Below are 71338 nucleotides of genomic sequence, written 5' to 3'. Positions count from 1 at the left end.
GATTCAATAAAAAGAGAGGGATGTCGGGGGAAATCTGCATTGCAGTATCGTTGGGACAAAAAGCAGAGTTGTCAGGCCCCGCACAACCTTTTCAAAGAGGGCGACCAGAATTTTCTTCCCACTGTTCAGAGATGTTCCCCCGGTGCTGCAGCCTCGGCTACACCGTTCCCTCCACTGTCGCGCTAGTGTGGAGCCACGGTCACGCTGGGCGCAAATGTGCTGCTGTTTGACAGAGAATATGAATGATACAGCACCAGAAGAGAGGTTTTTCTCTTCACCAAGTGGAATCTCGGGCTCTGTGATAGATCTGAGACCTGTCTGGGATGCTTCACTACCTTTTGCCCAGTGCATGCTGGGAAAACGTCCAGCCAGTGTCGTGCACAGAATCTCTAAGCCGCAGGGGTGGAAAATCATGCAGAGGTGTTAGGTGTTAACTAATTGTGTTATTAATAGTTGATAAAAATGATTTACTAACGTTTTCAGTCATTAATAAATAATTGACTTAACTCTAACTACTTTACAAGTATCATCAATCCTGAGTTTACGAATGTTAATAAAGTCATAAATAAAGGGTCGTATTCATAAATGTTAATAAGTTGTTGATAAATTAATTTCCATCCAGATTCGCTGCAGCTCCTTTTCCGGAAGGGCGGCGGGTCAGACAGCCTATGGGAGGGGTCTTCCTGATTAATTAAAGAGCTGCAAAGACAAAGCGAGAAGCGTTGTGGTGTGAGAGGATTTCACAATCCTGCAGCCCAAACAAACTTAGAACTGATCTGTGAAGCATTAGTGTATGATTAGGATTCATTTTTACCCTCAGGCTGCATCGAAGTGGCACTTGAACTACCCGCAGAGGGGCACTTTTGGGGGCACTCGAGCAGCTCAAAGACCCCACTGAATGAATAGCTGAATGCATAAGTGGTAATTTTGGTGAATTGCGGCAACAATCTTTGGAAGAGAAACCCCTGCACGTGTTTTTGACCATCAATGCTGCAAAGATGTTTTCATTTTCTGTCTGTTACTGTTTTGCAGAGGCCGCGCTGGGTTGCAGTACAGTACAGCGTGGTTTTGGGACTTTAACTGGAATGGAGGCTGACATGTCTCCAATGTGGCAGGCGGGCATTGCTCCCACGGCTGCTCCCTCTCAACTCAGGCTGATTCTCCTGTGTCAAGACTGGTTAGCCGGCCTGCCACTCACAGCTCATGAGTGGGGAGGTGGGAGAAAGTGGACCCACCAGACACTGGCTGCATTATGTTTGGCCATGGCACACAATATCTAACCTTCAAATCACATGCGTTTAGTTGCATTTTCAGGGCAAATCTGCTGGCTTTCGTCTTGTTATGGGAGATGGCTGCGGCCATGTGTCGTTCGCTGACACTCCCATCTCTCACAACTGTTGTGTAACAGCACGGAGATGTTCCAGGATCCCCAGGGGCCGCCGAGTCTTGGTCACATGTAGGAAGTCTGGGCTTGCGCGCATGCAGATTTCACGTCTGCCTGGTTGAGCCTTCACCGACCAGAAAGATTCTGTTTTTATTTACGCTCATACCAGCCAATCGCACATTGATTTGGTGTCCAGGAGCGTAAAGAGAGGACCCTCAGAGCCACCAGGCTGTTTAGTCAACATCCATGGTGTTACTGTACACATCACATCCTAAACACTATAAACCAGGCAATTCTAATGTGTTAATATAACCCCCTCTTGTCTGGAAACATGCAGCTTTTTTACAACACATGCGTGATTCTATTTTTGCAGCCACCGATGAAACAGTGCGTACTGTTCGAGTACTCTATTTTAGGAGCAGGACATGAATTATAGAGCGAAGTGGCCAACAATGTGTATTGCATTCCCTTTCTACTGACCTGAGTGCACTGAGAGAGAGAGAGACGCGTGGAGAGCGTCTGTGATGAGTGACCATGAGCTGCTCTTGGAGTGTTGGTGGGCTGCGTGATGGCAGAATCCCAGCTCTTGGCAGCGGCCCAGGCCATTGTGATTTGTGCTCGCTGCTGCCTACAGGGTCGCCACCTGGCTGCCGCTTCCTCCGATCTCCCTGGGTTACACAGAGAGCATCCACAGCAGGTCTGTAATTGAATTTCACACATGCCTCAGTCAGCTTAACTGTGTTTTCTGCAAGGTGCGTGTACCTTGAAAAATTTAATCTTGATATGCTTGAGACTCATCGTGATGAGGGAGGATATGCTCCGGCTCCTCTGCACACTTTCACCTAATATTGCTAAAATAAATAAAGTAAGTATGGAGCAACTAAAAAGTTGGATACTAGGTGCACCACATAGCCTATATACAGTACAGTTACACCAGCCAATCAGTCACAGTTTTACTGTAAAAGAGGGTGATTTGTTTCTCAGGATATGTAATCAATATATACAACATATGCAATATATATATATATATATCATCAACCTGTGCGACACGACTCAAATACACACACACAGTGAGACAATTTTGTGATTACAAATGAAGAGTTTGTAAAGCCAGTCAACAGCAAGTGGACACACTTCACTGTTGCCAATTAAAAGTCACTAATCAATGCAGCATGAACTGGAGCTGCTGTGGTTGCTGCTTCTTACTGTACAATTCTACACAAGAGACTAACGCTGGCCTCAAAGTAGGCCAATTACCAGTCACTATGAATCAAGACATTAATGCAATGTGGCAGAGCCCAAGAGGAGCCACAGAGGCAGGGTGTCTTCCTTCAGCTAACATGAACTCAGAGGGGACACGTAAACAAGTCCCTCCATTACATAATCAGTCCCCTTTCCCTCGAAGCGTCTTCTCCGCTCTTCACACACCCATTCCTCGTCATGTCGTCTCTCTGCTCGCTCGTACAGGCTGGAAATGGTTAATGTTGTCTAATTTCATATTTCTTCTGCCGTCCACAACGTATACCGACTTTGGTGATGCCCTGACTTTTCTTCTACGCCGCCACGAGGTCAGCAGTTGTGATTTAAAGGGAGCTGTCCTGACCACTACTAGTTGGATTGCTGTGAAATTTGCTACGGAGATTCAAGGTTTCAGTTTTCACTTACTGGGTGAAACAGCTTGACATCTACTGGACGGATTGGCACAAATTCATGGATCCCAGACAATATATCCTAATGACATTGGCTATCCTCTAATATTTCATCTACTACCAACATTGGTTCAAAACTTTAATCTGGCGGATAGTCAAGTCAGTTTTATTAACAGAATGTAGCCCAATATCAGAAATTTGCCTCAAGGGGGTTTTGCAAACTGTATAGCGTACACAGCCTCTATTCTTAGACCAGGATGACAACATTATAGATAGACTGCAAACCTATATAAGGAATGTGGATCCATGCGACTTCCAGGTGCAAAATTGGTGAAAAATCACTGATCTTCCTAAAAATCACCATGTTAATATCATCCCTGTAAGCATGTTAGCATGCTGTGGTTAGCGTTTAGCTCCAATCACCTCTGTGCCTGAGTGCAGCCTCAGTGTGGCTGTGGACTTTCGGTCTAGTTTCACCAAGAGGACAGACAATGGCGGATACTACACATAACTGTTTCACTGAAAATAAAACACCTGAGAGCAACTGATGCACCACACATTACAGAGATGCACAAGAGCCACTTTAGCGATTTTTAGCCCCTAAATTTCTGCTGCATTCTTGGGGATGGGTGTTTGACTGACTGGAAGACTAATATGAGAAACAAACAAAATTGCCACTGCAGGAACATGGTCCCCAGCACCGGCCCGACTGTATACACTGCCTAAAATAAGTGGGCACAGGAGACAGTTGTGCCATAACGGGCCGAAGGCACAGATTTCATCTGGAAGAACAGGGGCGACAAGACGGCCTGCAGGGGTTATTGCCAATATGGTCTCTGCAGCACTCCATCACTGTTGAATTAAATCTAAGGATGACAGATGCTGCCAATCAGGGACGGGTTAGTGAGGTCAAATTAAGATCCATACGCTGACCTTTTCCTTGGCTGCCTCCTTTCAGAGTGCCTATCATCAGGGCTATCAATAGGGACTAATGAGCCTTAATGGTCAGATCCTGGCAGAGAGCCATCGCTTACACTACAGCCCAGTGCTCACCAGGCCCGGGCAAGGTTATACCACTGTTGACGAGTGCTCTCAATAAAAATGCTATTATCTCAGCTGTTGCAGTGCATCAGCAGCTCCTTCAGCACCACCCAGCATGAACCCATCTTCAAGCTTCTTCAGGTTATTGGTCTTTTTCTTGTCTGGGTGACAGCGCAGAGTTAAAGGACAAGGCTGGAGGTATTCTGTATTTTTGCAATTGTCAGCAACTCCTGTGAAAAGGCCAAAATCAACAATGAATTGATAGTAAAAGCAAGTATATTCAGTGTAGCCAAAGCATGATACACCTGATTCCTCTGTACCATAGGTAGATGTCTATTGTCATATGAGACGTAAAACAATTTAACAGCTAAAAACACATGAAAGAGCCGCACTGTTGCATTGGGCGACGTTTTCTTTCATTGTGATGAACATGGGGACTTCATTTTGAGTAAATCTTATATACACCATCCTGCTGCTGTAAAGCACTCATGAACTGTGTAGTGTCTAGAAATAATTCCCTACATGTGCTAAAAACTACAGTGCCCAGAGTTTTAGGAGAATTACTGAGGCTTTTTTGAATGATGCTGTACATTTTTGACCTGTTTGTAACATCGAAAACAATGGGTTTAAGGCTGAGAGCCACATACAGGCTGGGGAAGTTGGACGGACCAAAGCATTAATTGTTGTTGCTGTTTTCATGGCGTTTGTTCACAGTAAATAAAAATACAGATTAATGGCAGCCTTATTCTTTCATCTGTTACCCAGCAAGTATGCCCTTTTTTTGGTCACTAGATATAAATCCTCTAAATCCAGCACAACGGCGATGACCTTCTCACAGTTAAAATTGTACCTGCCACAATCATCGGCTTACCATCTCTGATTTATATTTGTTTATCAAACTGCTGCCCTTTCCATTCTGCCGCTAATGAGATACAGATCATTAGGTGTTCAATTTGTCATTTATTTCTCAGGGTTTTTTTTTACCAGCCATGTACAAGACACGAAGAAAAACACAAATTTTTTATTTGTCTATGATGGCGTAATACTGTAAATTAATTATGCTTTAGCTCCCTCATCGTCTTTGTCTTCACTACCTTCTTGTTGCTCTTGGTTTTCAGCAGCAGTAATCGTGGAAGCAGGAACCTTTTTGTGCTCTTTCACTGCAGATGGTTATCTTTAGCTTTTATCTGTACTTCAAAATGCAGTTCTGAACAAATTTGGACACTTGGGTGAGCTTTTATGCATCGTAATTGAAATGTGCAGGCTCACCAAGGCTTGCACAGAGTGATTGAGCCGTGAACTGTGAAAATGTCAGCCCCTATTAATAACAATGCTGGATCTTAATGTCTGCACTTCATCCTGTATATTTAGATGATCAACATTATAAGCATTTATGTCACACAGTCAGTGATTTTTTTTTTTTCCTGATTGTGGCCTTCAGAGTGAAGCTGCAGCCCTGGGATTAATAAGCCTCTCTCAGTCTGCATCGGTTAGACTCAAAGCCACAAAGCCACAAGGAAGCCGAGCAGCAGCCGCCTGCAGTGCATAACAACAGCTCCAAATCTGATAGAATCGGACAAGTCAATGTGAGGGTGTAATTCTTGTGGAAAAAAACAAAAAAACAAAAACAAAAACCCAACACTGTTTCCATTTAAATTTGACGTTTTCATGCACTGTAGCTGCAAAATCACTCAAAAGACAGAGACTCTCTAATAGCATGTTCGAGGGGTAAAGGCATTGTAAGTAATCATGTGAGTGTTAGTAGCACTGATCACTTGAGCAGGAGGAAAGATAAGGTGTTAAATGTCACCATACTGACCACTGCAAACAAAGAAAGATGAGAAGAGAAACAGTCCTTGATTGATTTGATTTGATTTTGTTTTGCTAGACACACACCATGAAAATAAATGTCACACTATCTTAGGCGAGAACAAAAAAAAAAAAAGAGTATCACATCTTGCCAGGTCAGATCTTTTTTAGATTTACAGACTGGATATCTTCCAACAGCGAATGAGCAACGCAATGCCATCTCGGTTCACTGGAGATCTCCTAGCAGTATGTGGACGCATGCATCTATTTATTTCAGCCAACTCTGACTGTGCACACCCTGCCTGAGGGATAATTACATTTGCACAGTTCAGAGGTCCTTCATTGTCGCCTTTTGAGTGACCTCGCCGCCTGGCAGAAAAGAAAATATGCTGAGATTTGACAAAGAGGCCTTTAATTGCAATCTGCTGGTGTCTGTAATGAACACACACATCATAAAAAGTTTAAAAAGTGCACAACGCATGAGCATGTTCACTTGTAGCTTAATCTTCGAGGCTGTTTATTAGCATGTCTGAGGTGGAAAAATGCACACACACACACACACACATGCGTTCACACACGCAGTGAGGACCATGTTAGATACAGAGGAGCAGAAAGAGACACAGAGAGGGAAGCACAGTTGACTTCCTCTGTCGTTACTCACACCTGCAGTAGGATGCAATCTCCATAGCAACAGGACTTGGCAACACTGTGCAGAGTTGATATTTGAGGTTGTGATCTTTAATACCCCCTTTCTCTCCCTTTTTACTGCAGTATTTTGTGGAAATGCATTTCTCCATGTGTGTGTTTTTTTCCCCCACCTTTACCTTTAATGTGTTTGTGTCAACACTACTCAGAAATTAACCCGCTGCTGTCATCAGATGTCATCAATCTGTCGTCATTAAAGTGAAACGCCCCAATTCAAGATCATAGACAAACTGGGATAATGACTTCTCATTTCCTGGCTGCCTCAGACCCAGTTTAATGTACAAGGCGCACAGACATGTGGCTCAAATTTGCATGTCGTGCTGGTTATATGATGCACTGAGTTAGTTAACCATTTTCTCAGTCATACCCACACTTTGACAGTCAAAAGCCTGTGTGCAATATAATCTGCAATCATTTACTCAGCACAGCCAGTTTAGCAGGACAGCCGTGTTTATCTGAACCTCGACCTCTGAGCTGACGAGTCAGCAGAGATGGTGTAATTAACAGTAAATGTGACGCTGCAGAAATCTTTTGTATGCGCTCAGCACAGATGAATTAAATGTCTGTTTTATTAAAGAACAGAACATGTTCTGCTGTACTCTTACAGAGCATTTCATAACAGATTTGAACACACTGTATGCCTCATTTATTGTATAAGCTTTGGTGTGCCAGTTCTTTCTCCTGAGTGGCGTCCATTATTATCATTATTTGCCTTAGGAAAATCATTTTAAAAACTCTTAGCGGGTCAATTGATGAATGTGTTGTGTGATGGTTAAACCTGCAGAGCTGGAATTCTTCTTCATGATCATTTTAAAATATATGTATATTATGTATCATTACATGCTCTGTATGCTACTTGCAGTATTACCCAGTAGGGTTTCCATGCTCTCTGATGTAAGCATGTTCAAAACCTTGTTACTTTAAGCATAATCAGCTGAAAATCCTTGGAGAAAATGGAAAATACAGATGCCATACAGGAGGTCAGCACAAACTGACGATGAGATGTGACGTTGTTGTAAAGAACAACATCCATAGCATACAATAATATTATCTGTCCACAATGAATGTAAAAGCTGCTGCTGCTGACCTGAGAGCCTCAGGGGTGGATTTCTTATTTCACAATGACCTTGGATGTCCACTTGTGTTTAATGTGTTGCTACTCAGTTTGTTTCCTTTATCCCTCTTAAATATTCATCTAGCAGCCTGCATTTGCTTCTCTCAAGAAGTGCAGCCTCATCATGTGCTAATAATGAGCCTGGTGGCCACACAGCCCCAATCCTGGCTGATGGTCGACTTGACGCTGCCATCTAGTGGTCATGCAAAAGTCTTGGGAGGCACCAACCAATAAACATGGTAAACTATTATAATGGCTAATACTTTATCATATAGCATGTATAAGCAGTATCTAAACAATCAATATATGGTTAATAATGTTAATAGTTGTAAGCAGATCTACAGACATTTCAAGCGTTTATTTATGTATCTTCCAACAACAATAATTCTTCCTAGATGTATAAAGGATTGAAGTCTTATCAGTGTTTACTAAATGAGAGATATTAATGAAGAAAATGAAAATGGCAGTTGAAACAGTTCTTTATGAAGAGCAATGTGACAGTTGAGCATCTTGACTTTCCAGCTGAGATCCTTTTTTGGATGACTGATTTAAAATGTTCTCAGCTCTTCACTCCACAAGCCAAATCTTCATCTGTGACATTTACAAACAAACAAAAGAAAAAAAAAAAAACAGCAGTAGTCCGTCATCAGGGATATCCCACCATCCCCCTCCCACTCCTATCCACCTTCATCTTGCCTTCAGGCTTCGGTTGAGATCCACTCACTGCGTGACGAGTCAGTTTATCACCACACTAAATATCTATGTTTCTAATTTGACCATCATCTCTCTCCTGGATCAGCGTTTAAAACTGTAAATGACAACAATATGCTGTGTAGTTAACAGTGGAAGGACTCGAATTGGCTTTACAAATCTGAAGATTCTGGACAACACATATAGGTAATGGTCACATATGATTGGCAGAAAGTAACACACGACAGTGTGATTATCAAGATGTATTCCTCAGCAACGTTAACCTGCCATTACTAATGAAGACATTACCCCTCCTCTCTTTCTTGGGTCTTAAAATGCATACCATTTCCTTTAACAGCCATTTTGTTGTCATGGACACAGATAGGAAAAAAAAAGGGGGGGTTGAAAAAAGGAAAAGAAAACATCATCTGTGTCCATAGCAACTGAGTCAAGTTTAGTGCTGCCAAAAATGGTTTAGGCAAAAGTCTTCTCAGAGATGTGAGATATGTGTATTAGATGCCAGCGCCGTGCACGGCACAAACAGCTACCAGTGAGCAAATCTTACACGTTCAATACTGCAGTATGATCTGAATCGAACGCTTTTAACGCCATCTCACCTGACAGAGAGACTAAATCAAAATGCAAGGCACTGCTGCTATAGTGTCTGACTCAAAAAGCAAATCCATCCACAGACATAATGTCCAGAAAGAAAGACAATTATCACTGTGGCTTAAACCTGAGGAATGGATAGATGACTGCTGTACAGTCTCCTGTTAGTGCTCAGTCACAGGAAATAGGCCTTTTTTCCCCGAAAACAGAGCAAGGCAACCTCAGGAAGCCTCTAATCCCCTTTAGAAATCTTAGTCAACTTCTATAAATAGAAAGCATCCATGGTGCCCTCTGCTGGAGATTAATTTGAGCCACTGACGTGCACTGTGCTGTATTTTGGAGCATCAAGCAATGCTGTAGGACTATTCACAGGCTGGTGATATGTTGGATTTCACGTGGGCAAGACTTTGCTGCTTGGTTCTTGCAAAAATGAATCATACGCTTTGCACTTTTAATTTCACAGCAGCGCTGATCAGCTGCGTCTGAGCTCTGTGATGCTGCAAGCCGGCTTTTCGCCGTGAAGACATTTTCCCACATGCATGTCTGCATCATCCTGCAGTCGGCCAATCCCCGAGCTCCCCCTGCTCTCTCTCAGGGCGTCATTAGTGGGAATTACCTGATTTCCCAAGGAAAAGCCTAATCAAGCCTCCACTAAACTGAGCGCCTCTTTTGTTTGCAGACAAAATAGCACAGTGGAATTCCCCCTTTGTCTTAGGCTAATCATCTACTGTTATTTAACAACTGGCAATCATGACCCAGGAGGATGCAGCGGGTGTCCAAGGTCACTGCAGGCGCCCTCCGCTGGGATGCGACCTCTTTTGGCCGCCTGAGGAAGAGACAGGCAAGATAAATAGTGATGGGTGGCGGTGGTGGAAGCACAGAAAAAAGAAGGGAAAGCTGATATTCAAGCTTTATTTCACCAAACCTAGTGGGAGTCAGGAAGCTTCTGGTCTTTGCATTTGAGGAATGTGATGATAAAGGTAGTCAGATTATTTTCCTTTTTTGCAGCTCTCTCGCAGATCCTGAACCACCTATCATGGCTATGAAATATGTTATAATAGCTTGAACTCAGCAGTGGTTGTGTGTAGTTTGTCCGACCATTTTGCATTGCAATGCTGCAGCCTTCCAGCGATGTGTGATGATGTGCACGCTGACCTCTTGTTCGTACAATCTGATCCATCGTCCTCGGGGCGGGTGAGAGGGTCTATGTCCTGTCAGTGCGGCGAGGACGCAACAAAACCGCAACCTTTAAAAACTTTTTGTCAACCTCTGTCTGCACATGCATCTCATAGGACAAACTAGAGAGTGGATGACGCTGTAGACTGATCCAGGGCTGTGTGTGCATGTGTCTATGTGTGTGTGTGTGTGTGTGTGTGTGTGTGTGTGTGTGTGTGTGTGTGAGAGAGAGAGTGAAACAGACAAGGTAAAACCAGACTGGTGTGAGTCTGTGGGAGACAGAGAGACAGAGAAGAGAAAGAAAAGGAATTTATGTGTGTGTTTATATAGACGACCCCACCTCTGCCTACACTGAAATGTGTGTGTGTGTGTGTGTGTGTGTGTGTGTGTGTGTGTGTGTGTGTGTGATGGCCCCGGTGCTGCTGATGGTGGGAATGCAGTGCAGATAATCCCAGAGGAGAGCAGAGCACTGCAGAGGAGATGCTTGGCAGATCTCCCCTCATCCGTGTGACTGCTGTTGGCGGCTGGTGTGGAGAAGAAATCCGGAACTGGATCAGAAAGCGAGCCAGCCGTGTTTAATTTGCACGGGACTTTTCACACCGAGGGGAGGAACTAGGCAGACATAACCAGCACCAAAGCATACAGAGACGTCTGCTGTCCTTCCTCTGCCAACTGCATGCCCAGGAGTGACTATAGATAACAGGCAGAAGGGTCAAAGCATGTCACTGCGCTGGATGTGAAGCCATGCAGTGACATGCTTTGTGTTAGCGCAGCCTGTTTGATTCTCATCCGGTGACCACCACACTTTGAAGAGTCTGCTCCTAAAGATGCGGCACACTGACACACGGCTGCTCCTCTTTAAACATGACTGATATGCTCTGAAGTGAAGTGATGAAGTGCTAAACTTTCTGCTTTAGTTAATCATTCATCCCTCAGTTAGGATGTGCAGCAATTTGGATTTAAACTTAATCGAATCAAGCTCCCATACAGATCCCCTGTGTACTTTCTACTAATATTTCCACCTAATTGATAGACTTATTATGAAGAATTCAATTATGACATCAGGACACTGACACATTTAATGGATTAATGGATTACTGCTTTGTGCTGCATCCAGATTATAACCTGACTACCACTACAACCACATGCAGCTGTAATGCAGGTTTAAATGTTATCAAATGCTTTGCAGCTTTTTAGGAGGAGACAAACGGGTTCCTCAGCTGGAAAACAACAATAACGACATTATTTTGAATATTGTGAATGTTGTAGTTTCTTTGACAACTTTAGTACTTTGGTAACACTGCTTTTGAAAAAGTGTAATGAAGTTCATGACTATTATCTTCCTTTCCTGGGATAAACCGCAGTGACTGACAAAAGCACAGACCAGGGAGTGAAAAGATAATCTCAGCACTCATTTTCAACCAGTAAGAGACAGGACAGCACCGGGGATGAGGTGGGGCCACAGTGACATAAAACTGCTCACGGTACTTGTCCTCAAAGTTGCTCAGCCTGCTGGATGCAGATAAATACTAAATGGACACTGAGCTGTGCTAACATGAGTGGACAGAGACCCCAGCTGGATGGCTTTGTGGTCCTGATGATGAAGTGATGCAGCGATCAGCATCCTCTGAGGACGTGTGTGTCTATCAGCGTTAAATTGCGGACAAAAACAAACTTTCAGAAACGACTTGGAAGACCGTTTTGTGGTGATCACGTGACGACTAAGTGAGACTTTTTAAACCTGTTTCTGTTTGTCTGTGACCTTCGCTGAGGTCAGTTCATGTTTGTCACTGTTGCTTCATTAGAAAACGCTGTTCAGGTTATAATGTTGTCGAGCACATCTCCTTATCACTTTTCCAGCCCAGCTATCTATCAAATGTTTGTTGGACGGAGAACTGATAAGGGTATGTGCCTGACACTTTCCATCACTGATAACTGGACACAATATGCTGCCACTTGGAAAGAAAAAGTTCATCATATGAACCAGTGACTGGGTCATTAGGACAAAGGTCTTATCCTCCTCTAGTTTCACTTTTATCGCATCAGTAATTGACTTCATTTGGCTCTCTTTTAACCCTAAATCTGTCATATCATGGTACCATATCATTGCTGGGATACAAACACCTCATAAATCTCATATTTGATGAAATGCTTGTTTTAATTTCTGTTGAAATATCTTAGAATCATCTCTGTTTTAGTAAAGTAAAAGTAAAAAATCTAATATTTTTATGGATTTCAAATCATTTCAAAACCAGATGGAGTCCAAACGCTAAAATACGGTTTTCTCCCAACAGAAGCTGTTCATTCATACTACAGCACTGGTATATACTTACTTTGTTCTAATACATGTTATTTATTATTAACTATTCAGCATTTCTTTGTCCGTTGTTTCATGTGAGTGTATGTTATGGTGGCATATCCATAACATAAACCACCCAGTTTATCAGGCTTGATGTGTGTGTGTAACCGTTTGCTCATCAGGCTTCTTTAGATGATAGATTTGTGGGAAACACTTACATTTCATACTTTCCCAGTGGTGCAGCCATGATTGAAAGATGTTTTCAGGTAAACATGAAATTGTCATATATCTTATCCTCCTAATGTGTCACATCCTGGTTTCAGTCACTAAAAATGCTGGTTTGCAAAAGCTTTTTTATTCAAATTAAGAAATTATTATTTAGTTTCACAAAATCTAAATCCTAATTTAATCCTGTTTTTTCACAAGTTCAGACAATCATATAACCCAGAACACCTCTCAAATAAGGTTTTCATCAGCTTTTTTTCAGACTTCATTTCACCAAATTGTGTGGCTGCAACATTTTTTGCATTATTTCAATAAATATGAGGTGGAACATAGTTTTAACTGTCCTAACTTTTTTTGAAATGGGATTAACGTCATTCAACATGCTGTGGCAATGAAATAAAAAAAAACCCATATATCTTACCATATGTCTTACATATTTGTGTGTCATGCCTTCTGTCTGCATATTTTAGTGATAATTAGTTAATTTCAGCCACTCAGTGAAAGGCAAACGCTGTATTAGCATTAGCAGTTAAAACCATAAAGATTGACTCAGTTTCATGATGTTTGCTCTGCATGAAAGACACAAATGCAGCAGTTGACCCCTGAGTCAGGCTCACTGTCGTGCTGGTTGTCTTTCCTGAAACTTTTCATGCAACATTAAAAAAAAGGCGTGTTTCATTTGTATGAGCCAAACAATTTCGTTTATGCATTCGTTCTTGGTGGAAATGCAACAGCATACATTTTGTAGCACTTATTGGAGTAATGGCATTAACGGTCAATAGAAAAACACACGATGCAGACAACACTCCTGATCTGAGATCAGGATTACACAGACTGCAGCTGCAGCAGTCGACACAAGAGGGTATTGTTCCACTACTTTTGCAGAGCGGCTCGCTGGCCTGTCAGATACAGGCGTAGTGATGGTTGCACACACAGGCCACACACCAAAGATACACCCAAAGCTTCGATAATGACATCCTTAAGAGGCACGAATGCAATCAACAAAGATTACCCACATATAATACAATGACCATCAAATCTGCAAGGTCAGCCGATGTCACCTGAAGCTGATCCATGGAACAGGGCAGATTTTAGGCTCAGGAATTATTAACCTGTGCTTTAAGCGTCCTCACCTGTCAAGTTAAGGACCCTCCAGCTCTGATCTGCCTGATTGGTTTCCCAAATCTTTGCTATGCCTTGATGGGCAGGACGTAGCTGTTGAATGTTCTAAGAATAGCTCTTATAATCATATGTACACTACAGCCAGTGGGACATTATGTGCTGCTCGGAAAAGAAATAACTTCTGGGTTAATTATTTTTTTTTGTTGAAAGATTACGTGTAGTCCTGTAAGTGTAGAGCAAAGATTAAGAGGACAAACAAAGATGGCTTGCTTTATTAAAAGATAATTCAGTGGCACAAAACAATGATGCTGCTTTGAAGTCTTCTTTTGGCTCCACTGCCACCACACGACCGTTATTGACTGTAGTTTAAAGGCAGCTATGACTGTGTTAAATTTGAATAACAATAACATTTCTGGCACCTTGGACTGTTCAACTTTTTTTTAATGTCTCAGTAAAGAGTCTGAAGTTTTAAAGGCCAATTAAAGAATGAGCTAAACGCCATCGTCACAATCAACAGTCTCATGTTATATAATGTCCCTTCTAATAGGAGCCATGGAAGACATGACGTGAAAAGCCAGTGCTGAAACTGGAAAGCTTTGGCTCATCCTTTCCTATTCTCCTGGTAACTATGGAAACTATGTGTTTTAATTAAGAACTTGATGTCTGATTGCTGACACGCTCCGGGATAAATTTGCGATTTTGCGCATTTCCAGAGATTTCAAACTTGTTTACTGACAGCAGTGTCTGTCGGCAAAGGTCGCACAGAGTGCATTTGGATTCATCGCAGAAGGAAGGATCTTCTCTCAGAGCGTAAGTAAATCAGCCATAATAACAGTTTAACTGAATAACAGTGCCGCCTCTGTCTCTGATACTACTGCTCTCCATCCACATGTGCTCTGCGTGTTGTTTGTGGCAGCTCGTGCCCGTTTCTAATTAAAGATTGACCGTTTGATGACGACACCAGGAAAGGTACTGGAAGGGAGGTTTTCTGTGATCTGACATAGTCAATACATCTAAAGCTCTCTCTTTAATTAGACACAAAGACGAAAACCCATCACCATGACGACACAATGAAAAGACAGAGGCGAAGGAGGACAGGTTGGTGTGCATCTCTAGAAGCAGAAAGGGCACTGCAATATCGCCATACATTTGGCTATAATTTTGAGATATGATCTCTATCTCCCATTAATATCTGCTGCTAATTCACTTTGACAAGGTCTTTAAATGTGCCGAGACCACATCGTGACACAAGATGTCTTTTCGAATGGATGGCGGCGCCACACTGCTCAAAATATAGACCAGTTAATGAGATGTGATAATGTCCAGGATATTGAAGAGATGAAAAATGGCCCGCTCATGATTTTTTTAAGGAGGGCAAAAGGGGAGAGATGAAGCGCACCTTGAATTGGTGCGGGTAACACATCCCCATCATCTCGAGCTAACAGCAGACCACCCACTGACGCTTGGAGCTCCCCACCGCCATCTGTTGCCATGTGCTAAGTGTTTACCCAGGCATCTACTGCCTCAAAAACCGTGCCACAAAAACCAGCCTTTTTCAAACCTGCATCATTCGCGCACCGGCCAACCACAGGGGACGGGCTGAATGACAGATCACATTGAAACAATCCCGGGGTGGGTTCAGGACACCCGGAGACGGAGCCCAGCAATTAATTTTTGGAGAGCAGCCCTGTGCCTGTTGGGACTGGTTTGCATCCATCTGCTTGGTATGGAGCTCAGCGGTTACTATGGCCTGACACGCGGCAAAGCGACTGCTGTCACTAATTGCTGCGAGCTCTTACGTCAGAGTCTCGCTCACAGGAGGAATCTATGACAGAGTAGATAAGGCCGCAGGGCCGTGACTGTACGACAACAGCTCTGAAAAATCAGCGTCAATCTCGTATGCCTTTGTGTATACCTCCCATGAAATAATGAGAAGATAGACACAAGACGAATGAATCCCTGAATTCAGTCAGTTGAATAGAAACTCATGTAACTCCATATTAAATCCTAACAAACTGAGTTTCAGAGGCCCCAAGTGGTCGCCAGCTGCTCTGTGACACTGTGTTTGCATTTTTCCGTCTTCATATGCCAAAGGATGCCGACAAGACCTGGTAAGGTGGCTCCTGTGCAATCTGCCACTGACATCTTCATGCCGCTACGCGTCAGCTTTGACAGGAAGTCTGGCAAAGTGCTAATAAGAGATGCGCTGCCATGTGAGTGTATTTTTGCCAAATGTTCTATTTCATACGCCTCCAACCAGTAAACTATAGGAATGCAAGGAAGTCACATCCATAGATGAGCCACCTCATGAACAATGAACGAGTGAAATAGCTAGGATTTTTATTTTCACTCCATAGTGTTTTATGAGTCTAAGTGAGGCTAAGGGACCAAAGAGCCTGCCCTCTAGGACGTGTGGCCTTTGCCATTCACCTTATTGCCCTTTTGAAAACCAAGAGCAGGAATCAATTGACCTTTTCAACTGCACGTGACGTACGCAGGAAAGGTGAACAAATAGTGTGAGGCCATCAAATTGTAGAGAAAGAGGAAATAAAACAGAGGTGCAGTTTTCAAGCTGTGACACAGATGTTTCAACACATGAGAAAAGTGCCACACATGTCACTTATTGTAGCAGTCTTACAAAGGTGTGTGTACAACATCAGCTAAGATTAGCCACCTTAAACTAAGCACCTTCAGCTAACTGGAACACATTTTGAAGGTATTTAATACTATGTAAATGGGGTGGACAAAATAGTAGAAACACATCTGTGTGTATGTTAGGATGTGTCTGCCTCCTTCTCCCCTTCCTTGTGTTTCCCTGTATTTTTCCCGGTCCTTTGTGTCGTGTGAGTCCTCTCCTTGTGTCTATCCTTGTTTGTGTGTGTGTCTGAACTGGGCAGTTCCTCCTCAATCAGGGCTCACCTACACCTGATCATCATGCCAGTCAGCCGCCACGGCTGCAGCCAATCCACGAATCACCAGCCACAGGATAAATACTGAGTTCTCCTCACCAGTCTTTGGCAGATTGTTGCTCTCACTAGCCTGGTAACATGTCTCAGCGATTTACCTCTCTTGTTGTGTTCTCCTTGTGTCTGAGGATCATCTCCCTCGTGAACCTACCTGCCAAGTCTGCCCAGCCCCAGTCCACCACCTCAAATCCTGCTGACTCACCTCACCTGCCTGCCCGCTCCTTCTTGGATCTGCAAAGAGCATCTCCAAGTGAATCAATGAAAGGAAACACTGAAATATTGTACAACGCAGAAACATCTCCATACATGTACTGTATATAACCCAGTTAAAGGGAAACTGCAGTATTATTCAGCCTGGACCCTATTTTCCCATGATTTTCTGTGTAAGTGACTAATACAGTCAACAATTTTTTAAATTGGTCCAGTATTTAGTAAGAGTTCCCCAGCCGCCAAATGGGCTGCAATGTAATCCCTCTGGGCAATTGTGCATCGTCAATGTGCGTCCACTAAGTGGACTGTTTTTGCCACTGACAGGCTCAGGTTGTTTTTCTAACTGTCTGTCAGGATCACTGCAGAGAAATTAAATGTTTTTCTTTCTGTTCTTTCTGTTCACCTGATCTCGTCTGTTGTCTCACTCAAGGAGAAATCTCACTGAAATCTTGCAAGCGCTGACTTGCTGCTGACTTGTTTGTCGAAATGCTCTAAATATTCAGCCGTGACATCGAAAATCTTTTAGATGACAGTAAGTTACTCTTTCTGCACTCGAGCACAACAAAACCTGGCACTCCTCTCTCCAGCTACCACTTATGTCTTCCTGCAACAACTCAACTCGCGAGACTTCAGATTGAGACTTCTCTTCGAACGAGACACACAATAACAAACAGATCGCCGGCTGCAGCGCTCTCTCTCAATACTCCACCAATTTCAAAAATTGTTGTCCCCATTAGTCACTCAGGCACAAAAAACACTGGAAAACAAGGTCTAAGGTCCTTTTAACCGGAACGTTTTACAGTGCTGTGTGAGTGCTCACAGGCTGCAGGGTGACTCAAGCCGACCTACGTGCTTTATTTAACCGAAAACAAGCTAATCAGAATGATGCCAGCTGTACCTCCGGCAACAAGAGTCTCATCATCTGATGTCATATTTGGGTGTGAAGTAGCTCTGTGGGAAGAGTGTCAGCACAAGACTGGATCAGCTCCTCCCTCCCCTTTGAAACATTAACCAGCCTATAAATAAAAACAGTGCAAATCCCAGCATCTCCTGTCATCTCCTTGAATCACTCCAGACTGATACGGCTCATCAGCAAAGTGACATGTGTTCAGTTTTACGCCTAACGTACTACTTTTATTCCTGCTCGACCCCGCCATTGTGCTGCAAACTCATTGTCACGTTCGAGGACAGCTCAGCAATTTGTAAGAGCCTGACGCAGATCCTCACATCCTCAACACTGCTGCTTTTTCTTTGTGCCTAATATCTGCAGTAGCATGCAGTTTTTCTGACTCTCATCAGCTCTGAAAAATGTAGCAGCACTTGAAGACTGCTGGAAAAATGCCTGGTATTTGCAAGAAATTGCAGCCTTGCAAAGCAAACCAGTGAGCATATGCAGACATGTCAGTGAGAAGGAAGTCAGAGTAACTTCACCATTATAAAGCCTTGTGATTTGTTAAGAAATGCTAAAAAAAAAATAGTTCAATATTTTTGGAAATGTCATGAGGCAAATGAGCAGGTGGATAGTTCTTTCATATCTGTAATGAAGCGAGATCCAGCATAAAGATTGGAAGCAAGGGGAAACAACCAACCTGGAGGTAGGCCTGAAATATAAAGGTGCTGATGGGTGGATTTTCTTTTCAGCTTTTGAAAACAGCCAGGTAGCCTTTTTTCCCTGCTTCCACCCTGTATGCTAAGCTAAGCTAACTAGCTGTAGTTTCATATTTACACACACAGACATGAGAGTGGTATCAGTATTCTCATCAAAATCTGGGCAAGAAAGTCCCAATATGTCAAACTATCCCTTTAAGAGTAACACCGCTGAGCACAAATATTGTGTTCACATTTGTGATGATTTTGAACACAATACTCTTTTAATTTGAGTCAGTTTGGACATTTCCACCAACAAGAACAGGAAACCTGGCATTTATGCGGTGATAATATTAAAGCGTGCGTGGACTAGATCAGTGATGGCTGATGATATGTTGCATGTTCTATTCCAGGAAACAATAAAGTCAGACTTTAGACGTGCGGCAGTCTTCTTGTTATTTTCCATCTGTCACATTTGACACAAGCTGAAGAACATCCTTGTGTCTTTAGATGACTATTTGTGTGAGAGAGGTGTAATGACAGCTGCAGCAAGCGAACACATCATTATGCAACAAAAGGTGCTTGATGAGATGAATGATTTTTTTTTTCTATTTGGAGATTATCACCATGACAATTGACTGCAACACCGCCAGTGTTTTTCTGTATTAGAGCCTGCATGTGCTGCAGAGCTGCTGTTTGTAGCAGATTGTATTGCGAAACCTGCGCGGTGGTCTCGGCAGGATGTGTGGTGCAGCGTGGTGGTCATCTCTCCTCAGAGACATGATCAGAGTGCTTCTTCTCTCTAATGATGCTATTCTGGGCTGACTCACCTCCCAGCTGACAGACAGTGCTTTATTAGTTTCTTCAGGATAAACGTCTGCCTTTCCACCCCTTCCAAAGCCTCATCTCAAGGGTCACTGACGGCACCGTCCTTTATTTGGTTTATTTATAAACCCTGTCCCTGTGCCTCGCTGAGCTTCTCCACACACCTGGCTGTGCATGGCTGATCACATTGATCGAGCCAAATCTCTGCTAATAAACGTGTGGCCAGCGATGACGGCAGCATGCCTGGAACGCCTCGAATCCAGTGTCTTATCTTCATTTTAAAATGTCCTCACACCAAACTCATATCACTCATATCTGTGTTGTTAAATGCCAGCAGCACGATGTGCCGATGCTGAGATAAAGGTACAGTGGGATAAGTTTAGACAGTTTATTGTGCACATCACATTACCAAAACAAAAATCCCAATCACTCTTTTTCAGCAAAAACCTGATATGTATCACTCAAGGATGCTGTGTAATGCATTATTTAATGCATCAGTTTATTTAAGGGACTTTTACAGGATATATTTTCCTATTTTTTAAGTTAGTTGAAATTATCTGGGAAAATATGACCGGAAATATAAAGGCTTTTAATTTTTTCCCTTTCCAGATTTCCATTGATATTTTGTTTTTCCTTTATTTTTACGGGAGCAAAAGTCAGGTGACGGGGTGAGCGGGTTCAGTTTTAAAACAGTGTCTTCGTCTTGAAGGGTTGGAAACAATAATGTACTGAAATTTGGAGGACTTGTAATTTAATTTAAAAATAAAAATTAAGTATAAGATTCAGCCACCCATACACCAATAACTTTAGTCCAGTCCCTAACCCAAAGATATTAAATGTGCCATCCATCCTGAAATGAAAGAAGCAAAGCCAACCAAACACATCGCGATAAAGCAACAAATATTCTCAGTGTTTAAGCTGCTTGAGCTGCATAATGAAATATACTTAATAATGTTTCATTATGACAGTGTGAAAATGTGACCATGTGAAAAGCCGTCGAAGTGATGAACTTTGGAGATTTATAGTGAGTCTCAGCTCATTGTTTATCCGTCCGGCCCTCAGCTTTACTGTTCTGGTTCACTCTCACAGCTCACATAGTGTTTTCAGCCAAAAAGCTCTAAAACCCCACTGTACACCAGCAGCACCAAACCATAGTCATTGCTAGCGACTAGCTGCTAACCATAGTCAAGCATTTAGCAGCTAAAAAATCAAACATTTCCCTGCAGACCACAAACTGAGCTAGAAGAGAATGAATCTTTGAGTCACATTCACCACGTGGACTGAAACCCAACTCAAAATGAATGAATAATGTTGCTCTGTAACTGCTGCATGTGTAAAATAAGCAACTATTTACAAATAATGTTGTGTTCACAGAGATATTGATTGACTGATTCCAGAGATATTTGAAATCAATGAAATGAACAGACAAGAAAAGATGTATCTCTAATTCGACTAAAAACGAGAAGTACAAGAAGTGGGAGGAAAAGCGCTCCACTGTACCTGCACATGCACCAGTTGTTTTTCTTTATTTATCTTTGGATGACCCCATTCAGTTCCACCCACAGTCCCTTCTGGATTGGGCTGTGTGCTCTCCAGTCGGCTGTCCTGGATTGGGAATCACATTAATCATCCCTAAAAATACACCAAGATGTTGTACGTGTGAAAAGTTCATGTTTGCTCTTCTGTGTTCTGTCGCTGTCATAGGGAATCTGTTGTCGACTGCAGAGGTAATTGGCTAAATTTGAATATGACGTCTTAGGGATCAGCAGTCAAAGGCACAAACCCCGTCTTTGTGATGCTGTGGATTTCAGAAAACTCTTGAACATTTGTAGGAGAAAGAAGCCTGATGCAGAGTTTTTTTTTTATCAAGGAACAATGTTTTCACATAGTTGACTGAGACATGATTTATACATTATACATGTGCAAGATGGATAAATCGGATGCTATATTTATTGGAATAATGAACTTGGTTGCTGGTTTTCTTCTTTCGTAGTACTGCATAACAACTCATAATGCGCAATGTATAATATTGCGATATAGAAGTCATGGTGCCATGGCAACAGTTTTGTTTTCTTTTGTTTTTTTAGGTATGAAACACATCCATTGTGTGTGCAGGAGAGAGGAGTTGTGAATATGAATGGGATGATGACAGAAAGAGCAGCTCACACTCCGGAAACCCTGCAGCCTCTTTTGCTGACTAGTTTACACTGGGAACGTTTCAGTTGAGGCATTTGGGCTTTAAAAGAGCAATTAGATCAATAGTATCAGTGAGAGCAGCAGGAGGACCAGGGACTCAGCATGGCTACTTACATATTAATTTAGGGCACATCCCCTCCATCTGTGCCAGTATCAACAGCGACACTGTACGACACTGACTGTGGAGGTGCAACACTCACAACCGGTGACGCAGTAAAACTTGCATTAACATTTGCCACTTTCCCAAGATGCTGATGTGTGAAGTGTAATAGTCTGGACCACAGCAGCTGAGAGCATAGATACAATTTGTGTGGCCGCATTAATGTAGAGCAAGAAGCATTTGATGAACCGCAGGTTAGTAGCTGTGTTGTCGCAGTGCAACTGAAGAGCCCGTAACTGATTTCACAATGATGACCTTAAATCTCCTTCCCTGATACCTACTTAGCAATTTGGGTGCAAAGACGTATACATTCATGCATTGATATGCAGAAAGTTTGGATCACTGGAAGGTCTGCATGTAGTGTAGGGTCTAAGTAAATCACTGAGTTCTGTATCTTCTGTGTTCAATAATGCCTTAACTGCTGCATCATGTCCTAGGAAACACAATATATTGTCCTCTTGTCCAGATCAGATTTGTTGCAGTGGCATCACAGCTGCTACAGATTATGCTTTGTGACCATTTTGTCAAGGCACACACGGACAATGAAATGCACGGTGAAGCCTTTGATCAGCGCTAACTGAATCAGGTTCACACTCCATTCAGCATTCAGCGCGTCCCACTGAATAGAGAGCAGCATCGCAGGTTGAGTCGGAGGACAACATGCAGCTGATGTGTTGCCAGAGGTGACAAATTGGTCCACAGAAAAGAAAAAACAGTCAATTAAAAGATTAAAGACTTCCTTAAATTATGTATGTTTCAAAGGCACCGCTGCAACTGTACTTAGTGTATTTTATGCATTTGTGGAAGATACAGATTTTATCATAGTGAATTGTGTGATGACTCTAAATTTTTAACATAAACACAGACACTAATTCTGATATTGACACTCACATGCACACAGTATCTGCCACATTCTTCAAACCTCATATTAGGAGGAGGCACAACAGGAAAGAAGATGATAAACATGAGTCACCACATTGTGAAACTGACACATTCGTGCCATGGAAAACATCCCAGCAGCACTCTGAGAGTCTCCAGCTCCACGGGATGTGTGCCATTAGAAACGTGGCTTAAAACGAAAAGAGGATCGGGAATCCTTAAAAATAAGACTCTGACCCTGCAGTTCAGAAGCAGGATTTAAGGAATCATCAGGGCTGTCGTGGTAAATTAAATAAAACAGGAATAGAAATAATATCCATAAGCTCAGAAAAGGAACATCAGTTCAAAAAAATATATCTCAGAACAGGAACTTCATTTAAAATTTCCCCTTGAAGCCAGTTTTGAGGTCAAAGTGAAGATAAGGGTCAATCCAGCGCTTTGCCTGCGTGACCCTGCAGAATGAAGTCGTGCCCTGGCCGAGCTCTACGCTGAGCAGAAAGTCTTTATCTTGACGGAGTCATATACCTTAGAAAGCCTCTCAAAATGAGACACAATGCCGTCATCCTACCACACAAGATATTGTTCTCAAAATGTGCCAACTGGAGCTCTGTCACCCTGAGTTTAGAGCCAAACTAATCTGACTCCTCTTCACACAAATGCTGGGAGAGCCCAGTGTAATGAAAAGGGCCTACACCAGTTCATCCTCCGTCTGCTTGAAGGCTGAGTCATTTGGAAAAACTTAAAGCTGTACAAATCAATATTTCTTATATTAACAATGCATCAAATGATTACCTGAACGAATTATCACCTGGTTCTTTGTTGTGCTTTGTTGTTTTCATGGGTGTAAACATACACTCATATCTGTCTCCTGCAATGTACAGTGGAAAATGTGTTAAATATATTCTCCTTGTATGAGATAAGGTAAGATAAGATAAGGTAAGATAAAGCTTTATTGGGGAAATTAAGTTGTTGCAGATAGCAAGACTAAGAAGGAGTGATAAAAAAAATAGGAGATAGATAGAATAAGATAAAAATAAAAAGTATACAAAATAAAATCAACTTATTTATATATATATGTGTGTGTGTGTGTGTGTGCGTGTATGTGTATGTGTGTGTGTACATTATATATAAAAGAGTATAAAAATACTATTGTCTTGTGAAGGATGGTTCAGTTTCTCAGTAGAAAAAAAATTGAATTGCACATGAACCCTGCATATCAGTGCATCTTTCTCTTGTTATTTTCTATTTATTTTCAGTTAATTATTGTTTATTAAGGAAAACGTGAGTGTAGTTGTACACTTGGCTGCACCCATGCTGTGGGTGTATATTCCAATAAAGAGAGACAACCGAGGCAAACGAAAAGTACTGAGATGTGGTAAAACAGTCAATCGATTATAGCAACAAATAAAAGCATCATTCAGTTGAGTGAGATGTAAACAATATAATCACACAACTATAACATAAGCTTCAGAAAATAATATTATAATACTTATCTAAGTGAGTCATTTTTTTAAAGAGCCAGATATTTTTTAGGAGCAGGTGGAGACCAAAAACAACCAAAAAGAGCCAGAAACTCGACTCCATATGAATGATCCTCGATGTTTGTGGATGTATAAATAAAAAACGTTAATCATGTGCATCGACAACATTATAAGGTGATAAATCGTCAGTCGTGTGTTTTCATTCCTTCGTTGTACCAAAGAAAATCAATTAATGTAGCTTTAATGGTGAAGCCTGGCTGAAGTGATGATGGGTTTCAGGGGCTTTAGAGATTGTGTGGTACTTCATATGTGATCCATCTGAAATCAGACTGACTGTGTCCATCTCGCATTTGTAGTGTTGAAATTAATATATTCACTGCCATGCGTACTGTGACTTTAATATCTTATTCTTATGATACAAAGATTAGATTTTTAAATTGAACTGTATTTTTGATTTGCATTTCCGATTCGTCAACGATGTGGTGACTTCTTCAGTTAATTTCACATCATGCGCTTGATAATACATAAAGCTTAAAGGCCCTGAAAACGTATTTTCTCATCAGCCCGTTAGTATGAGCGATGCAGTCCTTTATGAACACACACACACAAAATCTGCTGAAGTTTCATCCAGTTTTTGGTTATTTTCCATGACAGAGTTCTGCATTTTGTCCTCGGTTTCCTCACTGGATGGAAGTGTGCGTGGCTACATTGGAAAAGGGTGAGGTCACAAATGTTTGTGCAGAAATCAGACATTAGCAGAATTTGAATCAAGATGTGTTGACTGAGTGTTTACGTCTTCAAAAATATTATTTAGACATGAATAATTGTGAAACACTTAAAATTTGAAGCCAAGGCTTTGGAGCTTTATCAACAAGAGTTTGATTTATAATGAGCAGCTTAACCGCGGTTGCACTGCAGGTGTTGCTGACATCAAATACAGAATTAGCATACATTTCCAGATCGAGTCAGACAGGAAGTCAGACACAGGAACAGCAAGAGAATCCAGTCAGTTTCAAAATAAAACACCCTGCGCAGACTAAAAACAGACAAAATAAGAAAGCATTTAACTACATAAACTACTTACCTGTTTTAGTGATGCAAAAATGAAGGAAAAATTGACAAATCAACCAAATCTGAACAAACCAACCAAATCTGAACAAGTAAACAAAATAGGGCAGCAAAACACTCCACCTTTGAAACACCCCTGAGTATGAAGCCTTGTGGGGGATGGAGCAAAACTGCGTCACAGGCGTCATAGAGCCTTGGTGGAATCGAACCTCTGTGATTACTAGCAATTAATGACATGTCTGTGCACTCCTGCTTTTAAAGTGAGCGCAGATGGAAGACGGAGTAAATAGTACTGTTGTATTTTGATTGAATCCCAGGCTGCTGTGTCTGCTTAGAGAGGTGATCTCCCTTTGGGATGTAGAGTGCTGTGAAGCAAAGATAACTGGTTCTTATCTTGATCTGCTCAGTCAGGTATGAGAGCTCCTGGCCCAGGGGGAACACAAGCAGGGATCTCAGGGCTGTAGGCCTCATGAGCACAATGGGAACCGGGATGTAGATGAATTTTCCTTCCCTTTAACTGAGGGCCTGTGTCTTTTAATTATGTCTATTATCTTCCTCGCAGCAACTATTTTTGCCAACAGGCTCGCAGCCAGATCGCCGTGGTGGTGTATTATTGTCGTGCCGGTTTTGAATTGAAATCAGACAGGAAAAGAGATTTGTGTGATTCAAGCAGAGCGTGCCCTCACCCGCTCTACCTCCTGTTGGAAACTCTGATACAAATCCTGCCTGGTCTATGTGCGCAAACAGCAGGACACAAACACAGACACCTCAGCCAACTGTGTCAGCAAAACCCCTCACATTTAGAGAGTGCGTGAGAGACACGCAGGTGATACTATGCTTACAACGCCAGGATGCTGATTTATTACTCTATAGAGCTGCTTGTTTAACAGTATACGCATCATTTGACATGAAAAACATCTTAAAGATGAGGTGATTTTACTTTGGGTTAATCCAGATCAATATCTGCTTATTGATATGACTGTGATTCACTGAATGGTGATGTCATGCCATCAATGTGCACATTTTTACTCACATTCGCCACGTGGTTACAGGGATGCAAAGTCAGTCGATTGGTCCACCACTTTGATTCAGATTGGAATATCTCAGCAGATGGAATGCATTCAGTGTGACAGCTTTCATTGTCTCATTGTCTCGCTTCTCTTTGCACCCTGCAATAATTACTGACTTGTGTTCGTCCTCAGGTACCTGCCAGCTCTTCCCACCTCCTAACGCAGCTGCAACACCCTTGTGCCGTGTCTTCCACTATCCACATTTTCTTATCAGAAACCTGAAGAACAATCGGCACCAAAAGAAAAGAACAAAAGCACCATTCACGAGCCTTTTATTGTTGGAGCAGGGTTCAGATATGGTGAGCCTTACTTAAATTTATTAGAGAAGATGTATGAACAGATGTACAATTCAGCCTACTAAAGGTCGATGCAGTTGCTCAGTGATTAATCATGGATGTACTCAGTGGAGCATGATTCAGTCTTAAATTAATAGGTGGCAGGTATGCTGCCTTCCAGCCATGTTTATGAAGCTTCAGATCTATTGTTAGTTCTGTCACCTCGAGAAGACTCATTTTGCAGAGACCAGGCTGATCCTGTTTGGTCCTGTCATGTCTGATTCTGCAGATGAGCCCTGACATCCTCGTGGACAGACAGCATGATGATTTGACGTCACCAACAACAACATCCCCAGAAAAAGCTCTTTCCTCACCTTGTGCTGCAGAGGAGGTGTATTTTGGTCAGAGTGCCTTGTGGTGTCAAAGACGTCATAGTCTCAGGGGTGTGAACCGTGAGCAGAGTGAAGTTCTCTAACTCGCTGTCAGAACATCCACTCATCCACACTGATGTACCCACATGCTCTGACAGACCCAAACTTCTGACAGATACATCTCTGAAGCTGTCTGTTGTGAATTCACAGCTCGGAACACTGTTCACACTGAAATTTATTTGTGGCCACATCAACATATTCTAGCTTATTTTGCAAATCTGTTAGTAATACACATATAAAACATGCCTCCATTAAAAGGTTTGGATGAATAAAATCTTAAAGCAAAAAGCCCAGTAATCTTGATACACAGATGGATGTCCCTGGACGTATATTGATGGCTGTGTATTTTCTCTGTAGCCTTTCATTAGACGACTTACGTGATGGCAGGGAGAGCTGCAGCTCTCCGCTCGATGAGGGGGCAGACACATTGGTAAGCTTTTGATTTGGTGGTGTGAACAGAGGTGTGACAGATCCCACCAAAACATCAATTTTGCCACTAATTACTTGTGTAGTTGGTGAGGCGGCTGTACAGAATCTCAGACTCTCCCCGAAACTGCACAAGACAAATTGTCGAACCACTTGTCGATTTAGAGGGCAGCGATCGTGAAACATGAGGAAGGAAGTGCACGAGTGTTCGGTATGGGTATTGACGGTGAAATTCATAATGATGTGAACAATACTGTCATCTGTGGATATATCTTGACCACTTGATTACTGACAGGCCATTAAAGCGCCTCCTATTCCGATATCCAATTAAAGGCTCCACAACAACTCCTAATAAGTGGGGTGCAGAGTTGATAAGCAACCAGTTCTGAAGCTTCAAGCCCTCTGCTTCATTAGGAGAATGTTGAACTAAAATAGAAAATTCAACACGGAGGACATCAAAGTGCCCACTCTGCAAAATGAGTAACAAACTCCTTATTGGATATGCACCAATCTCCTAGGATACAGCCGACATACACAATGATCACCCAGCAAAATTGTTGCCTGTATAATGCTCTTGAATTATGCTCTTGAATAATGATCTCCACAATTACTGCTCACCAGAAGGGCAGGTGTTGTTTCGCGCTGCGAGATGTGAAAGAACAGAAGGAGTGGTGAGGGAGAGGGAGGCTGAGGAGGAGTGGAACCATTTCAAGATTTGAAGTCTGAGAAAGTAGCACTTCTCAATATGAAAAGATCAAAGTGTCTGAAAATGTGTTATACTTCACGGGACATAATCATGAGTGGATGGGGGGGACAAATCACTCGCAGCATATGTGAGGGGTGGCGGGTTTTTAAGCCGCACTGGAGGCATTTTCCTAAATCTGCCGAGGTAGGAGGGAAGCGTGGAGCAGTCCAGTGCAAAGCTGCTGCAGGGTTCGTGCCAGTTCATTGCTGTCGCAGCCCACACATTCGCTTGATACAATCGCAGAGACACCAAATGCCATGAGAATGTCAAACTCAGTCTTTAAAGAGACAACCGGCGCAAGGGAAGAAACACAGACAGCAGCACGACAAAAGGCGATAGACGCTGTGGAAAAACCAACTTCTGTGTCGAGATGGAAATGCTGGCCGGGATATAAAAAGATCTCCCTCATGAGTTAATTGTATAAAAACAGCTTGCGTTGACTTTTGTGCTTTCACAATATCAAACATGTTTTTGTATGAAAGAAGCAGATTTCATATGACAGAAGAGTCAGATCAGCTCTGCAGGACAGTGGAAATGTGTCTGGGCTCGATTCAGACTCCGGTGCACATTGGTTTCTATTGGTAACCAGCATGTACCACAGAAAATCTTATTCTCTATTTCCTTATTGAAGCCTTTAAAGGAAAATTTGACAGTGAGACAACTGACACCACTTTCATGCCTGCACACTAAATATAAAGCTGCTGCCAGCAGCTGGCGAACTTAGCTAAGTGCAAAGACAGTAAACGGGAAACTTCTACAAAAATCAAAGTGGATTTTGTTACTTTTGTTCTGAGCCCGGCCAGCTGTTTCCCCGTTTCCAGCTTTTATGCTAAGCTAAGTTAGCCGTGTGTGCTCATCAAAGTCTGGTTGTGTCTCATCCTTCTTAACGGACATTTTTTTTTTGATACAATGCTTTTGTAAACTACACACATTCTAGGATTTGACCCTTGACCTCTGAAGTCAGAAAGTTTTGTGACATTGTTTGACTCAAGTAAAGCCTGAGTAAAAGTGAATTTGAGTTTGTTTGTTGTTGTCCTGAGCCCACAGTTTCTCTCAGTTTCTCACAGATTTCACTGACAGTGAAGCTATCATACCTTCTTCTTACACCTTCAGAATTCCCATAAAATGCATTCTGTGACAGAAAGTTTCCAGCAGGATGGAAATTCTACATGTCTGCAATCCATTACTGATCTTAATTTTTTTTTTTCATTGTCAAACAGCCCAATTTATCCTGCAAGAGAATGTGCAATACATCTGTATATAGGTAATACGAGACTTTGAGAGTCAGATATATGCAGATGGAAACGCATTGTTAGGGTTAAAGTCTACAAATACAAAGACTGTCATATTGAGATATTAGTAGAAAATGTTGCTGATATCATTGTTGAGCTTCGTCTGATATTCACTGAAGCCAGACATTCAATCAACATGAGATTTTTAAAATAGTCATGGTGGCCTGTTCAGGGTTTGGTACCACAATAATCAATTTTTGGTTTCAAACAATCATTTTGAGCTTATTTCCATTTTCATTTGACTTGAATCCATTTCCTTTCCTTTTGCTTGAATGCGCTGACGTGGGTTCGGGATTAAGGCCAAACATCATGTTTTCTGTTGCTGACTACTTCAGGAGACATTGTGAACAGACTCTAAATCTGATAACTGTTGATAACTTTTACATGCACTTTTTGAGGATCTATAAATAGCCTCAGCGTTACAGTAGTCTATTGAGTAAAAATCTCACAATGCAGACAGAAGAAAAGGTTATATTTAGAAAGGAGGGGAGGAAGAGCAGCAGCTGCGATGTAAGACATCTGAAAATGGAAACTGCTCCCAGGGGTGACAACACTTATTCTCTGCACTTTAATTATTTATTTTTCCTTTAATATACCGCCGACGACAGCATCATTGGGCCAGAGATCACGCTCTGTGTGCTGACGTTTCTGAGGCTCACTGCGCTAATGAATGTGTCTAAAATGGTGAGCTTTAGCCTTGTTCTGGCCCCTGGACGGAGGGTCTGTCCGTGATACTGGCCATTTCCCATCAAGTGCAGAAAAATCCTAATTCTACATTATGCCCAAAAGCATTGAGACAACCTGTTATTTGGATACAAATTATTGGTTGCATATGTCACAGGTTCCTTCAGGTTGTTTGATACTTACAATAAGAGCTGCACTCTTTAATATATGAAATCATTAGTGACCAAACAAATCTTCTAACAGACATTTCTATTACAATGTCTCTTGAATGGGAAGCACGCATTCTTTTGCCTTGGTGACTATGGCATGCTGTTTTATAAAACCACCTTCTCCATGTGCCTCGTAAACAACATGTCCCCGGGGGCTGAGAATGCAATCACAGGTGAGAAATCACTGCCAGCATTGACGACTGCAGTCCAGAGACGTCAAGTGTTTGGATGGGTCATAAAGTGATTAGGCTCAGTCTCAGAGGAAAAGAGCAGGGGTCAGAGGACTAATGATTGCACATGGTGGTGGTGGTGTTGGTGGTGATGGTGGTGGCTTACTTGTGCATGTGAAAAAAAAACCCCCAAAAACCCATAAGCATTTGAGTAAATGCCACAAAAGCCTTGTGGTGGAATGTTGCGTGTCTGATTTACCTGTTCCTTGCAGGGCTGAGAACATCACTGTTCTCATTAGAAACTGCTTCTCTGCTGTCTCATAGCAACCTAAAAATAGAAATGTCCCTATTAGGCTGTATAGCTGTGATGGCTGCTACAAGTTTTGGCCTCTTTAATTGTGCAGTAAATATATAGAGGTGTGAAATATTTAGCTCTCTTCATTTATGGATCTGTGAAACAAGCCAATCAGAAAGACAGGTGGTTGGACATTTGCATAAATAGTATATATCATATTGCATATATTAATTGATGTGATGGATATAATCATATGCTTTTAAAATATTATTTCTTATTTTTAAAGTGTCAGGAAGCTCATTAATGTACCATATTGGCATTACCTGCCACCTGCTACGTGAAAAGCAGCGTGATGTTGACCCAGAACTGATTCCTTTGTCATATTTTTACAGCTGAACTGTCTTCTGTGCCCTTAATTACATGACAGATTGGAAGAGTGTCTTTATTCTAACAACTGGCACTGATGTTCCACACTGCAACAATGATTCCATCTTATTTATAGCACAGACTTAAAAGGAAAAGCAGCATAAACACGAACCAGCAAAAATGCTCTTCCCTCATTTCCATCATGTGTAGGCTCAACAGTGGCTTTCATTTACAAATTGTCCTTTAGAAATAGCTCAAAGAAAACACACACGCGCACAACATTTACATGTCTGACAGCTGCAAACGCTCGTTTTGTGTGCGTCCCGCGCGTGTGAAGATCGAGTTTTTTTTTTCATCAGACGCAATTTATTTTGGTCGACTCTGACGTCAAGAGACTACACGTTTCATTCAACATGCAGGAAAGTAAGTTATTTATAACCCGCAGCATCTCCAGGTTGTGATCCTTGAGTGCGCAGTGAAAAGGAATACTCCCCCTTGGACTGATGTAGTGTGCCTCCATAACAAAAGCCACGCAGCTCATGTGCTATGGTGCCAGAGAGGTTCGGCGCCCTGTCACTTCGCCCAGACGCATCGGTGGGGACAGACGCGGCTGACAAAGAGGGACACTGCGAAGACCTGCGAGAAACTTTCTGCTTTCAATCATTCATTTTCCCTCTTGCATGTCAAAGCACCGGGCACTTTGAGCATGGCCAACCTCTCCTCCTACCAGGTAAGACGATTAGCGGACAATAAGTTTCTCTGCGAAATATTAAACGACAAAATTATTGAAAACAAAGGTTAATTTATTCAACTTATGTCGTTGCCTCGCGTCGCTGCTTTCTTTACCCTAAATGAGGCAGGTGAAAATAGATAAAGCCGGTGCATGCATAGCATCAGATGCGTGAATCATGTTTTATATAACAAGTATTAAATAATTGCAGCGTATATCACATTTCAAACGAGAGATTTAAGGGAGAGTCAACCCGATCATTTGTAATGGAGCGCGTCTCAGTCGCCAACTTATCCAAAATGAGATCCACGCACAGCTCCACGGGTGCCGTTGTTTAATGTCGCCTGTCTCATCAGCTGTTTCTAATGTCACCATTTCAGCTTTGGAGATGAAAAATCACGTTGACTCACAGTCTCACAGACATGTTTGTGCTCCAGTAGAAACAGATGAACAGGGCTGGTGTTTTTGCGCACGCATAGCCTGGTTGATGCTTTTGTTCGTCACTCTTCGTCGTATGATGAGAAAAGACAAAAGGAGGCTGCCGCTGCGAGATGAACTTTGATTTTGATATCCAGATATAACATCATCCGGATCATCTATTGGTGTTTGCTCATGAATCTGACAGGTGCTGTTACCATGCTGCGTCTTGTTTTCCTGCTGTCTCCCTGGTTTTTGGACATTACGCACTTTGGAAAACTCAATTTTCAACACTCTACCTTCGACTGAGTTATTATATTAAGAATATATTTGGCATATCAGAAATCTTTAATAGTAAGTTATATTTATAAGCTTTAAGTTGTAACAGACTGCCACCTGCTGGTGGTTTGATTTAGCAACCCAATAGGGGAACATACAATGTGTGTCTTAAATTATAAAGGTTTTGCAATGTGAGCTGAACTACTTCAATGGTTTGTTCAAAGGGCTGTGAGCTGTAAGTTCAACGCTGAGACGATCTGTGATTGGCTGGGGTATGATGATGGCAGACATACTGGAGCTGCGGACGGATGGAAACTCGCTCCTGAAGGCAGTGTGGCTCAGACGCTTGAGACTCACCAGGCTCCTGTTGGAAGGAGGCGCATACATCAACGAGAGCAATGAACGCGGAGAGACGCCGCTCATGGTGGCCTGCATGTCCACACACACTGACCAGCAGAGTGTCAGCAAGTCAAAGCTGGTGAAATATTTGCTGGACAACCAGGCCGACCCCAACATACAGGACAAAGCGGGTAGGACAGCGCTAATGCTCGCCTGCATCCACAAGGCTGGACATGAGGTGGTGGATCACCTGCTGAGCAATGGAGCTGATCCCAGTCTGGAGGACAGGAGCGGGGCCTCAGCCCTGGTCTACGCCATCAATGCAGATGATAAGGAGACACTAAAACTGCTTTTGGATGCATGCAAAGCTAAAGGCAAGGAGGTCATCATAATCACCACAGACAAATCACCGTCTGGCACTAAAACTACAAAACAGTACCTAAACGTCCCCCCATCACCAGAGCTGGATGAGAGGTCCTCCCCAGCATACTGCACCTCTCCGTCTGATATTAATGTTACTGCATCTCCCACAGCTGAGCAAGAGCAACAAAACACAGTCTTTAGTTTCCAGACAAAGCTGAAAACCTCCACCACGGCTGTGAAGCTCGCCAACGGGCCCACGTCTCCAACGCGCCGACCTGCAAACCCCAAACGTGCACGTCTGCCTCAGCTGAAGAGGCTGCAGTCGGAGCCTTGGGGGCTGATTGCTCCTTCAGTTCTGGCTGCAGCCGCCGCCCATGAGGAGAGTAAGAAAGCCAGCTCTGATGAGGATGTGGTAGCAGGGGTGAACGGACTCTCTTTGAGTAAGAGGTCAGCTCTATCTCGACACAACAGTGTGGATGGAAAGGACAGCTTTTTCCCTGTGGTGGGCGAACAACCCTGCAAAATGACAACCTCACTATCAGTTCCTCCAACATCCAAAGCGTCGTATGAGAGATCTCTCGGCCAGCACCAGCCGCTGGCACGGCGCAGCACCGTGCCCACGGAGCAGGAGAGCAGCAGCAGCTGCAGCAGTGGTCTCGCCGGCCTGAGAGACACAATGCACAGGAGACGTCTGGGCAACGATCACTATGACTCTGACTCACAGCTCTATTCAGACTCTGCCATGTTAGACTCTCCCAAGATCCCAGTGGAGCGAAGGAAACTAAACACATCTCCGCTAGCGATGCTGACCAGCTCCAGAGAATCGATAGACAGCAACGCCAGCCCATCCTCTCCCAGCGCAGCACGCAGGCGTGCACCTGGCCTCCTGGAGAGGAGAGGCTCAGGCACGCTGCTGCTGGACCACATCTCCCACACCAGGCCGGGCCACCTGCCCCCTCTCAACGTCAACCCCAACCCTCCCATCCCTGATATTGGGGCTAGTAGCAAGCCCTCCTCACCTCTGGCCACAGGTTTTAGATCCATAGCTCCAGTAGCACCAAACACACCAAAGAGAGGCGGACTCAAGTCCAAGAAGAAACTTGTGAGAAGGCACTCTATGCAAGTGGAGCAGATGAAGCAGCTTTCTGATTTTGAAGAGCTGGCTCATTAGTTAGTGATGGTGTTTATGCAGCACATATTGTGGAGGTAGAAATGTTAACGCCACTGTCAGGAAGTGCATCCATAGATTCAGCTGTGTAGATTCACAGCCATCTAGATGTTGAATAATGTATAATTAATGAAATATATATATATTGAAACTGAGCAATATGGATAGAGTTCCACCCTGTGTTACACCCAACCTTACGGATTATTATCTTTTCTTCACAACATCTGCTGTATATGTATCACAGTTTTGAATGTAAATGCCAAGACATGGTACTTTTCCTCTGAACTAGCTCTCTTACATGATAATGTAATGTGTCGGGAACAAACAGGGTCCATTCGTAGCCAGCAGGCCACTTGAGTGCACTTTGTGCATATGTAATTAGCACCATTAATGGACTTTCTTTGGAAAAGAAAAATGTGATGCACTTGTCTGATATGTAGCTTCGAGTAAGATGAAATTTGACTGTTTGTAGCAAATTTGTACAAAGTGCCTTCAAGATAAAGAAACCTAAAAAAAAAAAAAAGAGTGGACAGATACATTTGATGTATTAGGAGCATTTTTAATTCATGATGATGTAACCAAAATGTGTTTTATTTCAATATTGTTGGTCTCACTTGGAACAAAATGGATAGATGTGATGTGAATGAATGAAAAACATGCCTTAAGAAACAGGTAAAAACATGGGCTATGTATAACAGCACTTTATTGCCCAGGAGGAAAAAAAATGTTGCTATTTACAGTGTTACAAACAACTTTCAGAGCACATGTAATTCCTAGATGATGAATTCAAGTAACTGAATGACATTCGAGCCCTTAGTCAACACAGACATTGGTGAAACTTGTCAATTAAAACATCATTTCACGCTAACGGCAATCAAAACTAAAGATCATACAGCTTCCATGTAACTTACCTGTGAAGCACTGCTTCTGTTTCAGAAAAGAAAAAACTAATTGAATCCATAGTATTTTTGCAAGTAGTGTTGTATATTCTGAATAAATGTCTATCACTTGTGAATATCTGTTTTCTGTTTGTTTACTCATCGGCCACATTTAGTAGGAGCTCAGCTGATTGTAGCCACACAGATGCTCATTAGAAGGCGCACCAGTCTTTCCTCAGGCCACTTGGCAGTCCATTGTTGCTGACGACGATCATCATCATCATCATCATCATCGCCGATGTCATTGTGATTATGTTAGGCCAACCATAGAGGCACTCAGCTCCCACAGCTTCTTGGCAGCTTCATCATCCAGACCCTGAGGGGCCGCAGTTTTAGGGGCGCAGTCGCTGTAATCAGAGCAGAATTTAGACTTTAAACAGAATTTCAGCACGTGACTCGATCTGCCCCCGCTGTGCTTAGTCACAAGAATAAAATATTATTCAGGATTCAGTGATTAATACAGATGGGATTCACAGTAGTACTGCAGTATTTTGTCCAACATAATGTTGGTCATCAGATGATTCTGTGATAAGCATCTAACCGACATATTTTCCTACTATTAGGACTGTTAGGAGGAAAATATACCACTGCCAGCAAAACATGTTTCCCACAAAAACATCAATATTTTGTATTTATTCAGTTGTTATGAAGAACTTTCAATTTCTTAGATTTATAGGCAGCAGAGATTAAAATGAGTGTGTGAAAGGGTGCCTGTCTAATTCACACATGCACCAACGCTCAGTCATTCACAAGCAAATGGCTGATCGGTTCAGATAAGTTCAGATAATGTCTGCAGAAATGGAAGCAGACACCTCTTCTGCCGAGGTGAGATTAAGAGTCAGGCAAAGCAGGCCACGGCCATTGGCCCCGAAAAGCCCCACGTTCACTGTGTGGCCATTAGTTTGTGATAAATTGATTAACTGTTATTTACCTTGGGAATGTGGGAATATGCACCACTAAATCCCAACTTGATCAGAGCCTTTAGTTGAGTCCTGTTTTATTACCTGATCTTGACACCATGCTAAAATCCAGTCGTCATGTTATACTGATCAATATTTTTTACATAAACCACATCAACATCAAATGACTGCGGCGCTGCATTTGTAATATGAAAGGGGTTGCTTGTAGCTGCAAACTCAGAGATGGATTATAACCCAATTCTGTAGTCCCCTTCAGCTCGATGGAGCCTTTTAATCTTTTTTAAACAAATGCCTTCCACCTGGAGCAGCCAGCTGAGAAGCACACTGTGTGCTTCCCACCCAGCACCAAACGGCAGGCCGACTGGTGGGGAACTCAGTGGAGCTTTTAGAGCCAGATATTTTCCTCAGGACGAGTCAGCGGATAGCAGAGTTAAGAGGAGAGTGAGTACTGGACTAACAATCATCAGGTTGGCGGGAAAGTGAAACCAAAGCTAAATGCTAATGTTACTTTGTGTCTGCTGGATAATTAGGCACCAGCATTATGAGGTGATAATATGTCAATGTGGTGCTTGCAGCTTGTTCTGCTGCCCCCAAGTGGCAAAAACACAATTATACAGCACACAATGCACAGAGAGTGGGAGCAACAGACATGAACAGGGGCCAAGCTCCTCATTTTGCTCCAGGGCTCCCAGCAATGAGTGTAACATGTGGAGATACTAGGATATTCTGTATCGGCAGTGGCTCTCACCTCTGATAATGCAGCTACTGTGCATTGATTTCCAATGACTGACCTGTAGTAGAGTCCACTTTCATTCTGCAGGCTTTCCTCCACAGCGCAGTAGATGGTGGTCTGGGCCCCTTCTGTTGGAGACTTGATGAAGAACATTAGTGGTGTATATACAACTCTTTTCCACAGGGGCACTGTGGGCCAGAAGTGTCGGCCGAGCTCAGTCCGGATCACTCCAGGGTGGAGGCTGTATGTCGTTACTCCAGTACCTGCAAAACGACAAAACATAGGGTTTTTTTTTTTTTTAAAGAGTTTGCAGTGAATATCTGACATTAAACACACACAAAGTTTATTTTACATACTGCATAATGTTTGGTGTGAGACATAAGACGCTTCAGTACCTTGCAGCCTGTGAGCCAGCTCCCTTGTAAAGAGCACATTAGCTAGTTTGCTTTGCGCGTAGCTCCTCCAAGGGTTGTAATCCTTTTCCTGATGTACGTCATCAAAATAAATTTGACCTGTCGAGTGAGAGCGCATGCTCGTTCACGGATGTGGTGGTAAATATTGACAGAAAGACATTCCTGAGAGAGACAGACACAGAATCATCTTTTGACGTGAAGCAGGAAAAGAGGAAGGCAGCACCTCTTTGATGAGCTAAACTGGAGACTTGACGACGCGGCTCGGAGACGACTTCTTCAGGAGGTCCAACAGGCAGTTTGTTAACAGGAAGTGGCCCAGGTGGTTCACGCCAAACTGCATTTCGAAGCCATCCTCGGTCTGCCATTTTGGACAGCTCATAACACCTAAAAGTCAGAGGATTAGCTTGTTTGACACCTCTATGACTATGTAACACCATCAGCTGTCATTTGCGCGTCTACCTGCATTATTGATGAGAACGTCCAGCCTCTCTTCGCTTGCTAGGACGTCTTTGGCTAGTTGTCGCACTGACTGTAGAGATGCCAGGTCCAGCTTTTTGACAGTAACATTGCCATTTCCGCTCCTCTTCCTCACGTCCTCTGCAGCTTTATTAGCTCTGTCCATGTCCCGACAGGCCAGAATGACCCTCGCGCCTGTAACACAGCAGCAAGTTTTATACATTTCCAAATGAAATCAGATAATTAAAAGCTAACACATAAAACTCAGGTAGGTCACTAACCCCTTTTAGCCAGGTCAACAGCGGTTTCTTTGCCAATCCCAGTGTTTCCTCCAGTGATCAAGACGGTCTTTCCATCCAGTGAAGCCTTGCTGCGACACACTCCACCTGCCATCCATTTCTTCACGCTGAAAAGACCCACTCCTGTAGCAAAGTCCACACACTTACAGTAACTTAATCTCCCCTAATACCTTCAGAGAAGAGTCTTCACAGCACTGCAGCCTTTCATTTTGCTACCTTACATTATCAAACAGTGCCGTCATATCCTGAAGGCTTGGAATTTAAACTAGCTGCTGCTATGTTGATAATCAGTTAACCGTTGCAGTCATTTTCCAAGCAAAAATGTCAAACATAACAATGAAAAAGAAACAAAAAGATGAAAAATGATTGACTGAACCAACTTCTCTGGCCTAAAAATATGCTCCTTTTCTCTGCTTTATTATCACCTTAAATAAGGTTTATGAAAACCATTTTAAAACATCGACTTAGGCTCTGTGAAGTTTTGAGGCACATTTTTCAATATTTTTTTTTATCATTTAATTAAAGGATTAATCCACTAATCATCTGACTGAAAGATTGAAACACAGCAGCTATATAGAAAGTGAGTTTTGTGTACTCTCACAGGCCAGACCTGTTCTTTGTGTTTTAACCTGGCTTCACTGGCTTCGAGATCTCTTTCTCTTTTCAGCTTTATTGTGTTTTTCTCCTTCACAGCTGAATGGTCTGTCAGGAAGGTAAATGCAGCCCTGCATTTACCTTTACTGTTGTTAAATAAATCTGTCTGTCTATCCATCTGTCTGTCTGTTCATCGGACTAATAAGAAACTGCACATAAAGCTGCCAAAACTACATAATTTGACCATTTTAGCAACATTCAGTAAATGCAACAGTCATTTGTGTTCCTATAATGAAAGCTCACATTGTTTATTTAAACTATGGGATAGTTAGAATTTGTACTAATGGTGCTCTAATGCAGCTATTACAGAAGAACAAAGCACAACAAAAGGAAGCATTAATCACATTATTTCCAAAAACACCCGAATTTAATTTCAAACAATGAAGCTGTAATTTCTATAGTTTTGATAATATGAGCCTAAGTTATATTGTGATTTTGCAAGCATGCATTTCCTGTCATTCTACTAAATAGCAGTAAAGTGTCTCAGCTGTCTGTTCACTGAAGACTGTGCAGCACATTAACAACGTTAGGGGGGGAGGTGAGCGAGTTTGCAGACTGTAAGAGCTGCTTGTTTTACACCACAGTCATTAACCAGGCCTACCTGTCACTGTGAGCACGGCAACAGTTTTAGGATACAGGAAAACAAACGATCGTATCGCTGTGAGGGTCTGCATCGTCCCGTCAGCCTGCAACCTGTTTAAACTCCTGAATGAAACCTCTCCTCACTGTATCCGCGTTTCAACACGCTCTCCCCCGCATGAGCTCCAACATTACTGCAAACTACCGCTCTCAATATCAGCGGCTCCTGCGAGGGTACAGCTACATAACACACCGCCGTCAACCAGGAAGTACCGCCCACTGTCAGTGCGTAGACGAATCCTATTGGTTCTTTCTCATAACTTGTGAATTATATACATACGAAATGACAAAGTTATTACATCTAAAAAAATCGATACAATCAACGAATGAAAAATGGTTAACACAAAAAAATGCATTTAAAACGGGAGGAAAAACAATAAAAAGTTACAAGCACCAATGATCATTACCATAATCACAGCGACCATTGTCATCTTAATCAGTGACAGTGAATTTCTCCAATGTGAGATCAATAAAGTCCAATCTAATATAATCTAATTATAATTTTGTACGATTGAGCAGATGTGAAAATAATCAAATGATGAAAGTTGTAATTAAGAGGTATCCTAAATAGCATCTGCTGATGTTGATGTCCTTATAATTCCACTATCAATAAGTAGGTCAGAGACAACACATTTATAAACATGTAAAATAATCCTTCTCTTAACTCTTACTGGGAGACAGTAAAGATGATCATGATGAGAGTGATGGCTGATCTCCAGGTTTCATGTCATTCTGTCACAATAAACACTTTGTACCGTACATTGTTGGTTTGTGCCGGGGTTTATAAACATCTGTTTTGTACATATATATAATTACATGTTTTATGTAAATTATGCTTAAGTCATTGTTGTGTTTACCCCACCTTCAAGTCAAATTTCCCTCTGGGGACAATAAAGTTCAAACTAGTTGTAGTTGTTGAAAAGCTTACAAAGATAAGCACCCCAGGGTGAAATAACAAAAGATCCAGTCTCCCATAAGAAAAGGTGGATTAGCACTGCCTAATCTGATGTGTCAGCACTGGGCCTCATAACTGAGATTTGTCACAAATGGGTAAAAGATCTCTTTTTTTTTAATTTTTCAGAAAGTCTATAATGCATCAGTGTTAGACCTTATATGTTATATGACAGTTGCAAGTTAAGATGAAAGATAATTTTATAGTTAGAAACGTATGCAAGTCTTTGAATTGCATACACAAATACTTTGGAATTAGCCAATACTCATCCTTAACACCTTAGCTAATAAGCCTGACTTTGAATATACTTGAACAGGTGTGTGTTTTTGAGATTGGAAGGCTGCTGGCATTACAAAGATTCATGATGTCTGGATGATGCTTCTATTGTTACCTTTAAATCAGGAGTTATTTAAACTCAGCTCCATATTATGCAGGTGGAAAGCTGAATATTCTTGATCTTTCTTAATCTTTTTATAAAAGCAGCAACACTCAATAAGAAAGTGATGACATATATATGACCAAGACTGCAATGAATATTAAACATGGCTGGGAAACGTGACAAAACAAAAACAAAATCACACACTGCAGAAAATGAAATAAGGAAGATAAAATATCTTAAATCGAGGCAATATGAAAAAAAACAAACATTTTTTTTCATGACAAGATATATCCTCTCACCAGGCAGGTTTTATGTTAGAGCATTTTTATATCTTAGATTTTTTCTTAGATTAAATTTTATTACTGGTTCTGAGTAACTCAGTGCTTGAAACAAGAATTTCCAGAACCATAAAGCTTTTTGATTGACACTGACAAGAGCAAAATGGCTTTCTCGAAGTCAGAATTCCTTGGTAGCCAGACAAATGTACTAGTTTTTAGTCTGGCCGCATTACTTTTAAGAAATCTGTGGGTCCTTTGAGACTAGATATTTTGGCTTGCTTTAAAGATCTTCATAAGTGAAATGTTCCTGTTCTGCTGGCAGATAATTTTGCTTATTTGAAGGAATATTTGTCCTGCTTTTTTGGTTTTTTTTTTCTTGTTTTGAGAGCTGAGTTTTTGCAGCATGAAAAAACAATACTGTGTAATAAAACGAATTTGACTCCTTTTGATTTAATGTGTTCCTATCCATTGATCACAACACTCTAATGTTCTGTTCAAATAGAAATTGAGAAATGTCTCCGCAGTAATGGATCCAAAATGAAGTATTCTTCATGGTCGCTCCTTGTCTGGTCACATGGCAAAAATTGCTAAGCATAATGTTGTATGATGCACACCTTTCAGTCCTGCATGTTTGGCTTGGTGTACATCCACCAGTGTTATCAGTGTGGTATGATAAACTGCTTGTTTGCAGCTTGCAAAATATTGGTGGCCCCTCAGTGTGTATTTTGGTTGTGAGTGGCCAGAAATAACCTGCACTGGAGTAGACTGAGCTTAAGTTGCTCACTATGCATTTTCTGTTGTTGTGAATTTCTCCATCTTGTGTTTTGTGGTTTGTTTTGTTTGTCTATTTTGTTTTGATAAGATAAGATAAGATTAGATAAGGTATAACTTTATTGCTCACACACTGGGGACAGTAAGATGTTACAGACAGCAATAATAGCAAGAATGTAGAGAAATAACAAATAGACAATGAAAAGGGATACAAAATATTGAATTGCACATGGTGAGATATGGATAATAAAATACAATGTTTTGTACTATTGCACAGTAGAGAATATGTAACACAGTAGAAAATGAATATTTGCATGGATGCAATGTATATTAGCAAATGCTGAACATAAATAGCACAGTAGTGAAAACAGTAGGTTTGTGATGTTGTGATGTGAAACAACATCAACACAGAGCAATGTTAAATGATGCTGACAGTTAAATGTTAAATGCTGTTGGAGTTGAACAGCCGTTGCAGTGAAGTACCTATGTTAACGTTCCTTCTTACACAGTGGATGGAGCAGTCTTGTGTACGTGTGTTCAGGCTGGGACAGCAGTGTACAAAAGGTGTGTAATTAAAATCGCATCATCTGAAATCAAATTCCTACAAATCCTCCAGCAGAGGTCGCTGTAGGCTCACAACACAGTCTCGGTGCGCTCTCTCAGTCCAGCAGATGGAGTACATACTGTACATTATATCAAGCCCCAGATGATGTTTTATTTTTTCCAGCCACCATTACCAATCAAGTCTAAGAAGACTGGGACAGCACTTTATATAGCATCAAATTATATCCTAAACTCCTACGAGCAAATTGAGATGTGCCTCTGGTGAGCAGACAAAGGAACAAACCCAGCAGCCGCACCATGATGACAGTAATAACAGCATTACACCCTCAGATCTAAATTAAAGCCTGATCATCGCTGCAGCTGAGCAACTGACTCTTGTGATAAAACATTCAGTTACTTTGCTTATTGATGAGCGTACAGCTTTAATGGGTCTGATCAATAAGTCATCCGCCTTTCTTTTGACTTTAAGCCACAGCGCTGAAGCCTATCATTATGAGTCTGGACGGGGACTACATTTAGAGCTATGACCTTGGGGTTTACAGGGTGACTTATAAGAGTCACGGCTGTGGAGGTGGAGATTATATGGACACTGTTTGCATACCATAAGTTCAAAGGTCCCGATAGAAAGTCTGAAAATTATGTAACAGCCAGTCCCTTTGTGACTGGAATAACCAGCCTGCATTAAACACTAAACTGCGCATTTCGTGCACAATAACAGCTGACCTTCACTGACCTTCTCTATAGTGTTGTACAGACAAGTTTAGGAGTTTTAAACGCCATATGTTTACATGTTACTGCATTATTATTATGCCTTTCCTGAGCCTGCCTTTGTCAATGCAGGCCCCCTATTCTTAAATGTAGCTCTTCAGAGGTGACCTGGCTGTCTCTTTTGCTGGCTCACCACCAAGCCCGTCATGTGACTGCTCTGCACACTTCCCAGTCTTTCTCCCAGTATGGTAACCTTCCCCTGCTAAAATTAGAGGGCCCTCTGCTGAGACATTTTGGAATGTGACTATCCTGTACCCATCCTGCAGACGGTAGGGGGACCTCAATAAATTTCAATGTGTCTGTCAGGTTTTAATCTTGACTTGAGTTCACATCTGCTCCACCAGAAGAAGTATACAGCCTCAAACAGAAGAAATGCTAAAATATGATGTAGATGTCCTTACATTTGGGAATTTTCTTCTTCATAGTAGCACTCGTTCATTTGTTTCTAAATCTATTAATATTGCACATTGTTCCTCTGAATTTTTTAACAAACAGCTAGTGCTGCATAGACTGTATCAGCAAGTTCTGTATATTTGTTATCCACATTTCATGACATATTTTATCAGACAGATAGATAGATAGATAGATAGATAGATAGATAGATAGATAGATAGATAGATAGATAGATAGATAGATAGATAGATAGATAGATAGATAGATAGATAGGGTAAATTGTTTATTGTCCACAAAGGAATGGAGACAAGACAATAACTAACATACAAACCACCAAGTTTTCTTTTTAAAATGTGTTTTTGCATCCCTATGAACTTACCGTACAAGCAGCATATATTCATTCTGTGGACCTGCTACACTGGGGCCATGCACATTTTACACATGGTCATAGTCTTCTAAGTTGTGTCGTGACACATTTAAAGGTGTCATTATGATTACTATTATTAATCTGATTTTTGCATCACTATTATATGTTATCTAATGCTATTTTTCTTTTCCTCTTTTTCTTTGCTGTATGTTGCATTTTGATCGCTTTTTTTAATCTACAGTTATATGACATCGTGTATGATTCATTCATACTGTGAAAAATGGACCTCAGGAGTCAGTCATTTATCTTTAGACAAATAAACAAACTCACAACTGAGTGCAACAGACATTCAACAACTCACACAAGAAATATGTTGGCAAGTTTTGTAAGGGGCTTTAGGGTGGGCAAGTCACTGATTTTCCACATCAAGTCCAAGTCAGTGAAAAAAGTTAAACATTGCCACCCACCGTCTGAAAAACATAACCCTGATAATGTAATCAGGGTTTGAGTTGCATTACTGGAAATGGATCAAGTATTTTCATGGGCTTGATCCACATCTGAGAATATAAGTCAGGATATTCTATTTTAAATCTGTCTCTTGTGAATTTCGAAACGTTATAGAAGTGGAATGCTAAATCACTGGAGAGCTCCTCTCAGGTGCCTGAATATTCATTACACATCTGCAGCTTTTCAGTAAAAATATCTTCAACAGTATTGAGAGAATCAATGTGTCAGATTTCTACAGTCATCTCTCCAGTGTGTGGGAGTGTTGGGCTTGTGAGGGAAACAATCAGGAGTCTACATTTTATGTAGAGCTGCAACGATTTGTCGATAAACTGATCAAATTAATCTGTAAGTATTTTGATAATCGATTTAACAGTTTGAGTCAGTTTGTTATGGAGACAAATTATTTGATTCCAGCTCGTTAAATGTGAATATTTTCCGGTTTCTTCACTCCTCTATGACAATAAATTGAATATCTTCGGGTTGTGGACAAAACAAAACATTTGAAAAGTCATCTTGGGTTTTGGGAGACATTGATCTTACATGCCAAACAACTAATTGATTAATCGAGTGAGCAATGGAAATAGTCGTTAGTTGTTGCCCTACTTTCATGTATATACAGCAGTGATGGCAGATGACCTTCGCTGGGGATGACCGCGGCATGAGAGGCTCAGGTTTCAGCCTGATCCGGAGCGGTTGGAGCGGTCTGCGCGGCGGTGGAGCTGCTGCCGTTCCGCCGCTGCGCTGTTCGCTCCCGCCTCTGACGTACCGCGTCGCGCCGCGGAGGGGCGGGGAAGGAGGGCGGTGCTGCGGCCGCTGCTCACTATATTGCAGGGATCCCAGTAGCGGTTTGCCCCCTCTTTGTTCTGAGTTTCGTCGAGCGTCAACCGCAAAGTGTTTCGGGCCAGGAGACATGGCTGGATATTTGAAAGTCCTCAGCTCTCTTTCGAGGTCTGCCGCCGCCTTTTCCAGGAGCCCCGCGGTGCTTGCGCCGGCTGCGAACTGCCAGCCTCAAAGAAACTGTGAGTGGAGAGATAACCGGTGTCATCCTCAGCATCTCGTTGTGCTGGCGATGAACTGCTGCTCGACCTAGCTTTGTGTTAAGATGTAGCTCAGGTTACTTCGGGCTAAATGAGAGCTAGCCGGTAGAAGCCGGCGGCGCCGTCCGACGCAGCTATGCTAGCGAAGTTGCGCCTGCTGCTAGCCGACTGGGATGCTGTTAATAGCGCTAATGGTTTATCAGCAGCGATGCTCTGAACGCTTCCGAGCGTCTTAATGGCTGTTTTATGCTTGCTCGAGTGCAGGTTGTTTAGATAACAAGGGGGCTGTAAACGCCGAGAGAGAGGGAGATGAGGGCCGGGTAAGGCGAACCGGCCAGCCGGAGAGAGCTGTCTTTGTCTTCCTCTATCTAAAGTTTGAGGAACAGTTGATAATTTGAAGATACGCGGTCATAAAAATGAATGAGACGCTAATTAAATAATATCTCATATTAAAACAGATGTCTCCGGTCGAGTTTACGACCCAATCTCCCTCCACAGAGGAGATAAATCAAGGGGAGTAATTGCGCCGTAAAAACTGGCAGATGAATCAAATGAATCTTCCGTTTTTGGCTGCCTGTGCGGAAATGTCACGGCTGAGGCTAAAACACGGCCATTGTCGCTCAAAAGCAAGTCCCATCATTTTGGCCGCATACAAACCGCTGGGCTGCTCTCCGGCTTGGCATTAGTGCGACACCGACTTGGAAAAGTTTTCCCGAGGTCAGCCGCCGCATACGAGACTCGTTTATGGGGAGCAATGGCCGCCGCTGCCAGCGCTCACTGCGTCCTGCATAACGTTTTCCATCTGCGGCTCTAACCTGCTCCTTCCACCGCTCCTGGTTCCTGCAGCGCGCCTGTAAAACCCTGCGCGGCTCGTTACTTTCACCCCGGCTCTAATCATTTAGAAATTTTATTTAATTTTAATTCAGATCAGTGCCCGAGGAGCAGCCAAAATTGTTTTTTTGTCTGTGATGTGGAGTAGGGATCCAGATTCATCACGTGGGCTCTGCAGACATCCCAAATTTCACACAGCAGGAATTTCCAAGCTGTGCTGTGTTGTAGGTACACGTCTCCTTGCGGCCCAAACTAGCAGCACCGGTTAATGTTTATGAAGCAGGGGGGTCACCTGAAGGGCACTTTGGCTCCTGAGTGTGATTGAATCAACATGTCATTTGAGCTTTGCAGTGTCCCAAGCTGTCAGCGGTGAATAATAGTAGCCCAGTGTGCACCACCAGGAATGTCTCGAGCAGATAAAACAAGTCAGGCTGCTGAAAGTGTGTCACCACTAGTCTTAAAATCAAGAGAAAGGGTCCTACGGATACCTGCGATGGGTGTCAGAATCGTTAAAATGCGCCTGTGGCAGCATTATCACTGCGTTCTGTTGGTCGCTTCATTCAGAAGTTATCAGGGATGCAAAGCAGTGAGCTGATCTCTGACCTGTGATTGAGAGTGGAAGAAGACAATGTCTTTTCCTTTTTTTAAAAAAAGCTTCAGTCACAAGTTGCAGTTCTTTAGAGCAATTCTGTCCTCTTTAAATTTTGGAGTGCTCAGAAAATTGGCCAGCATGCTGTTTCCTCTTGAGAAGGTACTGCTCCTGCTGGTCTCCAACTTTGTAAACTTTGAAGACTTGAGTTTCGAGGACGGTTGAACAGTTCACTGACTGACCTTGTCACAAACTTTTGCAGTCTTGCTTGCGGCTTGGTTTGGTTTGAGTCATTTTTGTTTGCCCGGTGACTTCCTTTTCTTGGTACGGAATGAAAACTAGGTTGAAAGTTAACCAGAGAGGACACACAGAAAGGTTATTAGGGTCATCTTGCCAAGGCACACACTGTTCGAGACTGTCTTTGCACATGTTGAGCAAATAGCAAAGATCTCAGGATCAAACCTCACAGCCCAGTTCTCAAGTTAGCTGTAAAAACCCTACAGACGGGGTATTTAAAAATGCTAATATTCAACGTTGGCACTGACTGCTTGGTCATATTGTTGGTCTTATTTGGACTTATTCTTTCTTTCGGTTTCATATCTTCTGATTTTTAAATCATAACTTGTACATTTTTACATTGCTTTTAGGCAGATTCTATTGCAGCTGTTGCTGTGCTGAGGCATTTGAGAGCTACGATTATGTGAATATAATAGTCAAAGTATGAAGTATTTTTGGTGCCAGTGAGGCAGCTGTGGTTCAGGTCCCTGCAGTCTACATGTGAAAGTGTCCTTGGGCAACGTACTGAACCCCAAATTGCTCCAGATAGCTCAGTCATCTATGTGTGAATTGTTATTGCTCCTGATGAGCAGGTGGCACCTTGAACTGTAGCCTCTGCTGCTGCTAGTGTGTGTGTGAATGAATCCTGACCTGTGTTGTAGAGAACTTTCAATGCTTAGTAAGTGCAGTCCTTTTACTGCTGCTTAAACTAAGACATTGCATTGGTATAAAGATATTTTGCTGCGCAGTTCTTCCATTACACCATTTTATACTTGGTTGGTTGTGTGTTCCTGCTCCTGACCGGCTTTGTCTCATGCTTCCGGCAGGGGGGAAAAACCTAGCAGACCTCTCCTCAGCGCATGTATGAATGATGTGGCAGGGAGGCCCACATGACTTTGCTTCAGCTCGCCCTTCAGCGGCCAGTTTGTTGATACATTCAGAAGTTACATAACCTACTCAGCTCCCTCCTGCGCTCCCCTCCCCCTGCGCCGTGATAGTGGAGCCCTGTTTCAGCAGAATTAGGTTAGACAGTCAGAAATGATGCCAAACAGTAGCTATTAATGACTTAGCTGTGATGTACTGCAGGAGGCTGCTGTTCCAATGGCAGATGTGACCTTCTCTGCTCGTGAAGGCGCTTAATTTCTCCACATAGCTGTTAATATTTCTGCTGCAAACCTGTCATGAACATCATACACAGTTTGAGTAACAGCACTTTGGAAAATCTGATCTATTTGATGCCGTTTTCTGTCTTCAGTATGTGTTTATGATAAATAGGGCAGCAGCTACAGTACAGATTATTTTCATTATTCGATAATCTGCCAATTACTTTCTTGAGTTATCATTTGGTTTTCAAGATAGTCAGAAAATGATGAGAAATCCATGTCCAAGTTATTTGTTTGTCCAACTGATTGTATAAAATCCTCCAAAATATTCAGTTTTTTATCCAAATTCACAAAGAAGACAAGCACAGCCTTACTTAAAACTGACTTAAGTCTTACTAGTCTTATTTTTCATTCATTGCAATCAGTCAACTACTCAGTCAGCCCATTTCAGCATTGACAGTATCTACAAGCTACTATCAACATGATACAAGGGACACTGGGGACAAGGTCAGTGGTTCTGTTCATTTCCCGTTGTGGAGTATCTACAGTCATCTAGGAGGATACGTTTAAAATGGAACTGACGAAATGATTCTGTTTCCTTTTCCACATGATCTGCTTTGCCAAAATAACAGATTCCCCAAGCGAGGCTCACGTGGTGGAGTGTATTTTGCCACACACAAGCTAAAGCCTAAACAATGTCTCCAGAGGTCACCAGCAGACAGTATTCAGAAACTCGAGATGTTGTTTTTCACAATTACCAATCCAAAAGTTAAAAGTCATACGCGTGCTTGTGTCATTTCTTTATCTCCATTCTGTCATTGAGCATGATTGTAGCATAAAGGTCACAACTGCCTTTGCTGTGAGGTTATTTTCGGTGCGCCCTGGTCACCATGTATCTGCAGTCAGCAGGGTGAGTGTCATATTAAGAGCATGGGAACAGAGGACGGGCTGTTTTAACAGGTGTTACCAGGGCCTCATAATCCCAGTTAGGTCAAGTGTCCTACATGGATGTTTGATATTTTATTAAATTCATTTCATATACATAATATATATTTTTATTACGAAATGTATGTTGGTTGTATAACGATTCCACCAGACTCTTATGTTTACTTGTATTATTCTGGGAAGGCTTTGGTAGCAGTGGGGGAGTATTAACTTGCCTGGGAAATAGTCACTTGATCCTCTGCACCTCCCCCTGTACTTTTCTATTCACTGGAATGGTCCTTCTGGCAGGACTCTCACACACTGAGCCGAATGAGAGCAGATATGATTAGAGATACTAATCTACGGCGATCCGATTGGAAAGCCAAGAAGAGACCAGTCTCAAAAGTCATTGTTGGGTGGAAAATAAAGCTCAGATGTGCTTAGAAACTTTTTAACTTTGAAAAGTGGTTATGGTTTTGAGAACTTTTCCCTATAATTGGTATCATAATTGTAGGGTACAACTGTGGAGTGTATAGTAAGTGTAAAGCCTATAAAATCTGTTTTTGCAATGATGTAACTGTAGATGTTGAATTGCTATTATCTGATATGCTGAATGAATTAAAGGTATTCTGCTGAGTTTTTGGGAACCAGCAGCAGGTTCTAAGTGAGTCCAGTTTTGTTTGTATGGCATACATAGACTCTGTAACACGATATTTTCCTGACGTCAGGTTTAGGCTATTGATATCAACTGTCTGGTATTAATGCATCAAGAAGCGCCAATGAAATACTGAGAGCAAGACTGCTAGCAAGAAAACGTGAATACAACCGCTGCTCGTTTAAAAATACTTTAATGTGTTTGCAACCTAACTCCAGACAGTGCTTCTTCATCCCCATCCTCTCCTTCAGTGCCCGTCAGCAGGTGAAAGACAGCCCCAGATTCACACTCATTTTGGAACAAGCTTTGTCCGCTTTGCGTTTCACCTTGCTATGGTTGCGGTTTTTTTTGTTTTGTTTTTTTTTTGTGTCCACCATTTTCGTAGCTTTCTCATGGATGCTTGCGGCTTACAGTCCAGCACCTGCTGCTGTTTTTGGCTGGGGGCTGCACACCCACCGCCCAAAGTTTGCAGCCCATACGTTCCAGCCACAGCAAAATAAGAAAATACGGTCAGGGTGCAGGGCGTCTCCAGACTAATTCACCACCTAACACTTATAGTGGGTTTAAAGTGATGATTGAGAGGGATCGCTTTTGTATGAGTCAGTCTATACATTATTTTTAGGAAACATCTGCATAGTATGCTAGCATGCTAGCAAGCCAAATAAGTCGAACGTCCTTGACAAGTTACCAGATCCCAATGGGACGTTTTGCCATTCCTTATTTCATTTTACCAACATTCACAAAACCCAAATGTGAACGTCAGGTGCAAAGCACATAAATTCTCACATTTGGGATGTTGTAACTAGTTAATGTTCGGTATTTTACTGAACTGATTGAATCAGTTCTTAAAATGATTCGGTTGGCTAACCATGTTAGAACCAGTAAAATGGTTCAAAGTTGTTGTACGAACTTGGCAACTTATGGCAAGAAGTCCTCAGAGGAGCTGAAACACTTATAATGAAAATGAATTGATTTTGTCTGTGGTTTGCTGATGTTTGCCGCTTTTCTTCAGCATGTTTGACAGAACCTGGATAGCATTTGGTTTTGAACTGTGGGTTGAAAAAATTGTCTGTTTTTTCAAGACTTGACATTTCATAGCCTGAATGATTAATCGATTAAATGAGAGATTAATGGGCTGATTAATTGAAAATGTGAATGACTGTTAGTTGCAGCCTGAGGTAAAGATATTATCTGGCAAATGTAAAGGAAACAGGAAGCAGAAAACACTGCTGCCTGCCCTCTACAAATGGCCTCAAAACAGGATCTCGCCATTTTTTCCCCCATCTATGTAGTTTCCTGTATTTATGTATGTTTCTCAGCAGTCATCAGCCCATAAATATGAATATTTTGTTGTGAATGAAAAGCTGCCTTTACTTGAACACTTTTTTTGTGTGATTGGTAGATGCCGACAAACGCATCAAAGTTTCCCAGCCGGTGGTGGAGATGGACGGAGACGAGATGACCAGGATCATCTGGGAGTTCATCAAAGAGAAGGTGATGAAGTTGGGTCCAGGGGTGAAGGGGTAAACACAAACACTGGTGCGAGTCTCAGAGGACGGCAGGCCCACGCTGTCTAACTCGGCTATTTTTAAATCACAGACTGACACGTGGATGCGAGGGGAGGGTTGTGTGGACGATTATATATGTATGAAGTGGGGGAGGGGCCCCTGTGGTGTTTCATTCAGCCACTGGCTGGTTGCCTCTGGAGAGAGCAGATGGTGTGTTGGCTCAGGAAGAAAACGTGGGGAAGCATGGGATTAAAAATCCCTCAATGTTTTCTGACAACTGATGAGTTCTGTTGTAGTTTCAAAGATGAATACATAATGATGTAAATCATGTAACCCTGCAAATACTTTTGAACATACTTTTGTCGTTCATTATACCAGCTATAAATGAAATGGCAATTTTGAAGGTTTCAGTCCTGGTTGATTTGGTGACACCTGTAGTTTCTGGTGGTAACAGCAAATGAGGTTTATTACGACGGGTCACATAATTCTGCAGGCAGCAAAACAAACTATTGTCTTATTCAAAGCGAAGAAGTCAGGCAATAATTGGCCATCCTTCATCCTGTAAACAGCATCATGAGTCTGCAGACAGCAGCATAGTGAAACTGAAAGGAGTTTGTTAGCTTGCATAGAAGTTGGAGGTGTGCAGCCTGCAGCTCTTCATCTAACACCTCACTGTGGCTGCTCCTTCTTGTTCCATTACTCCCTGCGATATTTCAAACTGTTCCACTGTCAAAAAATGCTGAAAATGACCATTGTCTTGTTTTTGATTAATGACAGTGGTAAGTGCAAAGGTCACTGAGAAACTCGCTGCGTTTCCTGTGACTGCTTCACATTAAAATGGGGGCTTTATACAGCATTTTTTCACCATTGTATTACCTCATTCTGTGCTAGATGGTGACTGAACACTTATTAAACATGACAGTCTTCAGTATTATCATTTCATTATAGCTTTAAGATTATTTTTTTCCCTTAATGTTCTTGATTCACTCAGCCACGATTTCAGTTTAATATCTTGCACTAACAATCTCCTGATCCCAGAATGGATTACCCTCAGGGATTTTTTATTTATAATATATTATCTTAAAAAGCCAAATGAGACAAATGTCCATCACAAATTACAAGGTACCAGTTACTGTGCTGCCATTCCTTATTCGTCTGACCCGCATTCAGAAAGCCCACATGTGAACTTTAGAGCCAAGCAGGCAAATCCTCACATTTGAGAAGCTGGAGCCGGCATATGTTCGGCATTTTACTGAAGTGATTAATAATTTGTTAAAATTGTCATCAGTTCTTTTTTTCAGTTGGCTTATCATGTTGCCACCATTTATTTAGTTTTTTTCTTCATCTGTGTGTGTTTCTGTTGTGTCCTTTAGCTCATCCTGTCCAATGTGGATGTCGAGCTGAAGTACTATGACCTGGGTCTGCCGTACCGCGACCAGACTGATGACCAGGTCACCATCGACTCTGCCCTGGCAACTAAGAAGTACCATGTGGCGGTTAAATGTGCCACCATCACGCCCGACGAAGCCAGAGTGGAAGGTATAGAGTGTGTCTTTGATAACCTGGTATACATTCCTAATTACAGAGCAGTTTAGATGTAATAAAGCACTTTTATCATTGCTGATTTTGATATAAATAAACATTGTTATCATTTGTCCAAGTCCAATTCAGTTATGTATTAATGCACAGATGTTTAAGGCAACACCTGTCTGCTGTATTTTTGAATCAACATTGTTGACATGTAGGGTGATGAGAAATATTTAATTGCTAGTGTGCATGAAGTCGAATGAATGATTGTGCTGCTCTGTGGTATTTTTCTTTCTACTATAATGTATTTTATATGAATGTAGAGTTCAGCCTGAAGAAGATGTGGAAGAGCCCCAACGGAACCATCAGGAACATCTTGGGCGGCACCGTCTTCCGTGAGCCAATCATCTGCAAGAACATTCCCAGGCTTGTCCCAGGTTGGACGCAGCCCATCACCATCGGCAGACACGCCTTCGGCGATCAGGCAAGTCTCTTCTAACATGCTGAAGGACATGTTGCACTTCAGTTTACAGTGATTAAACCTCCTCAGAGCAGCAACAGACCGGGTCATTTCATTGCTGCTATCAGATTTCTTAAAGTTAATGAAACTTGCTGTGTTTCTCGTACAGTACAGAGCTACAGACTTTGTTGTGGACCAGCCCGGCAAATTCAAGATTATCTTCTCACCTGCTGACGGCAGCGCAGGCAAGGAGTGGGAGGTCTATGACTTTCCCGCTGGGGGCTGTGGAATGGGCATGTACAACACAGATGAGGTGAGTGTATACTTACATTTAAAGGTTAAAGCTGGTAATATTCTGTATTTTTGTAATTGTTAACAAATCCCAGAAAAAAACAGTGTGTTAGTTTCTCTCTCGGTCTCTTAGTACTTTTCTTACTACTTTGTGAAGATGTAAATCGTGCAAACCTGGTCAGGACTAAGTACTTAAAGCTAAATTGATTTCACTAAAACAGCTGGAAACTGTGGTTTTTGGTAAACGTTACTCGAGGAGTAAATGGTGTATTTGTCGGGGGTTATTTTCCGCAGCAGATTCGGTGAGCAAGTGAATATTTATGGCAGCAGGTTGGTCGCACATACACCATTATGTGTGATCAGCTCATAATTAACCACAGTTCCCATGTTCACCATAATCACCCAGTGCAATGGTGTGGCTCATTGATGTGTTTTTAATGGACAGTAGAGGTCCATGGCACCGGTGAAATACTTGAGAAAACACTTATTATTAGAAGCTATTAAACCCTGGTTGTTTGGTCTTTTAATATAATTTGTCCACAATGACAATAAGATCCCAGAGTAAGATGCTGGCCACATTGAAACGTCTGTGTTTCAGCACAGAAAGTTGCTGGGACCTTTTCTTTGTATCTATAGCATTAAATCATTATTCATCTTTCCAAAAAATGTATTTCAATGCGCATTTTAAAGAATTGCACTTAAAAGGTTGATGGAAATGGCAAAATTCAAAGGGGAAAAGTCATTAATTTTTCAGGTATTTACAGTTGCTTGCATGACCAATGAGCTGTTTCCACTCCAAGAGAAGAAGCTGTTTCTGCAGATTAAAGCGTTTCATCGCTCCACACAGATCCGATGTAGCGTTCATCACATTAATACATGAAACAGAAATGTTACTTTTCCAGCATGTTTGTTGAGGTCCGAGTTCTGCAATGGTATAATGGTTTACAGGCCAGAAAGGCTTTCATTTGCATTTTCTTTTGCCAACTTTCTCAAAATTAGATGAAAAATAGCAATGTATTCAGAGGGAAAACAAAGGAATATAAAATGGTTACCTTAATAATTCTTACCAGTAGTTTAAATTTCTTCCTCAGTCTCTATCCATTGAAGTATGTTGTTAGTATGCAGTTATCCCTCATGTGACTGTGAGAGTTCAATACCTAACTTTTTCATGCTTAAAGGACCTGATAGTGATCTTACATGCTGCCTAAGGCTTTTTGTACACAGCAGCTGTTGCAGTAAACTCACCTCTTTTCAACCTGCTACTGTGTTGTTTGCCTTCATCAGGACCGCTCTGTTTGATTTAACAACATCAGAGGTCGTAGTAGATGACTTTCAACTTGTCAAGGGGAAGGTTGTTAACCTCTGTGCTACTGATAAAGTGCTACAGCAGTGTTTGTATTTTTCCTCCCAACAGTCTATTACAGGCTTTGCACACAGCTGCTTCCAGTATGCTATTGGCAAGAAGTGGCCCCTGTACATGAGCACAAAGAACACCATTCTTAAAGCCTATGATGGCAGATTTAAAGACATCTTCCAGGATATCTTTGAAAAGTAAGTGTCTTCTGTTTTTGTGTTTTAATCAGCAGTTCCTTTTGATAGACACGTGACACATTTCACTGAAATGTTGTAGAACAAGTTTAGAAAGCAAAACGTGGCTTTAGTGTATGGTGTTTTTGTATCCCTCAGGCACTACAAGCCTGAGTTTGACAAACTGAAGATCTGGTACGAGCACAGGCTTATTGACGACATGGTCGCCCAAGTGCTGAAGTCTTCCGGAGCCTTTGTGTGGGCTTGCAAGAACTACGACGGAGATGTTCAGTCTGATATCCTCGCACAGGGTGAGATGTTTGGAAAGCAACATGACTGCCGCCTCTTCGGAAATTGTTATGAAATACTGAAAGCTGTGGGCATTTGAGATGCTTGCTACTTTTAAGCAGATGTGAGTTCAAATGGTCTGAGTGTTGAATTTGCAATATCTCAGTTGTCACAAACACTTTATCTTATTTCATTCATCCATCTTTAATTTATTTTTGTCAGAATGAATTGAGCTTTTCTGCGTGAAAGTCCACATTTGTCCAAATCTTTAAACCTACCACTGAGCCGAATACTGTGTTTCTACTTTACACTTGCACTGAACTGTCAACAAAATATAGATTAACCTAATTCGCTGTAATAATCACATTCTTACTTTAGAGCTACCTCTGCACCAGGACCACACGTACTTACCTTTGTACTTACCTGCAAGGCTTGATTAAAAAAAGATCATTTGTCAAGAAGCTGAGTCATAACTTTGGTTAATCATTATCCTGAAAAGGTCTTAAAAACCTTTTAATTTAAATGTGTGATACCTGTAGACAGCCCTGTGTGGGTTGCTTTAAGGATTTGTGCATTTTGTGTTTCCCGTTTTAGGTTTTGGCTCTCTGGGACTGATGACATCAGTTCTCGTGTGTCCTGACGGCAAGACTATTGAGGCTGAGGCTGCCCACGGCACTGTGACCAGGCACTATCGCGAGCACCAGAAGGTCAGTAACCATCTTTAGCCATCTTGGGGCTCTGAATTGGAAACATTTCAACTGGGAAATGAAACAGAAAATATGTCAAGGCCAAATTATGGCCTTGCAAACCGACTGTGTAATCTGTGGAGCTATACTGCCACCATGTGGTGAAAATTGAGAAAGAGGAGCAGTCTCAGATGCTCAAAACTATTAAAAAAATGATTCATGACAATTTGAAAAAAACATTACTGTGCAGCAGGAAGCGGTTAAAACAACATTATCCTCACTCTACTTTCAGGGAAGGCCGACCAGCACCAACCCCATTGCCAGCATCTTCGCCTGGACCAGAGGACTGGAGCATCGTGGCAAACTCGATGGCAACCCCGACCTTATGAAGTGAGAGAGGTTTTACATTTGTAGGAGACATTCTGACCCTGGGATGAAACGTGCCTGATCTAAAATGTATCTATCTGCAGGTTCTCCCAGATCCTGGAGAGGGTGTGTGTCGAGACCGTTGAGAGCGGCACTATGACCAAGGACCTGGCAGGCTGCATCCACGGCCTGTCCAAGTAAGTTCATTTCTGTGCTGATACTCAAGTTTTGCAATGTGGTCACTGTGGACTGTTCTGTCACTTAATTCTTATGAAGATGATCATGATGATACACATTAGATTTCATCTAGTTTGTGCTCCCAGCTGTAGTTTTGTCTCCAGATCAGAGTTTATTGACTCAACAAAGGAAATAGTGCACAAAAAGCTTTGCTGGATATCATGCAGCACATCAACCACTGCACACCCTTAACATGTCCAGGTTGAATGGTGTAATTAGTGAGTCAACTATTCATGTCTAAACTGTAACAAACTTAAGTGCCTTGGATGTACTGCATGGTTACATAAACATGTTTTGCCTGGGAGGCTTCTGAAGGTGTGAGGAAGGATTCAGCCCCAGAGAGCTCTAAAAATAAGGAATGGAAAGCTCTTACCTATGGGGCATCACACCTAATGTAGAATGAAAAACATGAGTGCCACTATTATGATTACAAGATTGCAATGGACAAGCATGTACATTTTAAGAATAATTTTAAAAAAGCTATTAGAGACTTGGTAGATCAAATGTTTCATGTAATCCACAAGTGGAGCTTGATCAACAGTAACATAATTTGCGATTATTCAATGTATTGGTTTTCTTAAGCAGAATGCCAAGCCATACCATAGTTCCAGTATCTCCATTGTGAGGATTTGCTGCTTTTCACTGTTGTGTAGCTAAGAGCTTAGAGAATTTCTAATGGCCTTTTTCTGATATTTTATGAACCAAAATTTTGAAAAAAAAAAAAACCCAAAAACAATCTGCAGTCATATCAATCAAAAAGTCATTAGGTGGCGCCCTAATTTGAAGTATGAATCTATTTAATCCATGGAACATCATTAGGCTTATAATGGCATCCAAGACTGAATATTTGGTGCATTCACAGGTAGATTTCCTTCTTTTAACTCTTCTTTTAACTAACTAATGAAAATATTACCTTTTGATTAAACCACCACCATCACTCCGAGACACTGACATAAGACGGGGTGTTAATTACCCTGAGTCTGACCTGCTGACTTCTAACACAGGTTTGGAACGTGCCCTCGTTTTGTTTTTAGCTGACAGCAGTTTAAGCCAGATATGGTCTTCTGTAGCCCGTCTAAGGATTGAGGAGTTTTGTTTTTACTTCTTAAAGTCGTGTTGTTCCATGTTCTATATTAGCAGGATATCTTTGAAAACTCGAAAACAAGATGTCACTGAGGTTAGGTTGGAAAGTTAGACCCTGAAAAAAATTGGATTAGTCTTGGATCAAAATGTGGACCCTGGAGATTTTAAAGGATTCTGAACATTGTGAAATATTATGGTTGCGTTTTCGCTCATTTCTGTCGATCAAATGAACATCAGTGACGAAGAACAAACTGCACACGCATTGATCCAGGTACAGCTGAAACATTTACACGTTATTAAACCCTTACTCGAGGGTCGCGTAGCCCTGGTTGGAGGTACGTGCCGTCCTATTCACCAGCTTGTTTCTGCACAAGACTGGTATAAGTACTGCTTTCGCTATTGTCTGCACTGGCTCACCTGCTTGAGCATATCTCGCCTTTTTCTTTGATGCATTTTTCATCCATCAGGCATTGCAGCGCACAGGAGGACGGCCATTTTTAAAATACTGTCATGTAGTACCGTGTCAGACTGTGTTTAAAGATGTTTTTATCATGCATCTTGCTCATTCTAATGTTTGAGTAATAATAGTAATTCTGATAATGAAGATGCTGTTATTAACCAACAGCATTAATTCATGCTAAACCCTGATAATAAAAATAACAAAGATTGATTTTATTGCTCCAGTTTTGTTTCCTGAAGTATGGTACTGTATTTTCTGATCTGCTCTGTCTTGTCTTGCCCCCTCAGTGTCAAGCTGAACGAGCACTATGTCAATACTACCGACTTCCTCGACGCCATCAAGACAAATCTGGATAAAGCCCTCGGCAAGTGAAGGACTTGAAAGAATATAGTTAGCCTGGAGATGGCGGTGTACCTCCTTTTTGTACCTCATTTTTAACTTAAAAGGTCAATAAATCCACTTGCATTTCACCTGAAGTAAAACGATGTACTGTCTGTAGAATTATGCAGTGTTCTATTAGATTAAATGGTTGACACTTCCACCTGATGCCTCCCTAACTATCTGTCCCATTATTGGCAAGGTTTTATTTTTGTAATGTGAAGTACTGTATTCAATACTGTGTAATGCCTTGGGCAGGACTGAAGCCTGTGTCAAACATATTTGCCAATAAATAACTTGTTTGACCCACAATTGGTGTTTTTTTTTTTTTTTTTTTTTTTTTTTGTTATTTTAAAAACAAAGATGAAGCATTTTAAAGGTAAATAAATTTATTATTTTACAGTATTGTCTGGTACACAACATTATACATACGTCTCTATCCACGTTATCTCCACACTAATGTCTAATACAGAAAGCCATTTAAGATGAACATCTTCCCCTTTGCATCATCACTAAAACTGTGACGACATGAATACATAAGCAGAAAAACTCAAAAAATTGAGCGTTTTTATTTTAAATGCACTATATCGACATTGCAAATGGATACCTTGTTTGCAGGTTACACGTTTGAGAAGCTAAGCACTGGGAAACTGAATATATTGAGCATTTCCCAAATCATTTTCCACAAGGTCCACGGCCCTGTCACATGTTGGGAGGTTGTCGTTCATCACTTGAGACCAGTGTACAGCATGATGGATGGCATGCTCTTGCAGACACACTGGGGCACTTAATATTTCTGTCCGAGTTTTTTGGGACAATTCTTGTTGAGATTCATCCATTCAAAAAAAAAAAAGAAAAAAAAAAAACCTGCAAAACGAATGCAGGGTTTGCATTGCTTTTGAAAAATGCTGCAGTCTTGACTCGTGAAGGCCTGGATCGGGGGAAATGGTGAGATTTGTTGAAAGAGAAGCTGTACCACAGTGGTAATCTTTTGAAGAGATCTAGAGATGGGTGGGAGGGGAACCTGAATGTAATTTCATGAGGTCTGCGATTGGACCCCAAGAAATCCAATGTCCCAGCTCAACACAACAGCAAGGAAAAGAGACTTACAGTGCCCGTAGCTGCAAGATTTGATCCAATTCTTTGGTAAAGGGGTCCTACCATTAAAAAGGGTATTTTGAATTTCTTTTCGTTAGCATCTTAAAACATTCCACAGAAACAGTTACATTCATAGACTAGAGATCAATACAGGGTGATGCTTGTTAATGCAGAAACCTAAAGAGTAGACACAGTGGTCCTCGGTGCAACGCACTGATAACGGTACCAGCCAACGTACGAGACGACTGATACATTCTGTACAATAATATACAACAAAACACGGATTGCAAGTCCAGTGGAATTTCATTCATTTTGCAGACCTCGAATGTAAATTATCACAGTATAAATCAAAGTGAATCATTAACCTCTGCAACTTGACAAGCTTTGGCAAGTGAGATGAACAGTAACACTTGTTCCCTTCTTTAAGCCTTCACATTGGTTTACCCCAGTAGACTGAGAGAGAGACCGGGATTGTCTGAATAAGTGCAGCACAACATCACCATATGCTTTTATGCTTGTAGCTAAAAATGTGCTTTTCAAATTAGGCTCAGATGATGTTCCTGTAGGTAAGCAGCTGACAACATATACGTATTTCTATAGTTTTTTTTTTTTTTCACCTAAATGCTCCGGTTTTAGACAGTCCGCTTTTCTCAAATATAATATATATTTATTCAGTAGATTAGCTGTGTTGTAGAGATGAAAAATATGTAATAAGGTAAAAACTATACACTTCCAAATTTTGTAGCATTCCGAGTGATTCCAGTGCATACGAATGTGCAGTTTGCTGGGTTGCTTCACACCCTTGAAGAACAACCCGATCAACTATGCCTTTAACAGCAAAAAATGAGGAAAACAAACAAAAAAAAAAACAATCCCGTTTTCATTAGTTCACACTTATATTCAATTTGGGGTGATTTTAATAATTCATGCTGTGCTGAAGCGCCCTGCGCCCTTCCCATAGGTGCTATAATACTCCATTTGAGATAGTTTAGCAATGTCTGGTGTGTTGTTGTTGTTAGCCCGATTTTCTCGCTCGCTGAATTCAAAGCTCTCCTCTTCGTAGTCCTCCTGGCCTTCTGTGTCCTGAGGAGGTTCTGGAGAAGGAAGCAAAGACACGAATATGATTCCAATCTGTCCTCAGTAACACACACACACATAACTCCTCTTGAAGACACACAGCCTCATTGAGGACCGCCAGTGGATTGGCCCTCCTCCACTGCCTCAGTATCAGTCTCTACTGATAGAGACAGGCATGTCTAATCCAGGCACTGCTATATTTACTAAACACACAGGGAGGGAGTGACAGAGAAACATCAAAACACTTGGCCACTAGATTACAGTACATGCTGAGTCAAAGTGCATTAGGGACAGACTGACTGACAATAATGCGACACGAAGCCCACCGAGCAGTCCCACGAGGAAGTTTGCTGCACATAACCCATCAACGAATTCAAATTTCTTGAAGGGGTTTCGTCTTTTTCAAATGGAGAGTGTAATTAAGGACAGCTGATGGAGCTATTCACCTTGTCCGTCTATTGAGGTGTCCATGATACCGTGTTTGACCTTCATGTGTCGGCTGAGGTTGCCCTTCAGGTTGAACTTGCTCGTGCAGTACGGGCACTTGAAGGGCTTGCTGCCGGCGTGGAGGTGCATGTGGCCGAGGAGGTTGTACATTCTGTTGAACGACTTTCCGCACACCTGGAAGACAAGAGCGCAATAGTCAGCACTCCCCCGTCACAGCGGGTAAAAGTAAAACTCTGCTTCCTTCACTCACCTTGCATTTGAAAGGCTTGACCGGCAGGTGCACAATCATGTGCGTTTTAAGGGTCTGCTTCTGGACAAAGGTCTTGAAGCAGACGTGGCACTGGAAGGGCCGCACGCTGGCGTGGATCAACATGTGTCTCTTCAGGTTGGCTGACAGGGTGAACTCTCTGGCACAGACGTCACACTTGAATTCTTTCATACCCTGAGGAAGCAAAAAGTGTTTTGGCCTTTTAATTAATTTAGCTAAATATAAGGTTCAGATGAAAGTAAATAATGAGTCAGAGGGAGAAAACACACAAGAAGCTCGCGTGTGAGCATTTGCATTCTGGCGTTTGATCCAACTCATGTAGATTACATTAGCCCCCCCAAGTGTTGAAAGACAGAGTGGAAAGAAAGTCCAACAATGGAAAGAATAAACTTTTTTTTTTCTTCTGGTTTCAACATTTATTTAACTTTTATTTTAATATTTAACAAAAGCAAATGTCATGAAAAGGAATGTTTTTCCTTATAGAATACAACAGACTCCATAATGAAATGGAGAGAAAGACCAGAGTGATTCATCAGACACAAAGGGAAGTAGCTCTGCGAACGACACACAACACAAAACACATGCAAGCGGGGGGGGTTGAGCCACACAAAAAAACTCAAGGCCTTTGAAGACTATGTTTACAAAGCGACTGGTTCTGGAGAAAGGGCTGTGTTGCAAGGGTGCAGTATACTTTTACAGTGAGGATTCATTCAGAGGACCCTGAGTGAAGCTGCTTCCCTTCCTCCCTAAGTGTGACATTTTCTATTTTAAATGGTTTATGGTTTATAAAGGTATGGTGACGTTGTGTAATTGCATAGGGCCTCCCTACTTCGGGTTTTATTTTGAACACACATAAACTGGTAGACAAATGCACATCACTTGGTTTCAGTACCTTTGGTGCAAGGGTGTGTGTGGTGCCAGTACCTTGTGAGTGAGAGCGTGTTGTCGGAGGTGGTGGATCTGGACAAACTCCATGCCGCACTCTGGGCAAACATAGGGCCGCACGTTCTGGTGTTTCATCAAGTGGTTCTGCAGCTGGCTGCGGTAAGCGAAGGACTTGTGGCACTCTGTGCACTGGTATGTGGTCGGGCCCTGATGGCTGGTCAGGTGGCGCTTCAGGTGCGCGTAGGTCGGGAACTCGAGGCCGCACTGGGTGCAGACGTGGCACTGGCCGTTCTCGTGTTTGTTCTCATGGGTCCTCAGCTCGCTCGGGTAGGCAAAGCCACGGCCGCAGAAGCGACAGCTGTAGGGCTTGACGTCTGAATGCTGCAGCATGTGCCTCTTCAGGTGGCTGGTCTGCGTGAAGGCCTTTTCACAAACGGTACACTTATGAGGTCTGGTTCCCTGGTGGGTGAGCAGGTGAGTCTGGAGGTGGCTCGGCTGCTTGAAGAGCTTTCCACAGTGCAGACATTCATGGGGCTTAATTCCATTATGGCCTAGAATATGAGTGACAAGGTTATACTTGGATGTGTATGATTTCTCGCACATGCGGCACTTCCAGCGTTTCAGACCCTCTCCCACATCTACGCAGTAAGACTCATCGATCTGTACGTTGATGTCCAGCCGGTCAATCTGCATTCGCCTGGCCAGGCCCTCTGGGTCAGACCACAGCATGGCCTGGCTGTTCTCCTCATACTCCCCTGGCAGCGCCATGTCAGCAGACTCGTAGGCCACCTCATTGGACTCATAATAGCGATTCTCCAGAGGACTGCCAGAGTCTCCACTGGTCTTCAGGTTTAGTGCCTCTTCCTCTTCTTCTTCCTCCACCACCAACTCTTCTTCCTTCCTCTCTCTTTCTCTACCAGTGTTTTCTTCTTGTTCCTGTTCTGGCTGTCCATCTGTTTGTGGTCTGGATGTATCCCTCACACACGAGGGACAGTTTCCGCAGGCCTGCTCCTCTTTCAGTGAACCCTGTAGGGTGACTGGATCCTCTGACTTGCCAGGACCACACCTGCTGTTCATGTGAATGCAGGAAGGAGGGGTATCAGACTCAAGCTGTTCACCTTTAATCTGAGCCTGTGGACTTGACACTTTGTGTGGGTGACCCTCTAATTCTCCGTCACCCCTGGGCCTCTTGGTCCTCCCACGCGGCCCGGGCCGTCTTCTCTCACTGCAGTGGGGCTGGGGCTCCGGCTCCCCAGCAGGCTCAGCCAGGTAGTCCCCGTTGGCCCCTATTAGCTGGTCAGCGTACTCATACTCCATAGCCTCAGGTGGAGGAGGGGGACACTCTCTGGGCTCCCCCGTGTAAAAGCCATTAGGAGCAATGGTGGCCCCGAAGATTTCATTCTGGGAGATGAGGCCAAGAACGGCCGCCTGAGCCAGAGATAGCACCACCACAGGCTCTGTCTGCGTGCCCACGTCCACTTGGCCCTCAGTCATCTTGGGGTAGGTCCGCAACAAGCGGCTACTCTCCTCCTCCTGGAAGAAAGCGCATAAAACATACAACACAAGTAAAAAAAAAAGAACAAGAAGAAATAATATGTCTGTGTGTGTGTGTGTATGTGTGTTTTTTATTATTGTGTTCCGCTGTTACAAACCGTGCCTTACACAATGTTTCCTCTTATAACCTCATTTCCCCATTGCAGGCTCATGATATTGGTAACCTTCCTATTAATACAAACAAACGGTTTTGTGTTGCCACAATATTGAAATTATCGTATTATTTAGCTTTTAAGATTCTGTGTTCCAGACTGCCACCAGAAGCAATGCAACCTTCCTTTCCCAGGACTCCAGGAGAGTATTAAGATAACGTTTTTAAGGGTTTCTCTGTGTAAGCCGCATTCGGACTACGCCTTGTTTCTTTGCTCTGAATCCACAGAACATTCGATTGAGGAGATAAGGCAGATCTGTGTTAGCACCCCGTTTCCTTCCTTGACAGGCTTTAGAATAATAAAGAACACAACAAGGGATGCAGGTCCAGTCAGGAAGCTGACTTCCGTGGACTGTCCTCAGTACTTCCTGTGGGGTCCCGGGGCAGCCTGGCTGACCAAAGTCAGCTCATCACTGGAGCTATCTGTCCCATTCATGAGGAGCAAAGCGTCTCGGCTCTATACTCGCCGTAGCCGACTTCATAAGGCCTGCCACACCGGGCTTCCTTAACAAGATGATATGTGCCGCCAGGCAGTCTCATATCCATAACAGACATTCGATTGAGCTTCGAGCTCATTCTGTATTCCAGACCGATGCATAAGACTCACTAACATAATTGTATGGTTCGGAAGTGTTTCAGACCCACATGCGCATGTTTACCCAGCCACCTGTAAAAGTGGAACAGTGAAACTGGGGAAGACATTGTGGTATGACCAAGGCTGGCTCTCTGTGGTAAAGGAGAAGCGAGTATTGTCGGCCACTGGTTTCAGATTATTTCTCAGCATGGATCGCATTGGTAGGAAAATGTATAGAGAGAAGCTCTGACCCCTACTTTGTTGCCAGACTACACACTAGTCTTCACTCTGTGCCATACACGCTGGCAAGAGCTGCTTCCTTTCCTGACACAATACTGAGAAAAGAAATGAAAAGAGAAAAGAGTGGATGGAGAAAAGGAAAAAAAAGAAGAGGAGATAGTGAAGGAATAAAGGTGTGTGTGTGTGTGTGTGTGTGTGTGCGTGTGTGTGTGTTGGTAGAGGGGAGTAGACCTGGATGCCCTGATAACCACGTCATTTATAATTACTGCTTTTAAAGTAGTCAGACAGAGACAGACTGTGTGTTTGTGAGAAAGAAAAGGAAAGAGACTGGGTGTGTATTTGAAAGTGTGTGTGTGTGCGCGAGTGAGAGAAAAGAGAGGGAGGGAGGTATGGAGAGAAGGAGAAAGAGCTGTGGGCGGGGGAGGAGTGGAGGGAGGGAGGGAGACGGAGACAGAAATGAGATGGAGGGGCTGAAAGATAAAGAAAGAGGGGAGGAGAGGGAGGGGAGGGAAGGGGAACGAGAGATTGAGTGAGCATGTGAGAGGAGGGAAGAGAGAAAGGAAAAGGAGAGGGAGGGGGTGTGCGGGGGGGGCTGGAGAGACACAGAAAGACAGAGTGAGTGAGTGAGTGAGAGAGAAAGAGGGGAAGGAGGGAGGGAGAGAAGGAGGGGGGAGCCGGAGAGAGAAGAAAAAGCACAGCAAAATGAAAGGCTGACAAAATGAAAGAGAAAAAGACAAATGACAAGGAGAAGGAGAAGGTAGGGTAGTAATTGCAAGAGTCCGTACTTTCACATTTTAAAGTTGCATCTGAAAGACACCTAAGGACAAACAATTAGAGCAGCGGCAGGAAACGTGCAGGCGAGATAGAAACACAACTCCTATCTTTCTGAGAAGATGTTCCCACTGCGGTACTCATATGAATGTGAAAAAGTAATCTCGCTTCCCCTCACCCTGACGCGCAGACCAGAGTGTAAATACCTCGCTAACAAACTGCAAAACAAGTGACCACCACCCCCCTGAACCCTTAGCTGCGGCAGATCTCTCTCCATCTTTAGGTTACAAACTCACCACATTGTTCCTGGAGTGATGTTTGAGGTGTTTCAGGGATCTCATCCTTCAGGAGAAATGAGTGGAGTAAAAAAATCCACCTCCTATTTATATCTGTGGGAGAGTGGGGCGGTCCCACGGCTCATCCTCCTCCTACTGTTGCTGTTATCAGAACTGACTGTGCCTGCCCCCCCTCCACCAGCCCTCCACCCCACCACACACACACACACATACACACACACACACAGACACACACAGCATCACCCCATTTCTTTCTCTTCCTCCCACCCTCTCCTTCCCATCTCACTTCTCTTTCTCTCCTCTTTTCTCTTACAAACACACACACACACACACACACACATCTTATCTCCCTTTCTCACTACATACAATTCAGCATGACCCTTCAACACACATTTCTCTTTAAGGCGCACAGAGACACAAGCTCTATCTTTTCTTGATCACACTTTATACTTTGCATTTCCTTTTTTTATGAGCGTGTGCTTCAAATGCACAAACAATTATAAAATCTAATCAGTAGTTTCCCTCCGCGCGTGGAGACAGATATATGTGCATGTACGCGCGCAAAAACATGTTTATATATATGTATGTATGCAGGCACACATGGAGGCACGTACACACTTTCACAACACGCACAAACACTCAGAGAGAGTATGGGTGGAGGTGCGTCTGTCAGTAGCAAAGCAGTCAGACAGATAATGTCTGAGAAATGCTAAAATTTTAACTTTCCAGAGACTGTGTAGTTTGCTGCTATTATTTCTAGATTCAAACTAATTAACTATTGAGACAGCCTGAAGTATACTGTCTGAGAAATTCAGAAGGAAAAAAAAAATTGAGTGACAAAAGAAAAGAGAAGGAGAAAGAAAGGAGAGAAAAGCAGTTAGGAGAGAGGGAGGGAGGGAGACAGACGTGGGGGAGAAAGAATAAGGAAGAAAGAAGCATAGGGAGGGGGAGTGAAGCTGAGTGGAGGAAGAGGAGGAGGAGGAGGGGGTGAGAGAGACAGAAAGAAAAAGGGAGGAAAGAGAGCCGGGGTGGGGGAGGGAAGAAGAGAATGCAGCAAAGAGGAGGAAGAAGGGAAGGGGGGGGGGGGGGGGGGGTGAGGCATAAGAAAGGATGTGGCAAAAGAAAGAGAAAGAAAGAATAAAAGAGAGAAAAGAAAGAGGGGAGGGGGAGTGGTGGAGGGGGGTGGGGATGGGAAGAGAGATAGAGGAAGGTTTGAAAGAAAATGCAGTGAAAGAGAAGAGCGTGGGGGGGTGGTGGTGGTGGTGGTGGTGGTGGTGGGGGGCTGGAGGAAAGAAGGAGAGAGAAAAAGAGAGAAGAAAAAAAGGGGGATGGTGGAGTGTGAAAATAAAAAAGAAGAGTCCATCAGCAAGAGAAAAGAGAAGGGGGGGTGGTGGGGGGGTGCAGAATGAAGGAGAGGAGGAGGTGGAGGAGGGAGGGGGAAGTGTGTGTGGGGGGGTGAGAGCAAAGGGAATGGAGAGAGGAAAGGAGATAGAGAGACGGAGAGAGTGAAGAAAAGGAAAAACAGCAAGGGAAGACATTAACTATTGAACTTCCAGATTTCTTTCAGGCTGTGTTGAGAAACAGTGCGGCAGAGTACCTGCGGGCTAAGTACAGGTTGTGTGCTTAAGTAGTCGGCACTGGAGATGATCCTGATAATTAGACAGGTATTCTATTATACCAGAGCTTACCTTACCTTTTAACTAGTAAATACAAGGAAAACGTGTGGAGGGAAAAAAAAAAGTGCGTTTAAGAAATGTATGTATAGGTGCAGGCGAGCGTGACAAACACTGCGTGGACACATGCCAATTGTGACTGTAGGGCTGAGGACTGTGCATAAACATTTCCTACTAAATAACAGGAAAGGGCAAACCTTGAAAACCTTGATCAATCATCAGCGGCTGGGAGTGCTGCGAGAATGAGAAAGATAGAGAGAAAGGGGAGCGGAGGGGGAGGAGGGAGAGATAGGGAATGAGAGTGAGCGCGAGGGAGGGGTGGGAGGGGAGGAGGAGGAGGTGGGGGGGTAGAGAAAGAGAAAGAGATTGAGTGAGGGTGTGAGTGAGGGGGAGAGATAGCAGGAAGTCGAGGGAGAGAATGGGAGAGAAAATAGAAGGAGAGCAAGGGAAGAAACAAAGAGATAAGAGGCTGAAAGACAAAGAAACCACATGGAAGAAACAACAAGGGACACGTACATAAAACAACACAGAACTAGCCTATGGGGAAAATGAAAAAGACACAGACAACAAAAGTTTGGGGAAGAAATGCACTGGCTCCTTTCCAGGCCTGAATCTTCATAACAGCAAAACCTGCTCGCTTGTCCATTTACTTTGGGTACATTTGCGTGTGTAGGGAAAACTAATAGTGGAAAAGGCTACGGTGGATAATAAGCGTAAAATTTCATTCAGTTCTTAGATTATACAGGTTCCTATGTGCATATGAGACTGAGAGAGAGTAAGGGAAGTAAGCCATTGCCCTGCTCTCAAGTGTACTAACCCTCAACCGGGATTTGAAATGTGTGGTTGTGTGTGCGCATTTGTCTGATGTCTGAGATCAGGGACAAGCATGCACACACACACACACACGCACGCACACACAACTGACACCAGTACGCTTTCAGTTCCCCACAGCCCTGAAAAACACACTTCTGACACGGGTGTCCGTATGACTTACTGTATACCAGCGACTTCTTGTCCATTTCCAAACCTCCGGCCTGGTTCTGTGTTGTTTATGTATAGGAGGACGACCATGCGGTGCAGTGTCACATCCTCTCTGTGATATAGGTCAAAGTTATAACTTTTTTTTCTCAGCATGGGGAAGAGAGCAATTCAGAGCGATGCAGTGGGAGAACGATGGAGGAGGAGGGGTGTAGATTCAGATATCAGCTGTCTGTTTTACCCCTGAGAAAAGCTCAATGAATCATAAAACTGCAGAAGACTCATTGATGTCAACTCGCCATTTTCTCTTCCTGTTTTGTTTGGGCTAAAACAAATGTGAGTAGAAGCACAAGCGGCAATATGCTGGTCGTGTATTAGCCGTAGGTTAGTCTCTTTCTATATGCCCCCCACTCCTCTACGTCAGTGAGCTCACATTGTCAGTGTTGTTTCTTCATCCAGCCCAGTGACAGCCTGCATACAGCCTGAGTTTGCTCTGACTGTGTGTGAGACGCTGTGCTAGGTGATGGCTATAATTCAACATCCTTTCACTGTCAGGCAAACTGGAAGCTGTGTAGGTTTGTGTATAGGGTCGCTGTAGCTACAGTATTCAGGTGAGGATTTTCTCTCGATCAGAAAGAGAGAAAGGGGAGAGAGGAATCAGTTCACTCTGTGTTTTGAACTTTGAGTTATTGGACTGATGTTTATGTTTTAGCCGGCCATTCCTCTCAGACCCGTGTCTAAGGCAGCAAGCCCACACACCTTCTGTTATTTCCAGTGCTGGATCAGTCTCACCTCTGCACGGCATGCTGATATAATAGTAAGTCTAAAGCATGATTAGCTGCTGTAATTAAGCTTTCACAAAAAAAAAAAACCCACAGCAGGCTTTTTTCATAAGCACAGAACAGACAATCACGCAGCTTGAATCAAAGCAATGCAGATGGAATATAGCAAAATTGTATAAAAGCAGCCACACCCTTGTTGCACGCCTCCAGCTTCTTCCATTAAGGTCAGTAAGAACAGACTGGACACACAGACAGGAGTACACAAACTGAAAAAAAAACAATGCTTCAGTCTCTGTATGTATTGCCTCACTCACTGCTGCGACGAAAAGAAACTTTAAATGTGAGGCATACGTGATTAGACAAGGTAGACTATAGGTGAATCACTTGCCACTTCGAGCAAATAAACAAACAAGAATCTGCAGCATATTCTGCATTTCTGATTCAATATTAATGCTTTCCATGTTTGCTCGGTTTTTCATGCTCTCTTCGTACCGTATATTTAAAGAAATCAAGCCTTAAATTAACTCAACAAATCATTCTTACGAACATCGCAAGACAGGATGCAGAGATGGCCAGAGCAAAAAACCCTAAATAAAAGATTACTCTGCCCATTTTGTAGTGGGGGTACTAAATGGAAAGACAGAATATTAGCAATGAAATAGCTCTGCTTGGAGACAACATTGGAGAAAGGAGTGTGGGGAGAGCTTGAAAAAAAAAAGACTGAATATAAAGGAGAAAAGACAGAGTTGAGGGAGGAGAGGAGAAGAGCATTCAGCAAGGAGGATATAAAAGGAACAGAGAGGGGGGCGAGGGAGTGAGACAGAGAGCTATGGAAGGAAAGAGAGAAAGAGAAGGGAGAGAGAGAGCATAAGAGAGCGAGAAAAAGAGGGGGGCATGGGAGAGCAAGAGAGAGAGGAGGAGAGAGAGATCAAGAGAAAGAGGGAGGGGGGAGGGAGGGAGGGAGGGGTAGCGAGTGAGAGAAACAGAGACAGAGGACGAAAGAGAAAGACAGAGAGGAGAGAAAAACAGAGAGGGGGAAGGGAGAAAGAGGGATAGCCACAAGAGACTCAAAAACCACAGAATAAAAACCCTCTGTCTGTCTGTAACTCTATATAGATATACAAATATGAATCCTAATATATGGGTGCATTGCATTTATTCAGCGGGAAGGGATAGCCAACGGTACGGATTTCAACATGCACCTCAAGTTCATTCAATAAGTCAGCAAACACAATGTAGGACCATGGAGAACTCATATCTTCTTATCAGGAATGCAGTTTTTCATTGCAGTAAGGTGGGAGAGGAATTTTACCAAGGTACTTTATCCTATTTTAGTCGCTCTGAAGTCTCTTCCTGCTATGTGATTCATGGAAAAGTATGCTTATAAAATATACTGTACAGACTCACCGTATTCTCCCTGTCTGTGCTGAAACCTCGGCGCAACAGACAGACGTACGTGGAGGAAACGCACGGCTCTGACGACGGTGCGAGTGTCCTACATAGTGAAATGGCCCCAGATTTACTCAAGGTGAGGCCCACAATGAACCACAGAAGCCTATTAACACTAGAGGTCTCTGGAGTGCCTTACATGCTGGTTAGAGGCGACCACATTCAAACTGGCTGCAACAGACAGTGGGGACACAACCACTGTCCCTCTATGGCCGTCACTCCTTTGTATTATTCCTCCACCTCCCGGTAACAAATTTCAGTCGGAATTACTTTTCTTTCGTCCAAGTTTCATTCTTTTAAATCAAACCCTTTGTCTATCTCTTCTTTTGTACCTTCCTCCTGTTTCCATGGTTACCTCTCTCTCTGCTCTGTACACTATCTATC

The 71338-nt window shown here is 42.6% G+C and overlaps 3 protein-coding genes and 1 pseudogene across 3 annotated transcripts; 2 read left to right on the top strand and 2 right to left on the bottom strand.

The window, feature by feature from the left end:
* The first annotated feature begins 32861 nt into the window (after window positions 1-32861).
* On the top strand, window positions 32862-34457 carry ankrd34c (ankyrin repeat domain 34C). The gene has a single exon (XM_041939766.1). It carries the CDS (start codon window positions 32862-32864, stop codon window positions 34455-34457), a length of 1596 nt encoding a protein of 531 aa, XP_041795700.1.
* A 680-nt stretch (window positions 34458-35137) lies between these two features.
* On the bottom strand, window positions 35138-39625 carry LOC121607478 (annotated as a pseudogene).
* Window positions 39626-45322: 5697 nt separating this feature from the next.
* On the top strand, window positions 45323-59023 carry idh2 (isocitrate dehydrogenase (NADP(+)) 2). Its single transcript, XM_041938339.1, has 11 exons — window positions 45323-45504; window positions 51303-51394; window positions 52782-52947; window positions 53259-53419; window positions 53565-53708; window positions 55101-55237; window positions 55373-55524; window positions 56096-56208; window positions 56480-56577; window positions 56658-56750; window positions 58621-59023. Exons 1-11 carry the CDS (start codon window positions 45396-45398, stop codon window positions 58703-58705), a joined length of 1350 nt encoding a protein of 449 aa, XP_041794273.1. The 5' UTR covers window positions 45323-45395; the 3' UTR covers window positions 58706-59023.
* A 75-nt stretch (window positions 59024-59098) lies between these two features.
* Window positions 59099-66117, bottom strand: znf710a (zinc finger protein 710a). The gene is made up of 5 exons (XM_041939269.1): window positions 66073-66117; window positions 62526-64019; window positions 61584-61775; window positions 61333-61507; window positions 59099-60903 (listed from the first exon to the last, which is right to left on the bottom strand). The coding sequence occupies exons 1-5, from the start codon at window positions 66115-66117 to the stop codon at window positions 60734-60736; spliced, it is 2076 nt and encodes a 691-aa protein (XP_041795203.1). The 3' UTR covers window positions 59099-60733.
* Window positions 66118-71338: the final 5221 nt, after the last annotated feature.

The sequence above is a fragment of the Chelmon rostratus genome, chromosome 6 (genome assembly GCF_017976325.1).
Source record: "Chelmon rostratus isolate fCheRos1 chromosome 6, fCheRos1.pri, whole genome shotgun sequence".
Lineage (NCBI taxonomy): Eukaryota > Metazoa > Chordata > Actinopteri > Chaetodontiformes > Chaetodontidae > Chelmon > Chelmon rostratus.
The sequence above is the reverse complement of the archived record's forward strand: the minus strand, read 5'-3'. Positions and strand labels throughout refer to the sequence as shown.

Bases quoted from the DNA above. Each gene is read 5' to 3' on its own strand.
- idh2 (XM_041938339.1), top strand. From the start codon at position 45,396: ATGGCTGGATATTTGAAAGTCCTCAGCTCTCTTTCGAGGTCTGCCGCC. The intron at 52,948-53,258 runs GTATAGAGTGTG...ATATGAATGTAG, and splicing joins CGACGAAGCCAGAGTGGAAG to AGTTCAGCCTGAAGAAGATG. The intron at 55,525-56,095 runs GTGAGATGTTTG...TTCCCGTTTTAG, and splicing joins GTCTGATATCCTCGCACAGG to GTTTTGGCTCTCTGGGACTG.
- ankrd34c (XM_041939766.1), top strand. From the start codon at position 32,862: ATGATGGCAGACATACTGGAGCTGCGGACGGATGGAAACTCGCTCCTG.
- znf710a (XM_041939269.1), bottom strand. From the start codon at position 66,117: ATGAGATCCCTGAAACACCTCAAACATCACTCCAGGAACAATGTG. The intron at 61,776-62,525 runs GTACTGGCACCA...TTGCTTCCTCAG, and splicing joins AACACGCTCTCACTCACAAG to GGTATGAAAGAATTCAAGTG. The intron at 61,508-61,583 runs GTGAGTGAAGGA...CTTGTCTTCCAG, and splicing joins TCAAGCCTTTCAAATGCAAG to GTGTGCGGAAAGTCGTTCAA.